The sequence below is a fragment of the Adiantum capillus-veneris genome, chromosome 22 (assembly GCF_014529385.1).
Source record: "Adiantum capillus-veneris isolate H3 chromosome 22, ASM1452938v2, whole genome shotgun sequence".
NCBI classification, from domain to species: domain Eukaryota; kingdom Viridiplantae; phylum Streptophyta; class Polypodiopsida; order Polypodiales; family Pteridaceae; genus Adiantum; species Adiantum capillus-veneris.
The window spans coordinates 74,898,951-74,971,039 of record NC_140952.1 but is presented as its reverse complement, the minus strand read 5'-3'; the positions used below and the strand labels follow the sequence as shown (position 1 = coordinate 74,971,039).

Here is a 72,089-nt window from a genome sequence, read left to right as displayed (position 1 = left end):
TGCTTCATTTTCCTCATTCTGGACAGTCTTCATATCAGGTGTAGTCACTCACCATGGCTGAAAACAACACATATGTTTTCAAGGTATTCACTATTGAGGATAAACTAGTTGGGGATAACTACCCAATGTGGGCTTACATGATGGCACGTGTTCTTGTGTCAAAGGGAATTTGGAATGTTGCAAGCCTGTTGATGTTAGAGTTGTTTTGCCTATGGCTGAGCAGTCTCATTGGGATGTTAGAGATGAGCAAGCTCATGCATTGATTGCATTATATGTAAAGCGCACTATTACTCCTTACATTCACTAAGCAAAATAAAAGAAACGGGCTTGGGATACCCTGGTTGATCTTTATGCAAGTTGCAATGAGGCTAAAATCACATTGTTACATAAAGAGCTGGAGTCAAAGCTTATGCAAGAAAGAGATGACATGGACACTTTTCTTACTTGGTATCAAGGATATTAATGAGAAACTCATTTTTGGAGGCGAAGTCATTTTTTATAGTTCACTTGTGTAGACTCTTCTCCATGCATTGTCTGTCAAGTTTGATGCATTATGCACATTGCTATTGCAAGAGTCACTTTCAAGAAAGGATAGGGCTAAACAGCATGCAGTTGAACACCCTTTTGTTGTTTCTCAAACAAAAGGTGGTAATATCAATGTAGCCACTTCTCATGGATCTTTAGTGAGTGGAAAACCACTTGTTCCTAGTGCTTTTGTTGACTCTTCATCACGGAATTCTAGTGAAAAGGGAAAGAATAAGATGGGTTGCCATTATTGCAAGGCTAATTATCACTTGATAAAGCAATGTCCTAAGTTGAAGGCAAAAGAGACTGGATCCATAACAAGTGTAGCTGTTGTAGAATCCTATGGGAAAGAATATTGTGATGTTGATGTAGATGCAAATGTAATGTGTACTTATGATCCATCTATCCATGATGCATGTATGTCAAATGTTGCAGATTCACATGTGTGGTACTTTCATAATGGTGCTACAAGGCACATTACTTCACTTTGTGATTTGTTTACCTCTCTCAAGTATTTCCCTCATGGGAATACAGTCAGTTGTGCCAACAATGCCTCTTATCTATTGGGTTAGATGTGGAAAAGTGCTCCCAAATCACCAATGGCTTAGCATAGACTATGGTGGGGATAAATCCTTAGCTTAACCATGGTGTTAGGGTTAGCATAAATGAGATGGAGATTAGGATTAGTTTATGCCAAGAGCAAGAGCATAGAGATAGACTATAAACACAAGGATAATGCTCAAAGTGAAATTGATTGATTAAAGAATAGCCTCCAATATAGGCTTAGTGCTTTACAATCCTTGGCTAGAGAGGTTGTAGCCTCTTGCTATTGGACCTTCTCATAGTTTATACCTTCGTAGGTGGCTAGAGGGAATTCCCATATGGTGCCACAAGTTGGGCTTACCCTAACAATCGCCCCCTTAAGCCGAACTTGGGGTTTTACAAAGATTTCATGTGTTCATGTCATGGTGCACTCCTAGGCTAACATGATTCATCTAATTGATACATTATGACGGTTCAATTTGATTCATCAGCATGGTTCACAAGTGAGACTTAGTAGGTTAGCTAGTAGTCCTAAGTACAAAATTAATTATTCATTCATTCGTGTGAAGAGGTTGTCATGTGTGTCCTCTTCAAACTTGTCTTCATTTTGTTGTCATTGTCAATTGTTGTCTTCTTCTTCATCTTCATGTCATTGGCTTCATTTGATGTTGTCGTCTTCATCTTCATGTCGCTTCATTGGTCCATTTTATTTAGGATGTAGCCTCCATCCCCAATAGTGCACATACATATCATTGTGTGTGCTCATCTTTGTTGTGCAAGATGCATAACTTAAAATATTTTATGAAAATTCAATTGGGGATCTTACCAATTTAATGGTAGTGTCTACCCAAAGGTTTACAAGAATGCAAGCGCAAAAGAAAAATTAAGCTTCGTAGTGGTAGCTTCCTCCTTAGAACTTAAATTTTTGTATGCAAATGCAATTGGGGGTCTTACCAATTGAATTTAGTGTCTACCCAAAGGTTTACATGGATGCAAGTGCAAAAGAAAAATTAAACTTTGTGGTGGTAGCTTCCCCCTTGAACCGATCTTTGATCAAATCTTTGATCAAGCCTTAAAGAGGATAGCTTGATTAAGGTTTTAATTGAACCTTAATAGCATATGCTTCTAAAATTGTAGGACATGATCGTCTTTTGAGAGAGGGATTTGACCAATGCTTCTTTAATCTCTTGATTTCACCCTCTCATTGCTCGTGGGAGAAGCCTTGGATTTTGTCAATCTCCTGCTGCTTGATGGCTATGGAAAGAGCCCCTAAACAAGGCCATGAGTAGGAAGCTACACCATGGGAATGTCTCCCTGCCAAAATAAGGTCCTTGGAGGTTGGATGCTTGGGAGCTTGCGACTAGCCCTTGGAGGCAAAAGGCAATTGGTCTTGTGCTTTGTGCTGGGTCGTGGGAAGGGGGGCCACTCTATGGCGGACCCGAAAGATGAGTAGAAAACAATTTATAGCCAAGTAAATGTCCATTTTTTGTTAGATTGGATGAATCTACAATGCTATTTGTGTTTGATGCCCTTGATGCAAAGGGAGATAGTCACTGGATGACCAAGAAGTTCTTGTTGTCGGTCGGTCAGAGTCACCCGATCGGACTTAAAAAAATCACTAGAATTTTTTTGATAGTTCTGCTTGAGATCCGTTAGGCTCTCTTATTGTGTGTGGGCATCCTTTAAATTTGCTTGCCCTTATTTTGAGGAGGTTCCTACCCCCAAGAATGGTGTGTGAATCCAAAAACGAGGTCAAATAGGCATTGAATGCCCCAATGCTTCACACACACACACACACACACACACACACACAATTGAGCTGCTATAGGTTTGCAAAAAAAACCAAAGAATAGAGCTTGACAAGCTTGAGTTTATTCAAGGTATCAATTAATGAATCTTGGCTCAAAATGTGTGTGGATGGGGTCGATTGAAAGCTCTCAACAATGGCTTGGCACATACATAAACCGCAAAAGCAAATGCAAAATCTGATGAGAGTGATGCTAATGAAAACTGGGCTAATAATAAACACAATAAAGCGAATGTACATACACAATGCAATCATGTGATTTTAAATATAATGCAAAAAAAACAATGCTAATTGTGAGTTCCTCCTGACCTAATCACCAAAGGTAATGGAGCATGCTCGTGCCCAAATGGTGATTAGGGAGTGGAATTATTGAGAATACCAATGCAATAGAGATTAGCAGAGTGATAGTCCTAGGTAGGAAACCGTATGCTCTGATACCACTTGTTGGGTTAGATGCGGGAGCGTGCTCCCTAATCACCAATAGCTTAGCATCAAGCTACAGTGGATGTACCCTTAGCTTAACCATGGTGTTAGGGTTAGGGTTGGACAGATGGAGATTGATAATGCTCAAAGTGTAATTGATTGATTAGCGAATAGCTTCTAATATAAGCTTTGTGCTTTACAATCATTGGCTAGAGAGGCCGCACCCTCTTGCTATTGGAATATCTCATCATTTATCTCTTCCTAGGTGCCTAGAGGGCATTTCCATATGGTGCCACAAGTTGGGCTTACCCTAACATTATACGGTCAAGGGAGTTGGAAACATTGTGCTAATTGCTATAAATGGCAGTTCTTTCATACTTGCTAATGCATTTTATGTACCACGGATCAAAAAGAACCTTTTGTATGTATCTTCACTTGCAAGAGTCGATCTTGTTGTCAAATTTGTGGATGAAATATGTGTAATTCATGATCTCAATTTTGGTGATGAAATAGTTGTATCTAGCATTTTGTGATGTAGGCTATATAAGCTCACTTTGTATGACAAGTGAGGGTAGAATTTTGCAAATGCAATTGTGGATTCAAAGGTTCTTTTAGATGCAAAACTTTGGCATGCATGTTTTGGGCATCTGAATTTTTCAATTTTGTGCATTTGCAAAAATATGATATAGTTGCTTCTTTTCTGCCTCTTGAAGCACCTTCTAAGCATGTTTGTAAATGCTGTATTTTGGGTAAGATACATCATTCAAAGTTTCCAAAGGATGGATCAGTAAGGACTACATGCAGGTTGCAACTTGTGCCTAGTGATGCTTGTGGGCCTATGCAAACTCCATCCTTAGGAAATTACCTATACTTCATGAATTTCATTGATGATTACTCCAAGCATGCATGGGTGTATCCTCTTCAAGAAATTTTTGGCTGTGGTTGAAAATGTATCTAAATGTATTATGGACACCCTCTGTTCAGATCGAGGGGGGGAGTATATGTCTCATGAGTTCAATGCATTTTTGGATAATCGTGGGATAAAACACCAATATACAATGTCGTATACACCTCAACAAAATGGTGTTGCTAAAGGAAAAAACAGGTCGCTTATGGAGATGGCACGATGTAAAGTCAAGAGTCAAGCTTTGCCACATTCATTTTAGCTTGAGGCTATCATGTGTGCTACTTATGTACTTAATAGGTGTCCTATCAAATCTTGCTTTCTATGACTCCTTATGAAGCATGGCACGATAAAAAGCCATCTATTGATCACATGCACATTTTTTGTTTTTTAGCTTATGCTTTGGTGCCACAAACGCAATGCAAAAAAATTGGATGATAAGGTTGTTAAATGCATTTTTGTTGGTTACACCGTACTAAAAGCAAAGGTTATCGGTTATACCATTTGCAAATGAAATGTATCTTGATTGCATGAGATGTTGTGTTTGTGGGAAATTTTGTTCAGCCCTTGTTGTCATGTACTAGAGATAGTAATGTAAGCTCATAGGACATTTATGACACTTTTTTGTCTCTATTCAGTGGTGGAAGTTCGAATGTAAATTCCAATGAGGCACATGTACAAACTATGGGGGTTTTTCAAAATATTACGAACCATCCTATTACTGTTGCAAATGTACGATGTGGAAAGGGTTGAGAATGAGGAGGCTAGAGGTATGCCAAAATGGCTAGTGCATACTTGCATACTTTGCATGCCAGTAAATTGGATGCACCTATGTCTAGTCCTACTCATTCAGATTCTTGCCATGCATCTTATGCATCAGATTGCTATGCTTTGGTTGTTTCTAGTTTATGTGATGAGGAGGAACCACTTTCTTTTGATGAAGCACATAACTCAAAAAAAAAGGATGGTTTCCATGCAATCAGAATGAGATACACTTATAGAAAATGACGCATGGTCTTTGTGTGATTTGCCTCTTAGAAAGAAGACCATTGGTACAAAAAGGGTTTACAAGTTGAAACGTAATCCAAATGGTGAGATTGATCTCTACAAGGCTAGACTTGTTGCAAAAGGTTATACACAAAAAAAAGGCATTGATTATGAAGAGACCTTTGCTCCTACTTGTTGTATGACTACTATTAATTTTCTATGTGCATTGGCAACTCATTTTGGATGGAATGTACATCAGTCACACATTGTTACTACTTTCTTGAATGGTGATATATATGAGGAAGTTTATGTAACGTAGCCTCCTACTTTTATCAAGAAGGGACAAGAAAATAAAGTGTGTAAATGTAGGAAAGCTTTGTATGGGTTGAAATAGTCTCCTCGTACTTGGTATGAGAAATTTGACACTCATTTGGTTAAATAAGGTTTTTGTAACAGTCCAACAGAAAGAACTTTGTACGTAAAGTGTGAGGGTGATGTATGTCTCATCATCATTCTATATGTAGATGAATTGCTGATTATTGTGAATGAGACACACATTGCTGAATTCAAGGCTGATTTGAATGTTATTTTCAAGATGAAAGACTTGGGGCTTTTGCATCATGACTTGGGCATAGAATTTAAGTAGTATGATGGAGGTATTTCCTTGTGCCAAACAACATACAAAGAGACATTACTATGTAATTTTGGCCTTGAGGACTACAAACCTATTGCTACTCCAAGTATGCAATATGAGGCTAGGTATTCATTTTGCAGTCTAGCAGTTATATGCATAGCCTAAGGTCTAAGCATTGGCAGGCTATTAAGAAAATCTTTCGCTACTTGAATGGAACTTTACAACTTGGGTTTTTTCATCCCAAAGGAGATCATTGCCGCCAGATTTTCATGCTTTTTTGGCTTCCAATTGGGTTGGTTTTTATGACACACGAGTGTCCACAATTGGTTTTTGCTTCATACTCAATCGTTCATGCATATCATAGTTGAGCAAGAAGCAACCTACTATGGCTACTTTGAGTTTTGAAGCTCTATACATGGCAGTCTTCACAACTACAATTGAGCGTGTATGGCTCAGACGCCTTATGACTTATTTGGGTGCTGGATAGAACACTGCCAACATCATCTACACCAAAAATCAGAGCGCATTGGTAGTTGCGAGGAACCTAGTTTTTCATGCTCGCACAAAGCACATTGAGGTGCATTATCACTATGTCAAAGATGGACTCTCAATAGGAGAGATCCACTTGGCTTATGTGCCGACACAAGAAAACCTTGCAGATTTGTTCACAAAGGCATTGCCTTGTGAGAACTTTGAATCTTTCTGCAAAGCTTTGGGCTTGCTTTGTGGATTGGTCATGTTGTCATGGCATGGCACTACCCTATACACTATGTGCCAGCTCTCGTGCATCGCATCACTCCTAGTGGGGATTTGTTACCCTATATGTGGTGGTAGTGATGTGTGTGAACACACTTAGGACTGCCGCGGCATTTTCTCCCTCACTAGGAGATTTTTCCCCCCGTGAATTTATATACGCCCATCATTCTGGCTAACTTATCTTTCCATTTGTGCACTAAGAAATACACTCTATGTTGTGTGCCTTGAGGTCCATCATCTTCTCCAAGTTGTGTGTGCATCCCTGCAACCCTAATTCTAACACTCTATTGGTCCTTATTTTCAATTTTGAATTATCCAAAATTTGCGATGTAGTATGTACACAACATGTATCAGCCATGTGCAAAGTCAAAGTCAAGTTTCATCATAAAAGTTCGGTATCTCCATATTGAACAACTAACAATGTAAATTTTTGGATTTCTAGTTTATGATGGTTTCAAATTTTAAAGGAAACTTTCACAACACACCTTAAACAAAGCCACAACTTAGAATACTAAACCAATTACTACTTATATGCTAAACGTAAAGTAATTACTCGTGTAAATTAAATGTAATTACTCTAGTGTAATCTAGAGGAAGTTTTGAATAATGAATTGAAGTACATGGTCTTCTCTATTTTAGGCTGCCTCGTCCCCAACAATGGCACCAATTGTTATGGGGTTCTCCAACTTTGTTAATCTTATTACGATAATAGTATGAACTTCATGTAAAGTTGTCTATTCAAAGGACGTGGCTGATCCGACTAGTGCATGGAGGCTACGTGAGGGTGTTAGGCTCTCAAAAAACCCAATCACAGCATGCTACAATCAAGTGTTTTTCTCAAGCGATACCCAAATCACTTAAAGCTAATCTACATTCACTAGTTCAACTCATACATTTCACCTAGAAAATGGTGTCCAAGACATCCCTAGGGCCTCAAATTCATCAAGAAAATTCTATATACAAAAAAATATTGGATAAAAGGTCTAAATTTAGCAAGTTAATTTTGGCAATAGATACACACTATAACTTGGTAAAGATGAAGTATATCCACAACTACTCTCAAAATAAAAAATGGATATTTAAATAGAAAGTTAAGACTAAAAATAGCATGCAGAGAGCCACATCCTAAACACAAAAATACGGTGAATGACTTACGTTAATTACATAGAGCTTTCTCTTTCAACTGAAAGCACCTGCAAAAATAGGCTTCATGTAAGGGAGATACAAGCAAAGAACGCACGTTGGTAAATTGAAATACACAGCATGATGAGCACTCAATTCATTATCTCATAAAACTTAGGTTCAATTTATGAAATTTGACCTTTATACTTTGCCAATGGTCAAAATATGATCCTCTAGCCAATGAGTTGCAAAACAACAAGGTGATGTGGCAATTTCTATGTAGTGTAAAAGCATATGTGGGGCACTAGTAACTTTTAGCAGTTTGCTTTTAGATAGCACCAAATTTTTGCATCAATTGCTTTTAGGCATGGGACCTTTATCATTGAGGCCTCGGAAGCACTTTGTGTATCGCCTTGGTAGTAGTTTGTAGAGTGACTCCCCAACAATTGTATTATGTGATGCATCAATATAAAAAGAAGTATCAAAAGGGGCACCAGACTTTGAGGCCAGTGCATCATGCATTGCTACTCCATGTCGCGACTACCGTTTCTTTTTTAGTGTCTAAGTTTTTAGTTTTTCTTGTGTGTTGCTATGAGATTACCATCTTGTTGATGCCAGCTATAGTGGTATCAAAGCTTCAGTAGATTCTTCTTCTATAGAGGATCCACTCTGACTTTTTGTAGCACAACCCATATATTCTAACAGAGAATTTGATTAGGAACAAGAATTTTTCTTGCCTATAGTTTTGCAAGGACCCAACAACAATGGAGATTTGAATAACAACAGGTTGTCGATGAGTTGGACATCCAACTCAAATAATCTTCAATCAAGGATCCGTGCGTCATAGATCTCTAACAAAAACTGCAAGTTAGCGCGCTTAAGCGTTTGATAAAAGTATTCAAAAGACAGTGAAATGTGAAAAGTTATTGAAGGAACGGCCAATCTCAATATTTTATAAGAGATGGAAAAAGGTCCCCAACCCTCCTCTCACATTGGCAATGAAAGTGAAAGCAAAGCCAAAAATTGATATGGAGACTTCTCATTAGAAGAAGGTGATAGAGCCATTGAGTGAAAGATCAACAAAATTATGAAATTTGGGAAACGGTCTTGCAAAGGATGGAAGTTCAAGTATTTCCCTAGCTACCTCGATTGACAGTCAACTTTTGACGATTTTGTAGAGAATGGGGTCTAAAAGGAAACACCACTAGTGTGTTCACTTTGAGGACAACTCTAGTTTGCCTTCTTCTTCTTCTTCTTCTAAAAAACAAAAAAGCAATAAAATTACTAAAAAAGAAAATCAACAAAGGGCTACAAGAGATCACATCTTTCACACGTAGAAACTCCTTCTTCAGACGACTCTAGTGATGACTCTTACACTTTCGGAACTACTTTTGGCAAAAGGAGGAATCGTCTAATTCAAGAAATTCAAAAAAAGGGGAAGAAATAATTTAAGGATGATGGTCAGAGCATGGAGTTTGACACTTTCAGACTACAAGGGAACCCATAAGGCCTTGTCTTTTGTTCAACAATTGGATACTACTTTCTCCGAAGGCAATTTTATTGAAGCCTCCAAATTTGAAAGGTGGCATGCCACCTCAAAGGGAATGCATCGACATGGTGGTCCATGCTTTACACACGGAAAAGCACCTCTCAACTTGCGTAAGTTCAAAAGTTTTTTTTCATCTATTTGATTACCTTCCCAATTCGAAGTCGGTGTTTTCAAGGCATGGAACCACTTTTAATAAAAGAGGAAGGCAACCTTTCAACCTACAAACCAACGATATTGGAATACTTTCCTTTCGCTTGCTTCTTTCCAAAAAGTGACTTTGAAAGAAACGATGGAAAGATACTATTGTTGTCAGCCAAAGAAAATTTAACACTACCGTGTGAAACAAAATTTGCAAGTACCCAACAACTTATGAACCATGCCCTAGATAGTTTCTCCATGATGTTGCAATCACTGACTTATGCCACAAATGAGCAAGTGTCTTAGAATACTGAGAAAGAAGCTTCAAAAGGAAAGAAGAAAGCCAAGAAGTTGGTGCAAAAGAAGAAATCCACAACCCCTCAGTTATTTATCGAGCAGAAGGTAAAATATTATAAGCAAGGAAAGTGCTTCAGTTGTGGTGGATTGGGGTACGTCTTAGCAAAGTGCTCTATGAAAGAGGAGAAGCCAAAAGACAAATACCTCCAAAGTGGCAAAGAAAAGAGCTAAGAAGGGAAAACGAATGTTGAATTTGTACCAGACTTTATGGAGATGTGTTTGGATCATGAGGATGCGAGTATAGGACTATGCAAGGTGTGGGGCAAAGTATAGAATCAGGAAGCCCTAATTTTCTTCAACATTGAAGTCAACGCCAACTTTATTTTGACAAAGATGGCAGCTTGCTTGGGAATCAAACCTGAAGACATGGGGCCACATATGGATGCAAAGTTAACATCACCAAGGCATAAAGCCGTTGTAACATGTATCATATGGATGCAATGTTAACATCACCAAGGCATAAAGCCGTTGTAATGTATCATATGCAAGCTTCGGCCGCATTTCCTAAGTTACTTAGGGCATGAGGACTTCAACATCATGCCTTTGGAAGGGTATGATGTACTTTTAGGGATGCACTGGCACCATCAGAACATCATCGTGGTAGACTACGGGGCAAAGAAGATTTGGTTGAATAATAGTAGGGACCGAGACGTGCTCATTGATGTAAAACTCAAAGGCGAGTTAGTCCCCTTTGTATATTCTTTGGCCATTTAAAAATTAATAAAATCAAATCTTCTTGTTTACTTGATCTTTCTCAATTGCGTGAACAAGACAAGGATTTCAATTTGTTAGAGTTGGATTGAGAGCGACAAAGTTTCCTTCAAGCTCATGCTAGATGTTTCTCAGAGGATCTGCCTAGCAAGTTATCTCTGAAAAGACGAAAGGCTCATACCATGGACTTGATCTCTGGCAATACTCCTCCAAACTGAGCCCCTTACAAAGTGACCCGAGCTCAATAGGAAGAAATCATGAGCAAAGTACATGACCTTTTATAAAAGGATTTGATCCAACATAGTACCTCACCTTTTTTGTTCTGCAATATTGCTTGCTCCGAAGAAAGACAGAACTTGGAGGATGTGTATCAACTACAAGAATATCAAAAAGATTACCATCAAGAATATGTTTTTAATACTCAGGATCAATGATATACTCGATAGAATGCAAGGTTCTACTTGCTTTAGTAGAATTGATCTTAAAAGTGGTTGTCATCAGATCAGGATCACTCTCGAAGATGTTTACAAGACTGCATTCAGGATATCCTTCGAATTGTATGAGTATTTGGTGATGCCTTTTGGTCTCATGATTGCTCTCGCAACGTTCAACGGGATTATAGATCGGATATTTAGAGAGTTTCGACAACTTGTGGGAACATTTTTTGATGAGATCATTATTTTCTCCACCTCCAATGAAGAACATCGATACCATTTGTTACAAGTATTCAAGGCATCACGAGAACAAACATTGGTTATCAACAAGTGTGATCTTAATCCAAAGGAGCCATGTTATACCCTATGAGATTTGGATGTTTTCAAAGCAAGCGCGGCTTGCACAGATTTATGAAAAAGAGTACTTTGTAGTAATTCTTTGACTCATTGATGGCATGAATTGCTCAGGGAAGATTTTACAATGCACATGGATCATTAGAGCTTACAACACTTCTTGCCCCAAAACAAGCTTTCAAAGAAGCATGTGAGATGGGTAAACATTTTGTTGCAATTTCATTTCTAGAAGGAAAGGAAGAATACAGTTGCTGATGCATTGTCTCACAAGCCACATATATGTGATCACTACACTCCATCATGAGATTTAGATGTGATGTGAGAGTAGATGATTTGGTGAGATCCCCATGGGAAGACAGTTGTGGTGTACTCTCTCAAGAAAGGGTTTTTGATGCGAGAGACCATGTTGTGTGCAAATTGTGGTCTAAGAAAAAAGGTGGTGATGGAGTCACAATCCTCCTTTTGTTGGGCATAGAGGCAACACTTAAGGTTGTTAAGAGGTACTTCTATTGTCCATAAATTAGAAAGGATGCACATGAGTTTTTGTGTACTTGTTTGATATGTCATGTATGACATGCACAAAGTGACAAGACTTCTATAACCTTCACCGATTCCATATTGACCATGTGAGAGTATAGCAATGTACTTCATTTTTTATCTTTCCAAGACACCTCAGACCTAGTGCATTAACTAAGGGTTGCCATATGGTATCGCATGTGTAAAATTGGTGTTGGGGGGGGGGGGAGGGGGGGGGGGGGGGGGGAGGAAGAGATTTTAGGTTCCATATATAGGGGTCAAAAGGGCAATGTTGGTGCAAGCAAGTAATGTCTCCCTATGATTATTTTGCAAAGTTGTTTGGGTTGCATGTGATGCTAAGTCTATTGTTTCAGATGGACTTTCGGTTCACCAATTTGTGTTGGCGAGTAGTGTATGAGAATGTGGACACTATGCTCAAATTCTCTTCATTTCATCCACAAACTAACGGACAATAAAAAATTACCGACCACAATGGTATTAGACTTGTTGATGTGCTATCTCTAAAAATAATTCTCAATGGGATAAGTATTTACCATTGATGGATTTTGTGTATAATAACATTGTTCACACTTCAATGGAGAAGGCGCCATTTGAGCTGGTAGAGGGTGGCAAAGAGGATTCCACTTATTATGTGCAAAGACAAGATTTTTCATGGATAACATTGTGTATAAGATCTAGAGATTGCTTGTGCTAAGGTTAAGAAGGCTTGCAATAGTCTCAATGCTCAAGGGCGGCAAAAGAAAGCAACTTATAAGCATCAGCACAACTTGTAACTGAAGGAAGATGATTGGTTGCTTCTAAGATTTAAGAAGGCATGGAAAATGGAAGGGGAAGGAGAGGCTTTTTCCAAATCTAACTATGAGATACTATGGGGCCTTCCAGCTTTCTGAAAAGATCAGCAACATGTCATTTTGATTGAAGTTGCGGGCTGTTGTGTTAAGCAAGAAAATCTATTTTGTTGCTTTGAAAATGCAATGTGCAAATTTGTGAATATTATGCTAAGGAAACTTTAAAATTCTCTAGCAAAATATTGTGATCCATCACCATGCTGAAAATTGTGCTTTATGAGATAGAACTCCCCAACAATGGAATTGTTTGTTCAAGTATATGACAAGGCTTAAACCAATGCCACATGACCTACTTACCTCTTTGTGCTTCTGTTCTGTTTGCTGAAAGGACAACTTTGGACCATTCGACACAATGGACGGGTACAAGCAAAATTTCCTCATTGTGGCAAGGATGATCTAAACTGGTAAAAAGAGCACCATTAGGCTGAAACATTTCCTTCCTGCTTCCCCTGTCGCCATTAAAACTTTTCTATAGTTGATATAGCAATAAACCTGCAATTAACCTTTGGACTTTCTTATTCATTTTGAATACAAAAGGTCTGCTAGGGACCAAACGTTGATTGATTGGCCGAATGGCCTTGAAATTAAAACTCAAAAGACTACTTTCAATAATACTAATGAGCAAAAAATGCTCCACAAAATTGGAGTTCACTCAGTCTTATTGATGCCAAATATGGCAGACAGGGAGAGAAAACTTCGTAAAATAACGCAGGTCCGCAAAGGTGACCACCTTACTTATCCCATTGTAGAATAACCGATTTATCAAAGGAAGAAACACCCTTTACTCTTAGTGACCATCTTACCTCCGACAACCTTACTCCATGTAGATGTCAAGTACCATAGACAATGCGGAGACTATTTTACAGATTTTCGCAAACTGCCTTTGTGTAGTCAGAAGTTGAAGCCTTTCCGCCCAAGTCACCTGTAAGGAATTTCCCCTCTTCAATTGTCTTCATAATGGCTTTATGAATTCGGTCTGCTTTCTCCCCCATGCCGAGATGGCGCAACATCATCACAGAGCTAAGTAAAAGGGCCGTTGGATTCGCTTTGTTCTGGAAAACATTTGTAAGTATGTGACTCAGTAAAAGTTGCAACATCTTATAAGAAAAGTCCAGAAGGTTATGATAGGTTCCTTGCCTTGCCCGCAATGTCTGGTGCTGTCCCATGCACAGCTTCTGCCAATGCAAGCCCATTGTCCCCGATGTTGCAACTGAGAACAAACACGTACACTAGGTCAGGAAATTCTAATAGGAATGTAAGAAGCAAGAATATAAAAATAGAGACAATACATCCCCGGGCAGTCACTCACAAAAACTCCCTATATTACGTACGTTCAACAAATTATTAATAATACCCAACTACACATGTTATATTCACACTATGGGCATATTAAAACCTCCCTATATTACGTACGTTCAACAGCTTATTGACAATACCCCACTATACATGTTATATTTACACTATGGGCATATTAAAACAACCCCAACCCCCTCTAAAGTATACATTTTAAACAATCAATAATTCTCCCCTGCTAACTCACGTGATATGATACACATTTTGAAAAGAAACTGCCCCAGGCAATATACATCAAAGAAGGAAAACTGCAAAAAATTGCTTGGAGCATAACCAATTTATCATTTCTTGGCCCAAATTATTATCGATATGGCTGTTACCTTGGCGTCAACCCCAGGCCACCAATCAGACCAGCACAAAGATCACTGATAATGTCTCCGTACAAATTTGGCATCACCAAAACATCAAACAATGAAGGATTCTTCACCAGCTGCAAAACCAATCGCATCATCAAAATAAAATGGTTCGGTGCCTCACCATTGAGCATTAAGGCAGGTCACAAAATCTTACCATCATGCAACAGTTGTCAATAATTACTTCCTCATACACAATATCTGGATACTTTTCTGCAACTTCTCTGCAGCACTGTATAGCATAAAAATAGATGCTAAGTGATTGTCTTGGTGACAAGCCAACAGATAGACACAAAAAATAGAACATTGTTATGATAATACCCAAGATAGCTAAAAACACCACACAAGTAAGCCCCAATTAATTGTCGTTAGCCTTCATAAGGACGCGTGAGGAGAGACGGTTTTTGGCCTAGTGAGGTGAGGGCCCCGCCTCAAGACGCCTACAGGTCCACGCTGAGCGAGAGGCCTCACGGGAAACTCATAAGACTCAACTTGTGGGTCTTGAGGGCCACTCCATGAGTCACCCCTTAATGGCCTTTCATGCCAAAGGCCCTCTAGGGCTCATAGGGCAGGGCCCTCGTCTCGCTAGGCCAGAAACCACCTTCTCACAACACTAAACGAAGTGAACGGAAGACAGAAGTGAATCTTACAAAAATCAGATGAAAAATGGTTCATAGTCACCTGCAAAAACAATCCATCTGTTTTTTTCATTATGTTGGCTTTGTGAATAGCAGAGACCCGCTGCCTGCCATTAGTTTTTGCATAGTGAAAGGCATAATCTGCCACCCGTAAACTTGCTTGCCGAGTAATGATTTTCAGACTCTCCACAACACCCTTTACGACCTGGAAGATGTTCACAAATCTCCATAAATATGTAAGGTGTGCCAAAGTGCAGTTTCAAGTGCATACTCAGAAAAGCTCACAAGATCTCCATAAATATGTACAAGATGTGCCAAAGTGCAGTTCAGTGCATACTCAGAAAAATAAAAATAAAAAAATCAGAATCACAGCTTGAAAAACTTCATCCCAACCTGGTGCTCCAAGCCACTGTATTCCCCCTCTGTATTTTCACGTATAGTCACAAGATTTACGTTATCGTAGCGAGTTTTGTAGCCGGGGATGCTGAGGCAAGGCCTGACATTGGCATACAGACCAAGTTCCTTGCGAAGAGTCAAATTGAGAGACTTATGCCCTTTGCCAATCGGTGTTGTCATGGGACCTTTAAGTCCAATTCCATTCTTTCGAACAGATTCCATGCTATCATAGGTAACAAAACTGCTCGTTCGAGGATCCACAGAAGTTCCAACATGATGTTCCTCCCACTCTATGGGCACTCCCACAGCTTTGAAGACCTGCAAAAATTATTTTCTCAAGGTTGTAATGATTTCTGATAACAGCACATTAGTCTTAAAGTTCCAGCATAATGAACTTGAAATTTTAGATTGCTGGTAAGAGAGATCGATAAACCATATGATCAGATTCAGCTTCAGTACATACCACCCAGCAAGGTACAAAGTAGTAGTGCTGGTCACAAGGAGCCAAGAAGAAGTAGACACCTAAGACTAACAAAAAGACAAACTTGGCATCTCATAGAAAACCAAGTCAGGCTGCTGATTCTTTCTATCTCTTATGGTGCATATGCCCTATCAACTACCTCATTTTTGTACTAATTTTCCCAATTTAATGCTTCTTTTAGTGCTAGGCTTCATTATGGCTGAGTCTGCCCTTGATCTCCGAAGTCATGACAGAAACTCAGTACGTTGAACTTTGTGTTGATGTATGCTCGTGTGTGCACGTGTGCTCACAAGTTGGGCAGGGTTAGAGTTTTTAAACTCTAACCCCCTAGGCCCCACGGCCACAACTTAAGTTCTTTTGGGTTCAATTTCTTGTCCTCTCTGCCAATTCCTCAATTGGGCACGCCACATCATCACTTTAAGACACCGAGCATGAAACATCAGGTTCCTCGCAATAGCTATATGGTTGTCAGAATAAATAGTAGTTGTTTGCTGCACAAAATTGATCTCCAAAAGAAACCTCCGTAACCAAACAGGCTTACATGTAGCACTGCAAGGAGCACAATACTCCGCCTCTGCGAAAGATAAGGTACTTGTAGGATGCTTCTTACTGTTCCATGAAATTGTTTCTGAACCAAATGAAAGGGTGTAACCTATCGTTGATCCTCATCCATAGGGGTGTGTTCCCACCCTATGAGTTAGTGGTGTGAGTTAGTGTATAAAAAAAGAGATAAGAGGGCCTTTACGTACCCAACAGGCAGAGGCTATTCTAGCGGCACCCGGACAGGATGTTGCCATTACACCTGTCATTGGCAAACTTCGTTTGCATTGTCAGGGATATCTAGGACACGAGGACTTTTATAGCATGCCTCTAGAAGGGTGTGATGTCACATGACACATCCAACCCTATGTGTCCGTGGACAAGCTACAGCACGACAAGGGTTCAGTCAGTCCAGTCAGTCTCGATTTAGAAGTGATCCGGCACTTTTGTGAGTCTGTTCACAGACCGTGCATGTCCAGACACTTAGTGTAGATGCATATCCTCCGGTTGCACACAGCATGATCATAAGCATTCCCATTAGAATCCTTCAGGGGAATTTTCCAATGCATTTAGCCTATTTTCCCTATTTTTGACATTTTTCACTTATTATTTTTAAGTGACTTTTGTTGGAAAGTAGGTAGGGCAAATTGAGTAAGTTTGTATATAAGCAAACCTATGCTATCACTAATTGGCAGAAGAGGTAGCAGGAGCACCAGTGCTCACCAGGTAACTTCTCAGCAAGAACCTCCCTTGGTGGCGTTTTCCCTCCAAGCAAAGACTCCCCTTCCCTAGCGTTTTCCATCAGCATCGCATAGCCTTGGCTGGCGTTTTTCAGCATCACATGATCGCCCACATCCCTAACGTTTTCAGCAATGCGTAGCCGCAGATTCTCAACGTTTGGACAGCCCTCAACCAGAGATTTCAGCGGGCAGAATTCACCCCACAGCAGCGTTTTTGTTCCCAGCAGAATCCAGCCCATTAGCGTTTTTGGACAGCAAATAAAGAGCCTCAGATTTCAGCCATAGCGTCGATCTCGTCATCCCCGTCGTCGACATCGACCTAGCCAAGATTTGCATCAGTCACATCCATCCACTTTGTACCAGTTTGTGCAATCAATAGTAGACCACTCTCGCCGACGAGAGTGGGGCCTTCGGAGGAGGGTTTTACAACATCTCTGGAGTCGTATTCTCTTCTCTCTCTATCTCTGAGTCTCATACACTTGCACGCACAGTGTCCATTCACTTTGTTTATGATCATTGCACTCTCTCATTAAGAACGGAAGACTCTCCCTTCCATAAGAACAAAAAGGAACCTTGAGCATATTATGGAGCACTCATCTTGAGAAAGAACAACATTCATTCCGCTGCACCTTACATTGGTATCAGAGCTTTGGCAGTGTTCTGTATCACTCAAGGAAAGAACCACAAGAATCACAAGATTTTTTTTTTGCTTGTTGCGGTCGCACGAACCCAAGTTCACTTGAGCGTGTCGATTCCTAATCGTATTTTTGAAGAGTGACAAGAATCCCAGGAAAGAAGGGCTTGTCCAACCTCCCCTTGTGCCTCTTTTCACTCGTTGAGAGCGGACCGTGCACTTAGCGGCCGGCCAATCGACGTGAGGTGGGAAAAAGCAACGTTGGTGTAAGCGCAAGGCCGCCAAGGGGTGCGCCCGCGGAAAAGAGCAGAACTCGGGTGAAGAGAAGATCCTTCTCAAACACAGATTGCAAGCAAAGAAGACCCTCAAGAATCTCAAGAACCTCAAGACCTCAAGACCCTCAAGAACCCAAGAACCGCAAGAACTCAAGTTCCTCGTGAACTTAAGAACCAAAGATCATAGTGCATGGTCATCACCCGAAGCGGAATGGATACTTCGCATACAGATGATGAGCATGGGAGTGGCGAAGAAGAGTTTTCCCCACAAGGAGGCTTTCCCGACCCTCCCCCTTCCCCATCTACGCCACGAGTTGTACCAAATTCTATGGAGGCGATGGTCAAGTCGATGATGGAGATGATGGCACAACAACAAGAAACGAATCGAGTTGCGATCGCACAACTACAAAGAAAAGTAGAACGACAGGAAGCCATGGAATGCGAGCGCGAAGAACGAAACGAAAGAAATGCAATACAACAAGAAGCGACTCGCATTGCTTTGGAACGCGAGCGCGATGAATGAAACGAAAGAAAAGCACAAAGAAAGGAGGAAGTTGAAGCAAGACGAGCGGCCTTGGAGGCCGATCGGGAGGCTCAAAGAGACCTCCGCACTCAAGAATTGGTTCGACAAGTTCTTGCCGCGAAATCTGAACCAGCCAAAGATGTTGGTAGTTCCTCAAGTGGGCGGACTCCAACAACCTAGTCACAGAGAAGTTGACTTTCAGTAAGTATGATGGTAAGATGGATGCTACGGTTATTCATTCTTGGTTGCATCAATTTAATGCTTCTTTTGCGACAACTAAGAAGACAGTGAATAGCAAGGTTTTGACGGCAGCTATGTACCTTGCCGGTGATGCCATCAACTGGTACCACGAATGGCAAGAGGCACAGTTAGCCACGCACCTAGAGAAAGCCGACGAATTCACGCCCCTTTCCTTCAATTGGGCTGATTTCCAAGACAAGCTCAAGGCGCGGTTTATGCCACCTCAGTACCTCGCACGATTGAAGGACGATTGGCGCGCTCTCAAGCAAAATGGTAAGCCGGTTATGTCTTTTTTTAATCGTGTTTTGCAGCTAGGTACTCAATTACGCAAGTCGGATGATGAACGCAAAGAGACATTCCTTTTTCGGTTAGACGACTACATCAAGTTTGATGTAGAAGTCTTCGATCCAATCGATCTCAACAAGGTGGTAGCGATTGCTCTCGCACAGGAGATGAAGCACAACAAGGGAAAGCCTAAGGAGAACAAGACTTCCACAAGTACCTTGGAGACTTCTCCAAACCCTTAGAACGGTAAGAATGGTAAGAATGGTAAGAACGGTAACTCTTCTAACCAATCTTCCAATAGTCTCTCAGAAAAGAATTCTTCCAATGAACCTAAGGGTAAGGCTAACACAATTGCTAAACCTAAGCTCACTCCAGATGAAAAGGTAGCACAAGGAATTTTAGGAGGATACATTACGTCGGAAGAGCAAAGCACTTATTCTAAGGAAGGTCGTCGTTTTCATTGTCACATTAAGGGTCACATAAAAAGAACATGTCCTAAGCTTGAATCAAATGAATCTAAAGAATCCACAGAACCCACTTTGAAACCGGCCTGTTCAATCCAAAAAGGGCGGTAGACTTTACTTTAAACCTTGATTTAGCTTTCACCCATTATTAGTCGTCTATTTTACCTGCGCTATAGTGACACAAGAGAGGGGAATGGGATACAGATGCTAGAATGCACCTGTATGAGAAGACCGGCACCAAATTGGCCCCTAACTTAGGCGCCCCTTTCGGTATTTCTTTATTGTTTAAAAGAGGGAATAAACGTTGTGGTTCTTTCCAAGCTGCCCCGCACAACCTTGGCTGAATTTTGACTGTTCTGGCCTGATTTCGGCAACATAACAGTACTAGAACCCTTCACGGTCAGTACTCCCACGCATTAAATGACTTTCCCGACGCATACGGGCACTTTGCAAAACTGGCGAGAATCTGCAGCACGCTGAATTCTCTGTTTTCAGCCCTGAAAATGCGCCAGATCGCCTGTACAACAGTCCCCTCGCGTCCCCGAACCTCCTGAGGGTATTAGGGACCGTTTAGGGCCAAAACCCTAAACCTGCAAAAATACACAGCAGGCTGTAATTTACTGTTTCGGGCTCTGTTTCGCGTGCCGGTCGCATCCTTAGCAAGTCCTCGAGCTCCCGCACCTGTAGGGCTACTTGCCCTTTGAATCGGACGAGATTTCTGGCGTGAAACCTCTCCGAATTCACCTGTACCTGCGGGGGGGATTAGCCGCTAGCTAATCTAGTACCTGTGCAAGAGGCTCTTGCCTCGGCAATCGTGCATGAACCCACACAACTGTACATTGGTCAAATGAAGAGCCCACTAGTGGGGCATAACATACTGCCAAAGGGGAGAGAGAGGGCACTGCGTAGCGTGCAGGGCATCACTCCTGGCACCGCACTGTACATAGGAGGGAAAGCAAGCACTCCATAGCTCTTAACCTGTGACAAATTCTGAAAATCAGCCTCTCCCAGCTTAAAAATCAGCGCCCAATTTTCTGCATGAGGAAAGTGCACAGAATTGTGCCACTTGGCACATTTATAAGCATTTTCCCGTTTCGGGGTTGCCGCCTAAAAATCTCCCAACCGGTTGCCCAGTTGACTTCACGGCAGAGTAAGAAAATGTTCCCCTTGTCATTCCGGAGGTAATGACGCAAACACATTTTCAGGTCCCAAAATAGTAGTTCCCTAAATTTTAGGAGATGCTGCCATTGTATCTTTCTAGGTCATCCGACCCTCTTTGTACACTGCAGCCACACCCAGAACTGAAATGTAGCCTCTGTAACAAAGGATTCCAGTATGGCTAGTCAATGACCCCACTTAGCTAACCATAGTCCTTGTCCAACCTTAGTGCTCTCTTGCCCTCAGGCCTGGACTCCCTCTGGACAGTTCCACACTAGCTATGCAATGCAGGGCAGTTAGATTTCCCGAGGGGTGTTTCCAAAAAGTGAAAGTAAATAGATAATAAGAAAGAAATCAACAAAAAGGATAGATAGTAGTCACACGCTGGTGACATACCCCCCTCTTGAAATCTCAAACGTCCTCGTTTGCATCTATGTCGTACATGCTCACGGTCAACACTGATGTATTCAACACCTGTCGACACATGTACAACACATACATGCTCATTGTCAACCCCGGTGTATTCAACACCTCGTAGACTCATGTATTGCCTGCGTGTGAACCCTGTCCCAATGACATAGTGGTAGCTTCGCACTGTGCCATTGCTTTGAGTCACTAACTTTCCAATGACAAAATGGTAGCTGCACATTTTGCCACTGTCTTATACTACACGTTGGATCCCGTAACACTTTCGAGCATACCCAAACCGACAGTTTAAGAATGCAGTTACACATGTACTCTTTAATAGAAGCAATTACTGTATCCTTGACAAACTGACAAGAAATACTCACTTTTATAGCACTAACCAAACTTTTGGACATTCCATAAGAGCAATTGCCAAACTGACAATCTGTACAGCTCTAACATTCATGTAACAGGTATTTCATTTGAGCTCACTTTAAATACCATGTACATCATTTGTTTCAGAATCCATTGTCACACTCACAATCCATGTAGCTCTGAAACTCAAGGGGTCAAGGGAGGTTGCAAATTGAAGGCTTCAAGGTAAAGTGATAACACAGTTGGTGATTCTGCAAGTTCACCTTCTTCCATCCACTTAGCATCCATTGGTGGATAGTTTCTGAACTTTACCAAGTAACGCCTAGCAACCTTGCCTTTCACTTTCCTTTCTTTGTGTACCAAGATCTATTCCGGGACCAAGATCTCGTCAAGTTCCTCGACTTCCGGCTGATCTTCAGCTGGCATATCTTCTGGCACATCACCCACATAGGGTCTGAGAAGACTCACATGAAACGCATTGTGAATCTTCCAACTGTCAGGCAATTTTAGCCTATATGCAACATCACTGATTATGTCGCACACTTGAAAAGGCCCATAGTAACGCATGCTGAGCTTTGGAAACGTCTTTCCTTGCCCTTCATCTTCTTTAACCTTGCCTTTTCAAAGCGCAAAAGCACCCAATCACCAAGTGAATATACCACTTCATGACGGTGACGATCAGCTGCTTTCTTTTGCTTTGCCTAAGTCCTTTCTAAGGCCACTTTGACCTTCTTGTACATTTCATCCATGTCCTAAACATACTTATCTGCTTCAAATATCTTGTCCTTTGTATGCAGTATGGGAGGAACTTTCTTGCCACCTTCAACTATCTCAAAAGGTGCCTTGCCAATTGATGAATGCACTGTATTATTGTATGCATACTCCACCAATGGCAAATACTGCTCCCACTTTCCTTTATGCTCTGACACATAACACTTCAGCAGATCTAGGACAGTAGAATTTGCCTCTTTTGACTGCCCATCTGTTTGAGGATGAAATGACGAAGAGAATTTGAGCGTGGTGCCCATATTCTCAAACAAGCCTCTCCATAACAAACTTGTCATGCGTGGATCACGGTCGCTAACAATCGACTGTGGCATGCCATGATACTTGAAAATATTGCTCATAAACAAGCGTGCCATCTGATCTGGCTTTATCTTCTTCCTGACATGAATAAAATGAGCCTCCTTGCTGAATCTGCAAATAATAGTCCAAATACCATTGTTTCCTATCTACGTTCTCGGAAGATCAAAGATAAAATCCATAGCAATACTTTCCCATGGTTTATCTGGAATAGGTAGTGGTTGCAATAACCCTGGTGCCTTTTGCCTGTCAAACTTGACCTTCTGGCAAATTAGGCATTCTCGCACAAAGGCATCCACATCCCTTCTCAATGTAGGCCAATAGAAAAATGTCTCAACCGCTTTAACTGTAGCATCGATACCACGATGCCCTGCATACGGTGGGACGTGACTCTCTTCCATAACTTTGCGTCGCAATGGCTTTGTGACACACAATCTGCCATGCATCATCATGAACCCGTCTTTAAGAAGATAGTGTTCATGACGTTGTCCATCCATTAGTTGCTCGAAGACCCTTGCAAAATCTTCATCATTTTCATATTGTTCTCTCATATCATCAAGTGCATGATGATAAGGAATTGACACAGCTGAAATTTGTGGCTTCCTAGACAAGGCATCAGCCACAACGTTCTTCTTGCCTTCTATATGCACAATCTGAAAATGGAACATGGACAAGATATTTGCCCATCGCATATGCTTCTCAGATAACTTTGTCTGTGTCAAGAAGTATCGCAAGGTCTGATGGTCCGTTTGGACAACGAAATCTGCACCTAGCAGGTAGTGTTTCCAACTTAAGAGCGCATGAATCACAGCCAGTAACTCTTTCTCATAGACCTGCATGGTCATCTCTGGCCCTTGCAAAATTTTGCTCTCATAGGCTACTACCCTGCCATCTTGCATTAGCACTGCACCAATGCTACTACCACAGGCGTCACACTGGACCACAAATGACTTCCTAAGATCTGGCAACACAATGACTGGATCTGAAGTCATCTTTTCCTTTAAGAGATTAAAAGCTGAAATCTCTTTCTGTGTCCATCTAAAGGTGACTGCCTTCTTTTGAAGAGCATGTAAAGGTGAAGCAATCTCAGCGAAATTTCGGATAAACCTTCTGTAATAGGAGCATAGTCCCAAGAAACTTCAGACATCGTGCACCGTCTTCAAATTTGGCCATGACTTGATCGCTTCAACTTTTGCAGGATCCATTCTGACACCATCCTTTGAGACAATGTGTCCCGGAAAGTGAATCTCTTCCAGAAAAAATTCACTTTTCTTTGCATTGATGAGCAACCTATGACTGCGTAACTCTTTAAACACAATGGCCAAGTGATGCCTATGCTCCTCTTCATTCTTTGAGTAGACTATCATGTCATCAAAGAATGTACCAACAAACTGCTGGTGTGGACGGAAAATTCTATCCATCATCCTATTGAACGTAGCAGGAGCATTTGTGAGACCAAAGGACATCACTAAAAATTCGTAAAGGCCAAACGTTGTTCTAAAAGCAGTCTTGTGCACATCCTCTGATCTAATGCGCATCTGATGGTACCCACTCTTTAGATCTATCCTGCTAAACATAGCTGCTCCTTCTAATTTGTCCATAATATCATCAATTCTAGGTATAGGGAACCTATTCTTGATGGTATTCTTGTTCAGTGCACGGTAGTCGATGCACATACGCCATGAGCCATCCTTTTTCTGCACCAACAACACTGGAGAACAGAATGGAGATGAACTAGGCTGAATCAGCCCCTTTTCTAGCAGCTCCTGTACTTGGCCCATTATCTCTTTCTGCAGAGCCGCACTAACCCTGTACGGAGGCTTATTTGGTGGGCTACTGCCTGGCACCAAATCTATCGCATGGTCCTCGGGTCTCTCTGGCGGTAATTGAGACGGTAATGAATCGGAAAAGCAGTCACTATACTGTTGTAAAAACATTGACCTTTCTTTATCTAGCACAGATAAATTTGATTCATCACAATCTGACATTTCACGTGCAAAAACCAAGTACGCAAAAAGATGCATTTTCATTACAGAAGTAATAGCAGAAGCTGATACAGTGGGAATAGACTCCCCTTTAAGCTTTACATCCAGAATGTGAGTCTTTCCCCTGCTCTGTACAGTGATCTTTTTGTTGTAGGCATCCATGATTCCCTGTACACGAAACAACCAAGGAATACCTAACAACACATCACATCCGTCCAGTGGCATGATGTAAAATTCTTCAGCATCTACATAGGACTGGATATGTAGGCGCAACTTTCCAATGATGGGTGTCACAGCCTCTGTGTGGCCAGGACATGCCAAACCTGCCTCTGCTGTATACCCCATCTCTTCAGGTCTGATTCCCAACTTTGAAGCCAATTCTGGGGAAATGAAGTTGGCTTTGGCACCTGGATCAAAGAAGATAAGCACTGTTTGATCCCTGACCTTTCCCCATGCTCTGCAAAGCTCACTTGCATCTGAATTTGGCTTGTCGCCCACCATATCTGGCACTAGACCAGCCATGGGCTTCTTTCCTTTCCTGTCCTCCTTGTCTTCAGAATCAGCTGGCCTTTTCTTTGTAGGACAATTGTAAGCAATGTGGCCAGGCTGCTCACAAATAAAGCATTTGTTCTCTGTCCTCAGGACCTTCTTTTGCTCTTCAGACTTGCGAGGAAAACATCTTTTCCATTTCTTCGCTGGTCCCTTTTCTGATTCAACCGAAGCTTTGCCTTTCCCTGTGTTGGCCGGCTCCTGAGTCACTTTAGGAACCTCCTTGGAAACATACTTCTTCGCTGAATTTTTCTTAACTGATCCTTCCTTGACGCCAGTATTGAATTCACAATCTTCTCCCTTGAGCAAACCATTGCCAGTGTTTGCTACCTCGATGAGCTACGTCAAAGTAGTGACTTTGGTCTTCGTACAGTACTTTCTCAATCCTTTGGGTAGGCCACAACAGTATTTTTCAATCTGTTCTGTCAATGGCACAAACCTATAGGAAGTTACTGGAAGTAGAGCTTTCCAAAACTTCCGATTGTAATCATCCAAATTCTTGCAAGTAGCAGCATTAAGCCGATGCCATTCTGTCATGACATCTGCTTCAAAGTCATCAGATAACCATGCTGCTGCAAAAATCTGCTTGAAGTAAATCCATGTGGACGGAGCTTGCCCTTGAAGCAATAAAGTTGTCCACCATTGTCCCGCATTCCCTGTCAAGAAAGTGGCTGCCTTGCGGACCTTTGAAGCCTCTGTAAAGTTTCCCCCTGCATAGGCCTTGTCAAACTGCTGGAGGAATGAGAGAGCCTTCTTCCTGTCATCAAACTCTGTAAAGGTCGTGAATGACACACCTTTGCCACCTTCTTTGTACGGAGTTGGCCTCTCCAACGGCGCTAGGTTGTCATATGGAAGTGACTGAAACATGGGAACACTGTTAGGGTTCATTTGTGTTCCTTGACCACAATTAACTTGACCTGGAAATGCCATATTTGGTTGCTGATTTGTAATTCCAGCTATACCAAAATTTGCCTATGGCATCCCAAATTGGCCCTGAGTGCTTTGAAACCCTGGTAGCATGCCCATGATACCATACATGGGGTTAGGCATCATCGTTTGAGCACTCCCGAACACTGTTCCTGGCGTGTAATACTGATTTCCAGGTGCATGACCAGCCATGCTCTGGAATACCGATCCACCTCCAAAATAGCCAGGGTGTACTGAAGGTGGTGAGAAGACCTGTTGCATAGCCTGTAGGTTGCTTCCCTACCCATTAGAACCAGCTATAGGCTGCTGAAACGTGGCTGGCTGAACTGGTACAACTTGAAAGACTGGCATCTCAGCCACCTGTTCTTGCACCTTAGGCACAGGTTGTGGAGACTGCATGTTCTCCGTCAAGTGTACAGGTGTTTCCATTGACTGTGCAGTATGAATCACCTGTGCTTGAGCCTTAACAGGCTTTTGAATATGATCGAGTGACCCAACTTGCTGAGACGGAACAGGAGGTTGTAGAAAGGCTAAAAACCTCGGATTCTGCATTACTTGTGTGAACATAGCCACAGCAGTAGCCAACTGGGTCCTAAATATATCAACATCTGTCTGTGGTGGTCTTGAGGACTCACCCACTTCATGTGTCTGTTGACCCTGTGAAGAGGAAACCTCTTCAGTCACATCATCTGGTCTGTCAGTCATAATTGCAATTCCCTGTGTCTGGTCTATGATCCCTTGTGTCTTCAAGCCCAATCTGACCAAGGCTCACTTCTATGGGAAAAAGTGATTTAATCCCTTCGATGGAACCATGCAACCGGCCTGTTCAATCCAAAAAGGGCGGTAGACTTTACTTTAAACCTTGATTTAGCTTTCACCCATTATTAGTCGTCTATTTTACCTGCGCTATAGTGACACAAGAGAGGGGAATGGGATACAGATGCTAGAATGCACCTGTATGAGAAGATCGACACCAGATTGGCCCCTAACTTAGGCGCCCCTTTCGGTATTTCTTTATTGTTTAAAAGAGGGAATAAACGCTGTGGTTCTTTCCAAGCTGCCCCGCACAACCTTGGCTGAATTTTGACTGTTCTGGTCTGATTTCGGCAACATAACTGTACTAGAACCCTTCACGGTCAGTATTCCCACGCATTAAATGACTTTCCCGACGCATACGGGCACTTTGCAAAACCTGGCGAGAATCTGCAGCACGCTGAATTCTCTGTTTTCAGCCCTGAAAATGCGCCAAATCGCCTGTAAAGCAGTCCCCTCGCGTCCCCGAACCTCCTGAGGGTATTGGGGACCGTTTAGGGCCAAAACCCTAAACCTGCAAAAATACACAGCAGGCTGTAATTTACTGTTTCGGGCTCCGTTTCGCGTGCCGGTCGCATCCTTAGCAAGTCCTGGAGCTCCCGCACCTGTAGGGCTACTTGCCCTTTGAATCGGACGAGATTTCTGGCGTGAAACCTCTCCGAATTCACCTGTACCTGCGGGGGGATTAGCCGCTAGCTAATCCAGTACCTGTGCAAGAGGCTCTTGCCTCGGCAATCGCGCATGAACCCACACAACTGTACATTGGTCAAATGCTAGTGGGGCATAACATACCGCCAAAGGGGAGAGAGAGGGCAATGCGTAGCGTGCAGGGCATCACTCCTGGCACCGCACTCTACATAGGAGGGAAAGCAAGCACTCCATAGCTCTTAACTTGTGACAAATTCTGAAAATCAGCCTCTCCCAGCTTAAAAATCAGCGCCCAATTTTCTGCATGAGGAAAGTGCACAGAATTGTGCCACTTGGCACATTTATAAGCATTTTCCCGTTTCGGGGTTGCCGCCTAAAAATCTCCCAACCGGTTGCCCAGTTGACTTCACGGCAGAGTAAGAAAATGTTCCCCTTGTCATTCCGGAGGTAATGACGCAAACACATTTTCAGGTCCCAAAATAGCAGTTCCCTAAATTTTAGGAGATGCTACCATTGTATCTTTCTAGGTCATCCGACCCTCTTTGTACACTGCAGCCACACCCAAAACTGAAATGTAGCCTCTGTAACAAAGGATTCCAGTATGGCTAGTCAATGACCCCACTTAGCTAACCATAGTCCTTGTCCAACCTTAGTGCTCTCTTGCCCTCAGGCCTGGACTCCCTCTGGACAGTTCCACACTAGCTATGCAATGCAGGGCAGTTAGATTTCCCGAGGGTGTTTCCAAAAAGTGAAAGTAAATAGATAATAAGAAAGAAATCAACAAAAAGGATAGATAGTAGTCACACGCTGGTGACACACTTCCTCTGTCAATGCAATTAATGATAACACGAGTGTTCCCCAAGTTTCTTCTGACCCTTCCATTGATGAGTCTCTCATTAAATGTTATGTTCGTATGATGGGGCAACGTTTTGTCATATTGTTTGACCCAGGTAGTATGCATGATGTGATCAGTCCCTCTCTTGTTGAGAGAGCCCGCCTAGAGGTTAGTCAGAAATCTCCTCTCGAGGTCTCTGGCTTTGCTCCCAGTATGGACTCTCTCATCACGAAAGAGTGCCTTGATGTGTTGTTTACAGTTCAACAAGCTGCTTTCCGAAGAAAATTTTTTGTCTCTCCTCTCTCAAGATGTGATATGATTTTGGGCATTCGATGGTTTCGTGAGCATAACCCTCTCATTGATTGGGCGGAAAATACGTTCACTTTCAATGCCAAAAGTGACTCTCCCATTGTCATTCGTGGAGAGCAAGTTGTTCATTCTCCATCTCTCATTGCTAATGTGCAGGCGAAGATTGAACAGATTCGGGAAAAGGAGACTCTCTCAGTCTCTTCTTCTCCAAAGCAAGACACACATGATTTGCATGATGATGATTTGAATGACAATGATAAGCATGATGATTTGAATGATAATGATGAGCATGATGATTTGGATGACACTGACAAGCATGATGATTTGCATGATCCAGATGTGATTTCTCACAAGCATGATGATTTGCATGAAGATGATGTGATTGTTCACAAAGATGATGTGTTAGTTGATACTTTCTCTAGTGCAGCTAACCTCATTGCAGAGAATCAATCACGAAGCGCCGATCTTCGCTCTTGAGCCTAGGTCCAAAGAACTCTCACAAGAAGTATTATGTGTTCGCATGATTCATACGCACGCATTGTTCGAGTGTTTCATTCGTGATCGGTTCCTTATTTTCGTCAGCGTCTTTATGTGATCCCTTTTACTAGGCATGACATATTGTACGTTAAGCACGTTTCACTCATGAATGAGCACGAATGTATGCGGATTGTTCATGAAAAGCTGAAAAGTATGTAAGGAAGTCACATTCCACGTCTCTTCCTTGGCATGACACAATTTCCGAAAGAGCACATGAAAGTATGAGCACCAAGCGTTGGCATTTCCGTTGTGAATTGCCACAATTGATTGCTTTAGATCAGAAGACAAAGATTCGATCTCATTGTTTGCGTGTGTGTGGTGAACGGTTTGGCACTCTGTCTCTTTGTTCATCTACATTGCATGCACAATCTTTTAGCACTATACATGGAATAGGTATGTTCATGGTTTTGTGTTGGAAATGGTTTCAGGAATTTTTAGCCTTGGAGATTCTTGAAGAAGAAAGAAGCATGACTCTCGACGAAGTTGAAGCATTGAAGGAGCCACAGAAGACTTTGTGTAGCTTTCGGCGCGGCCTAAAGAAGCAAGCGTTGCAGACCTTTATGAAGTTCAAGTACCACACAACCCACACATCAGAGTGGGCTGGCGAAGAGTCCCTTCGAGGATTCCGGATGCTATTGGCGATCTCCCTTGACGCCATACAGTTCGGTACCAGTACCTCACTTTGAAAAGGAGGTGATGTCACGTGACACATCCAACCCTATGTGTCCGTGGACAAGCTACAGCACGACAAGGGTTCAGTCAGTCCAGTCAGTCTCGATTTAGAAGTGATCTGGCACTTTTGTGAGTCTGTTCGCAGACCGTGCATGTCCAGACACTTAGTGAAGATGCATATCCTCCGGTTGCACACAGCATGATCATAAGCATTCCCATTAGAATCCATCAGAATCCTTCAGGGGAATTTTCCAGTGCATTTAGCCTATTTTCCCTATTTTTGACATTTTTCACTTATTATTTTTAAGTGACTTTTGTTGGAAAGTAGATAGGGCAAATTGAGTAAGCTTGTATATAAGCAAACCTAGGCTAGCACTGATTGGCAGAAGAGGCACCAATGCTCAACAGGCAACTTCTCAGCAAGAACCTCCCTTGGTGGCGTTTTCCCTCCAAGCAAAGACTCCCCTTCCCTAGCGTTTTTCACCAGCATCACATAGCCTTGGCTGGCGTTTTTCAGCATCACATGATCACCCACATCCCTAACGTTTTCAGCAATGCGTAGCCGCAGATTCTCAACATTTGGACAGCCCTAAACCAGAGATTTCAGCGGGCAGAGTTCAGCCCACAGCAGCGTTTTTGTTCCCAACAGAATTCAGCCCATTAGCATTTTTGGACAGCAGATAAAGAGCCTCAGATTTCAGCCATAGCGTCGGTCTCGTCATCCCCGTCGTCGACATCGACCTAGCCTAGATTTGCATCAGTCACATCCATCCACTTTGTACCAGTTTGTGCAATCAATAGTAGACCACTCTCGCCAACGAGAGTGGGGCCTTTGGAGGAAGCTTTTACAACGTCTTTGGTGTCGTATTCTCTTCTCTCTCTCTCTCTCTCTCTCTCTCTCTCTCTCTCTCTCTCTCTCTCTCTCTCTCTCTCTCTCTCTCTCTCAGTCTCATACACTTGCACGCACAGTGTCCATTCACTTTGTTTATGATCATTGCACTCTCTCATTAAGAACGGAAGGCTCTCCCTTCCATAAGAACAAAAAGGAACCTTGAGCATATTATGGAGCACTCATCTTGAGAAAGAACAACATTCATTCCGCTAGCACCTTACATGTGATGTCCCTTGATTCCACAAGAACAGCGTCGTGGTCGACTATAGCGCAAGGAAAGTGAAATCCAGTCTTTTTGTTTACTCGATCTTGTTGAAAGAACTGAATGATGAACAAAGGTCAAATATATCTGATCTAAAAAAGGAACGACAAGATTTTTTGCATGCGCAGGCCGACTGTTTCTCTGAATGTCTACCGGGGGAGCTACCTCCTTGTCTTGAAGATCACCGATTGATTTGATTCCCGGTAGTACACCACCGAACCGGCCACCTTACCTAGTTAGCTAAGCCCAAAAATAATGAACCTGGTAAAAGAACTTCTGGAAAAGGGTATCCAACCTATCACTTCATGTAACAAACTGCTGACGTGTCAACCTACTGAAGAACGGAGCTACCGACCGAGGGGCCTAAACCGTAAGTAGAACAAGTAACAGAAGAAGTGTCACCAAGTGATGACGTGGTTGCCTGGGAGCAGAAAACCCTAACCCTATTTCTACCTAAAACCCTAATTTTGGAAACCCTAACCCTAAAACTTGCAAACCCTAAAATTGCAAAAACCCTAACCCTAACCCTATGGATAACGTGGCAGGTTTTTGAAAATTACGCTGGCATGATGACGTGGCAGGCTGTACGGATTTCCGCGTTTTGCGCTCGCTAATGACGTGGCAGGCTGTGCGGATTTCCGTGATTTACGCTGACAGCTTCTTTTTGGCTTTGCTTTTGGACCAGAAGCTTTTGAGTTTTAAAGGCTTTTTATTGTAATTGCTTTTTAAGCCAAGGGCCTTTAAATATGAGGCTAGGGCTCATTCTCTGGCATGCTCCCCAGAGAAGGTGCAGAGTCTGGAGTACCGGCTTGTACTTTGATGATGCAATATAAAGAAAGACCGAAAGGGGCGCCAAGGTTTGGGGCCAATACTCTCTGGGGTGGAATTCCGCCACTCCGTGTCGCGTGTCGTCTCTCTCTCTCAATTCAGTTGTTATTGAAGTGCTAAAACTTTGTTTCAGTCTGTTCTTTTCTATTGGCACATGGTGCCCATCTTGTGACACTTCACCTTTTTGTTCACCGGTGTTGCTAGTCCTAAAAGAAGATGCATCTTGGAGAATGTGCATTGACTATAGAGCTCTCAATAAAATTACCATCAAGTTCCTATCCCAAGGATCGATGATATACTCGACAGACTTCAAGGATCCTCTTGTTTCAGCAGAATTGATCTGAAGAATGAATATCATCATATCCGAATTGCTCCTGAAGACGTCTACAAAACAGCTTTCAGGACAACTTTTGGTTTGTATGAATATTTGGTGATGCCATTTGGCCTTGTGAATGCTCCAACGTCATTCAACCATATGATGAATAGGATTTGCATAGAGTATCGAGGGCGATTACAATTATTTCAAGAAGGGGGTATGTCACAAAATGATGATGTGGCATGAGCAGCTGCACACCCCCTTACAGATGAAAAATGATTTTATAACTTGTTCCAACTTATGAGTCCCTTTCCAACAGGGCCCAAGGGACATGAGTTTAAAAATAACTCAAATCACGTGGTTGGCTGACGTGGTTGATTTAATAACTTGTTCCAACTTATGAGTCCCTTTCCAATAGGGCCCAAGGGACACGAGTTTAAAAATAACAAAATAACTCAAATCACGTAGCTGGCTGACGTGGCTGGCTATACAAACGCCACAAAAGTTCAAAATGCATTGACTGCCTGACATGGTAGGTGTAACAGACTTGGACACTCAAAGTCAAGAATCAATCACAACAGCACCAAATAACCACTTCAAAACAGTTCACAGTTCACAATAGATTTGCACTGGCACGGCGGAGTTCCGTGCCTAGAGATATTGGCTCCAAAGACTGGCGCCCCTTTCGGTATTTCTTTATGTATTAATCAGTTCAAAGTACAAGAGAGTGGTTAGGGTTTCACTCTCAAACTCTGCGTCCAAATGCTCTGCAGAGTGTAAGCCCTTACCACTTATTTAAATGTTTACAAGGGATGGCAAAAGCAAAGCCCCAAAAGCTTGAAAATAAAGCAGAACTCTTTTCTCTCACAAGCTCTCTCAGTAGGGCTTTTTAATAAAACAAAGTCTTTTTCTCTCTCTCTCACACACAAATTGCGTAGAGAAAAGCAAGAAAGCTGCCATCGCCCAAAAGCTTGGCAAATCTGCAGCAAAAGCAACGGTACGGTGCCATGTCAACATGCCAACGCTTTTCGCGAGTTTTCAGCCTGCTGCTAGGGTTAGGGCTTATGACAGTTTTTAGGGTTAGGGTTAGGGTTAGGGTTTTTGGCAGATTTTAGGGTTTGCAAGTTTTAGGGTTAGGGTATGCATGATTAGGGTTTTCAGCAGCAGTCATGGTTTTAGCTCCCAAGCAACCACGTCATCACTTTGTGACATACCCCCCTATTGAAAGCATTGTAATCGCCCTCGATTACGTCTGCAAAACAGACAAAGGCCATAAACTGTCTTCGCATCACCTTCAACAATCTCAAATGGCGCCTTCCCCCTCGAAGAGTGTATCGTGTTATTGTAGGCAAATTCCACCAAAGGTAGGTGCTTTTCCCATTAAGTCTTCAGATCCAAGATATAAGACTTCAATAAATCTAGAACCATTGAATTGGCAATCTCAGACTGCCCACCAGTCTGCGGGTGGAACGATGACGAGAACTGCAACCGCGTGCCAATGTTCTCGCAAATTGCTTTCCAAAACAAACTCGTAAATCTAGGGTCTCTGTCGGAGACAATCGTCTCAATCATGCTATGTAATCTGAAAATCTGGGCCACAAACAGTCTCGCTAAGTGATCCGGCTTGACTGTTTTCTTCACTGGAATGAAATGAGCATGTTGGCTAAATCTGTCAATAACAGTCCCGATACCATCGTGACCACTCTGTGTTCTCGGGAGATCAAAAATAAAATCCATTGCAATATTTTCCTAGGGGCGGGTGGGTATGGGTAAAGGATGTAACAATCCTGTGCTTTATGTCTGCCAAACTTGACCTTCTGGCATACTAAGCAACTGCGCACAAACTCTTCCACATCCTTCTTGAGTCTCGGCCAAAAGAAGTATCTCTCTACCCCTTTCACGGTGGTAGCAATGCCGCAGTGACCCGTAAAAGGTGGACAGTGGCATTCAGTCATAACCTTTCCCCTCAACGGTTGTGTAACGCACAACATGGTTTTTCTCATCAAGTAGCCATCCCGAATGGAATATCCCGCTACTGTCTCCCCATCCCGTATCCGTGTGAAAACGTCTGCAAAATCTGTATCTGTGGCATATTGGTCGACCATATCCTCGAAGCTCCTATGATGTATCGCGGAAATAGCTAGAACCAACGGCTTCCGAGACAAAGCATCTACCACCACATTCTTTTGTCCCTGAACATGGACAATCTGGAAGTGAAATTGTGACAAGATGTTCGCCCACCGCATCTGCTTTTCCGAAAGCTATTTCTGTGACAAGAAGTAGCGTAAACTCTGCTGGTCTGTAAAGACAATAAAATCCGCTTCGAGTAGGTAATGCCGCCACTGATTAAGAGCATGGATAACCGCCAAAAGCTCTTCCTCATAAATCTGTGCTGTCATTTCCGGCCTTGAGAACAATCGGCTCATGGCCTTCTTGCATTAAGACCGCACCTAGACTACGACCACAAGCATCACAATATACTTCAAATGACTTCTGCAAGTCCGGCAAAGTCAAAACTGGTTCTGTAGTCAATTTCTCTTTTAATGTCTGAAAGGCAGTCACCTTTGTGGATCCCCACGAGAAAGGGACTCCTTTCTGTGTCAAGATATGCAAAGGGGAAGCAACCCTCTGCAAACTTTCGAATGAACCGCCTGTAGTACGAACACAGTCCCAAGAAGCTTCTAACTTCATGGACATTCTTCAAATCGGGCCAATCACGGATAGTCTCTATCTTGGCCGGATCCATTTGCACTCCTGCTGCTGAGACAATGTGTCCTAAAAAGTGTATCTCTGGTAGGAAAAATTCACTTTTCTTTGCATTAATCACTAACTTGTGATTTCGTAATGCCTGAAAGACCAGAAGCAGATAATCTCTGTGTTCTGCCTCATTCTTGGAGAAAACCATGATATCGTCAAAGAAAGTGCCAACAAATAGCCTGTACTCTCGAAAAATCCTGTCCATCATTCGGATAAATGTCGCAGGAGCATTGGTTAAGCCAAAAGGCATCACCAAAAACTCAAATAACCCAAAAGTCGTCCAAAAAGCTGTCTTGTAGACGTCTCCCGGCGCAATTCTAATCTGATGATATCCACTCTTCAGATCAATCTTGCTAAAGCACGAGGATCCCTCTAATCTGTCGAGTATATCATCGATCCTAGGAATCGGAAATCTGCTCTTGATAGTTATTTTTTTGAGAGCTCTATAATCGATGCACATTCTCCAAGATCCGTCTTTCTTCAAAACCAACAACACTGGAGAGCTATACGGTGAAGTATTAAGCTGGACAAGACCCTTTTCCAAGAGGTCTTTCACTTGGTTCATAATCTCTTCATTCTGTGCTCGGCTCACACGGTAAGGTGGCCGGTTCGGTGGTGTGCTTCCAGGTATCAGATCAATGGTATGATCTTCAGGAGAGCAGGTGGTAACTCGCCTGGTAGGCCCTCTGAGAAGCAATTGGCGTGAGAGTGGAGAAAATATTGGCGTTCTTTATCAACTTTAGACATATTTGTCCTATCCTTATCGCTCAATTCTTTCATAAAGATCGAGTAAACAAACAGACTGGATTTCATTAATTTAGAAATGGCCGAAGCCGATACAATAGAGACAGACTCGCCCTTCAGTTTAATATCAAGTACAATGGTTCTGCCCTTCTCTGTAGTCAACGTCGCTTTCCTCGCCAAATAATCGACCACGGCGTTGTTCTTGTGGTACCAAGGAATCCCTAAGAGAACATCAGAACCTTCCAAAGGCATTATGAAAAAGTCCTCATGCTCCAAATATCCCTGACAATGCAAACGAAGTTTGCCAATGACAGGTGTAATGGCTACGTCCCTGCCGGGTGCCGCTAGAACAGCCTCCGCACGTGGTCCCATCCGATCGAGAGTGATCTCGAGCCACGCCGCCAATTCCGATGAAATGAAGTTGGCCTTGGCTACTCCATCAAAGAAGATCAGGGCCTCTTGATCTTTCACTTTGCCCCAAGCTCGGCAAAGTTTTGTACTCTCGTCCATGGTGTTGAGATCGGTACCCACACAATCTAGAACTACTCCTGTTTTCATCCTACCTTTTCTTCCACGTTCCTTAGCTGCTCTCGAACTCTCATGCCTGTCGTCGTCCTTATCATTGTGTTCTTTCTGTGCCTTTTTAGGGCACTTCGCGAAGATATGTCCATGTTCCCCGCATCCAAAGCACTTCCCCTGCTTGATGAAGCGAGCTCTCTCTTAAGGAGTAAGCTTGGGTCGTGCATCCTTCTCTGGGTTGCTCTTTCTCTTTCTACTTTCATTCCCTGAAGTCTGTTCGGCTCGTTGTGTCATGACCTCATCGGTGGGGTAGGTCAGACTACCAGAGTGAATGGCAAAGCCCCTGTCACAAAGTGATGACGTGGCTACCGACAGCAAAAACCCTAATTTCTGCCAGAAACCCTAAAATTCCTGCAAACCCTAATTTCTAAAAATCGTGGAGGTGGGAAAAAAAATTACTTTTTTTGTATTTTTTGAGCGACGCAAATCCCTGCTTTTTGGCTTTGCAAGGAAATTGGAAGAGAGATAAAGAGAGAATATGCTTTATTTTTACTCTCATTGAGAGAGAGAGAGAGAATCTGCTTTTGCTTTCAAGCTTTTGGGGCTCTGCTTTTGGGTATCCCTTGTCACATTTAAATATGCGGTGAGGGCCTCACTTCTCAGAGCATCTGGACGCAGAGTCTAAGAGTGAAACCCTAACCGCTCTTTGTACTCTGACATTGATTTTAATACATAAAGAAATACCGAAAGGAGCGTCTTTGGGGCCAATATCTCTAGGCACGGAACTCCGTCGGGCCAATGTAACTCTATTGTAATCTGTGAATTGTTTTGAAGTGGTTATTTGGTGCTGTCGCGATTGATTCTTGACTTGGAGTGTCCAAGTCTGTTACAGTGGTATCAGAGCACGGCCGATTTCTCTTCTACGAAAAAACCGATCCCCAATTTTTTTTTCCGCGGCACCTATGGCTTCACGCAAGGATCAGTTGACTCCCTCTGCATCTGGAGATGCGGGCACGGATCAAAACGAAGATTCCAACAGAGAGTATGGCCCGCCTCGGCCTACTCAAGCGGAGCAAAGAGAGGCGTCGTCAATTGATTGGCGATGCAACAAAGATGATGCTCAGTTTTGCGAAGGATCCGAAATTGGCAAAATATATGAGCGAGACTTCTTTTCAGGAAGTGCATGCACAGTGGCAGAAAACCACTACACCACCCCTGAAACCCGCTCTCAAGAAACCTTATGATCACAAACAATATTCAGAGAAGGAACTACAAGAGGTGGTTGATGCACGAATTGCTCAGCTTTTTGACGCACAAAGAAAGCCAAAAAGCACAAGAAAAGCACTGACTTCCCGGGTTATTTGGGTTGTCAGTCGACATTCGACAAGGCAAAGAAACAGAAGAAGCGTGTTCAATTTGAAGGAGTACCCAGTTCTTCTTCTTCTTCTTCTTCTTCTTCTTCTTCTTCTGACAATTCTTCTAACTCTTCTGATTCGAGCAAAGAAGACAGAAAAGGTAAAAAGCGAAGCAAGAAACAAAGCTTCGGAAAGGGCAAGACAAAGGCAAAGAAGGCTAAATCTCGCCCAAAGACTGACAGTTCTACTGAGGACTCGTCTACAGACAACTCAGATTCAGATGACGAAAACTTTGAATTTTTACAAAGCCAACCAGTATGACTTTCTCGAAGATAAAAGCAAGAAAGTCCGAGAGTTTAAGGAAGGTGGCCACTCGATCAAGTTTAATACTTTTTCAGGATACTCAGATGCTTCAAAGGCTTTGTCTTTTATACAGCAATTTGACATTGCTTTCGCGGGAGGACGCTATTCAGAGCACTCCAAGATTCGGAGAGCTGCCTCTTACTTTAAAGGAAATGCTCGTACTTGGTGGTCCACACTTCTTTTAAACAAGACCGCCAATTAAATGGCTGAAATTTAAGCAGCTTTTTATTTCTTCTTGGTTGACATAAGAATATGAACGAGATGTACAAGCTGCTTGGAACCATCTTCGGATGACCAAGAAAGATACAATCAATGCTTATTGTGAAAGATTCTGGAGCTCTTTTCTACCCGCCTCTTCATTCAAGAAGATCTCATTCAGAGAACAGATTGAGCGGTTTACCTTGGGTCTACCTACAGAGATCCGAGATCACTGCTTGGAACAGCAGTCAGCTTCTATTCAGGAGTTGATGAGTCATGCAAAGCGGGGCTTTGCCATTCACTTTGGCAGTCTAACCTACCCCACAGATGAGGCCATGACACAACGAGCCGAACACACTTCTGGGAATGAAAGTAGAAAGAAAAAGAGCAACCCAGAGAAAAAGGATGCACGACCCAAGCTTACTCCTGAGGAGAGAGCTCGCTTCATCAGAGAGGGGAAGTGCTTTGGATGCGAGGAACATGGACATATCTCCGCGAAGTGCCCTAAAAAGGCACAGAAAGAACAGAATGATAAAGACGACGATAGGCCTGAGAGTTCGAGAGCAGCTGAGGAACGTGGCTAAAAAGGCAGATAGAAAAGCAGAATTGGTACCACATGGTGTGGGACCTGCACCGAATCTAATGAATGAAAGTACAAACTTTGCCGCTTTTGGGACAAAGTGAAGGATCAGGAAGCTCTTTTGAAGGAGCCAAGGCCAACTTCTTTTCACTGGGAATTGGCGGCTCGATTTGGAATTACACCCAACAGACTGACGCCACAGGCGGAGGTAGTTCGACTAGCACCCGGATGGGATGTTGCCATTACACCGAGCATTGGCAAACTTCGTTTGCAGTGACAGGGGTGTTCAAGGCACGCGAGTGACGTTCTACTCGAAATCCCTTGGTACCACAAGAACTACGCCGTGGTTGACTACCGGGCCGAGAAAGCGACTTCGATAAATGAAGGGCTCAAAGAATTGTACTTGATGAACTTCAGTTTCTTTATTCATTCTTTTGGGAGAGAATTGAACAATGGATAAAGATTGAATATGTTTTGACATGATCAAAAGAACGCCAAGATTTTTCTCCACACTCATGCCGATTGCTTTTTAGAGAGCCTGAAGATCAGACCATTGACCTGATACCTAGAAGCACGTCACTGAACCGGCCACCTTACCATGTGAGCCGAGTACAGACTAAAAAGATTATCAACCAAGTGAAAGACCTCTTGGAAAAGGGTCTTGTCCAGCCTAGTACTTCACCGTACTGCTCTCCACTGTTGCTGGATTTGAAGAAAGACGGATCTTGGAGAATGTGCATCGATTATAGAGCTCTCAACAAAATCACCATCAAGAACAGATTACCGATTCCTAGGATCGATGATTTTTCGAGAGTACAGGCTATTTGTTGGCACTTTCTTTGATGATACCATTGTTTTCTCCAAGAATGAAGCAGAACACAGAGATCATATGCTTCAGAGATACATTTTTTTTGGGACACTGTCTCAGCAACACGAGTGCAAATGGATCCGGCCAAGATAGACACTATCCATGATTGGCCCGATTTGAAGAATGTCCATGAAGTTGAAAGCTTCTTGGGACTATGTTCGTACTACAGACGATTCATTCGAAAGTTTGCAAAGGTTGCTTCCCCTTTGCATATTCTTGATACAGAAAGGAGTCCCTTTCTCGTGGGGATCCACAGAGGTGACTGCCTTTCAGACATTGAAAGAGAAATTGACTACAGGACCAGATTTGACTTTGCCGGACTTGTAGAAGTCATTTGAAGTATTTTGTGATGCTTGTGGTCGTAGTCTGGGTGCGGTCTTAATGCAAGAAGGCCATGTCATTGCTTACGAGAGCCAATTGTTCTCTAGGCCGGAAATGGCAGCACAGATTTATGAGAAAGATACAGATTTTGCAGACGTTTTCACACGAATACGGGATGGGGAGACAATAGCCGGATACTCCCTTCGGGAAGGCTACTTGATGAGAAAAACTATGTTGTGCGTTACACAGCCGTTGAGGGAAAAGGTTATGACTGAATGCCACTGTCCACCTTTTACGGGTCACCGCGGCATTGCTACCACCATGAAGGGAATAGAGAGAGACTTCTTTTGGCCGAGACTCAAAAAGGATGAGAAAGAGTTTGTGCGCAGTTGCTTAGTATGCCAGAAGGTCAAGTTTGACAGGCATAAGGCACAGGGATTGTTACAGCCTCTACCCATACCCACCCGCCCCTAGGAAAGTATTGCAATGGATTTCATTTTTGATTCCCCAAGAACACAGAATAATCACAATGATTTTCCGATTGCATGGCACGTTTGAGACAATTGTCTCCGACAGAGACCCCAGATTTACGAGTTTGTTTTGAAAGGCAATTTGGGAGAACATGGGCACGCGGTTGCAGTTCTCGCCATTGTTCCACTTGCAGACTAACGGGCAATCTTAGATTGCCAATTCAGTGGTTTTAGATTTATTGAAGTCTTGTATCTCGGATCAGAAGACTCAATGGGAAAAGAACTTACCTTTGATGGAATTTGCCTACAATATCAAGATACACTCTTCAACGCGGAAGACGCCATTTGAGATTGTTGAAAGTGCTGCGAAGGTTCCATCCTTCCTGAGCACGAAAGATTAGATATTTGAAGCGGACGAATATTCGCGAAATTTGGATACGGCGTTTGCCAAGGTTCGCGAGACTTTGCAGAAGTCTCAAGAACGACAGAAAAAGACAGCGGATCGCCATCGTCACGACTTGAAATTGAAGGAGGTGCTCTTACGTTTTGAGAAGGCACGCCTAAGAAAGAAAAAGGGAAAGGAGAGGCTTTTTCCAAAGCTTAGTATGCGATACTAAGGACCTTTCCAAATCACTGAAAAGATAAATGATGTCTCCTTCCGATTGAAACTGCCAGATACTTGGAGGATCACAATGCATTGCATGTGAGTCTCTTGAAACCTGTTAAGGGTGATGTGCCTGATGAGCAACCCGAAGTGGAAGAAAACGAGGAGACCCTTGTTCCTGAACAAATTTTGGCACATAGGGATACGAAGAAAGGTAAAGTCCGAAGGCGGTTCTTGGTTAAGTTCAAGAACTTTCCTGCATTTGATGCGAAGTGGATGGAGGAGGAGGACCTAGTAGATACTCCTCAGATTGTGAAACTTTACCTAGATGCTTTGGTTTAGCATAGTCTACTCCAAACGGAACCCAGAATTCAGCTTGACCGAAGATCTGGTGCAATGGGATGCACAAGAGGAGAGTTACTCCGCTCCTTTGTCAACAGATGCCTTGATTTTGATACTAAAATCACTGCTGTCTCTTTGAGCTTCAGGGATACTGAGAGCTGACAGTATTCTGCTGGATGACTTTATGAAATGGAATTCCTGATAATGATACTGATTTGTTCTTGACTTCTTTTCAGTGCAGGAACTGATAGACAAAATGACTGCAGCATTTTGGTCTGATTGATCTCAAATAGACATGGTTGCAATAAGGGTTAGTCAATCGGACATCGATGAGGTCCCGATTGGACCTAGATGTGATTGCTAGCTACATTGCCGATAAATCATGGTCTAAGATCCGAATGAATGTTGAATGTCATGTGGTGTCCTGTGATGTCTAGTGATGTCGTGTAATGTGACTGTCGATTTGGTACATGTGCTAGATGTGTGTCCCTAGTATGTAGGTACTAACAGTCAGTGTCTGCTAAGACGGTTTATGGCTTTTATCGGTTTTGCAGGCGTAATCACAATCGATTACAATGCTTTCAAGAGGGGGGTATGTCACAAAGTGATGACGTGGCTATCAACAGCAGAAACCCTAATTTCTGCCAAAAACCCTAATTTTTGAAAATCGCAGAGGTGGAAAAAAAAATTTATTTATTTTTTGAGCAACACAAATCCCTGCTTTTTGGATTTGCAAGGAAATTGGAAGAGAGATAAAGAGAGAATATGCTTTATTTTTACTCTCATTGAGAGAGAGAGAGAGAGAGAGAGAGAGAGAGAGAATCTGCTTTTGCTTTCAAGCTTTTGGGGCTCTGCTTTTGGGCATCCCTTGTAACATTTAAATATGCGGTGAGGCCCTCACTTCTCAGAGCATCTGGACGCAGAGTCTGAGAGTGAAACCCTAACCGCTCTTTGTACTCTGACATTGATTTTAATACATAAAGAATTACCGAAAGGGGCGCCAGTCTCTGGGGCCAATATCTCTAGGCACCGAACTCCGCCGGGCCAGTGTAAATCTATTGTGATCTGTGAATTGTTTTGAAGTGGTTATTTGGTGCTGTCGCGATTGATTCTTGACTTGGAGTGTCCAAGTCTGTTACAGCCTCGCTTCGCATGACTCATCAACTCCTGAATAGAAGCTGACTTCTGTTCCAAGCAGTGATCTCGGATCTCTATAGATAGACCCAAGGTGAACCGCTCAATCTGTCCTCTGAACGAGGTGTTCTGGAATGAAGAGGCGGGTAGAAAAGAGCTCCAGAATCTCTCACAGTAAGCATCCACTGTGTATCTCTCTTGGTCATCCGAAGATGGTTCCAAGCAGCTCGTATATCGTATTCATACTCTTGCGTCAACAAAGAAGAAATAAAAAGCTTCTTAAATTTCAGCCATTTACCTGGCGCAGTCTTGTTTAAAAGAAGCGTGGACCACCAAGCTCGAGCATTCCCCTTAAAATAAGAGGCAGTTCTCCGAATCTTGGAGTGCTCGAAGTAGCGTCCTCCCGCGAAAGCAATGTCAAACTGCTGTATAAAAGACAAAGCCTTTGAAGCATCTTTGTATCCTGAAAAAGTGTCAAATTTGATCGACTGTCCACCTTCCTTAAACTCTTGGACTTTCTTGCTTTTATCTTTCAGAAAGTCATATTGGTTGGCTTTATAAAAATTCTTCTTGTTCACATAAAATTTGCCATCATCAGAGTCTGATGAAACCGGCCCGTAGGGCGGTAGGCGTTGGCTTTCACCCGAAATTCTTTACTTTAGACACACACAGAGCACTTTGCAAAAGTAACCTGTAACGGGAATTAACACTTAATCACAAGCACGGCTCAAAAGCTAGAATGCTCCGAGCAGACCCCGACAACCTGTAGGCCCCAAAATTGGCGCCCCTTTCGGTATTTCTTTATTCCTTAGGAGGGTAAAGTACAAAGAAGAGTCCTGGGAATCCTTTGACTGTATCCCACTAGATACCACCTATTTTGGCCAAATTTCGGTAGCATAACAGCCCCAAAACTTGCGCGAAACCAATTCCCCTACTGGAACTCGCTTCTATTGGCGTATACCCTCTGATTCCTGCCCAAAAACACTAAATTCAGCACACTGTATTTACTGGTTTTTGCCCTGTTTTCAGCCCCAAACAGTCCCCTAACTGTCCTCTACCAGTGGGGCACGATTCCCAAAGGTTCTGGCATCCGTATGGCTGAAAAACAGTAAAATTACAGCGCATAAACAGCGCTGATTTTGCACCTGTATGGTGAGGTTATGATCCTCACCAGTGCCTGCTTTGGAGTAGCAGCTAGCTACCCCTGTTCCTGCTCAAGGAGGCTCTTGCCTCAGCACAAAAGCATGAACCCACACAGCTATACATCAGTCAAATGAGGAGCTCTCTTGCGGGGCATCACATAACTGCACGTAGGGGAGAGAGAGAGTAGTGTGTAGTGTGCAAGGCATCACTCCTAGCACCACACTGTACATGAGAGAGAAAGGAAGCACTCCATAGCTCTTAACCTATGACAAATTGCAAATGAAGCCTCTCCCTTCTCTAAATTCAGCGCCAATTCTTCTGCAAGAGGAAAGTCCATGAAAATGTGACACTTGGCGTATTTACAAGCATTTTCCCGTTTCGGGTTCGCCGCTTAAAAATATCCTGACCGGTTGCCCAGTTGACTTCGCGGCAGAGTTGTAAAATGTTCCCCTAGTCATACCGGAGGTAATGACGCGAACACATTTCACGGCCCAAAATAGCAGTTCCCTAAATTTTAGGAGATGCTTCTGTTGGGCTCCCACTGGTCTTCTGACCATCTATCTTCATTGGGACCGCATCCAAAAGTGCAATGTGGCCCAACTATCGGATACTTTTTGTTGGTAGTCCCACCTTGACTTTACGCCTTAATTGAGTTCACTTCCTAGTATCCACCAACTTGCTAAGTGCGACGGGGGGACCTATATGATCTTGCTCTGAGCCTAGACATCCTCTTACCATACGAATTCCAGTGCCGACCACTTCCCGTCTGCAGGTGAGTCTACTGTTCACATTGGCCATACAATGTCCGACCGTTTGCTACTTCAAAAAGAGGGTCTCAAAACAAATAAAATAAACCCCATTGGAAAGAAACCAACAACCAAGGTTAGAAGTTGCCACATCTTTGTGACATGGTTAATAACTGCCACGTCCTCGTGACATACCCCCCTCTTGAAATCGCAAATGTCCTCGATTGCATACCATAAATACACGCCACTGATGATCTTGTGCTATTAACACGCTTTTATCATCGCATGTATCCGCAAGAAAGGTCGTAACATACATAGATACAAATGACTTAATGAGACCTTCATACTTTTGCCATTTCCATCTATGGCACTGAATTCATATGTACATTTGATGTACTAGCTCTATCATTACCCCTCCTTTGCACACGTTGGGTTGGGGCATAAGTAGGCTGTAACCCAAAGGCTTCAAGGTAAAGCTGCAATACATTTGGTGACTCTAACAGTTCATGCTCTTCCATCCACTTTGCATCCATAGGCGGATAGTTCTTGAACTTCACCAAATAGCGTCTTGCAACTTGTCCTTTAACTTTTCTGTCCTTATGTGCCAAAACTTGCTCAGGTACCAGGATCTCATCAAGTTCCTCAACTTCTGGCTGATCCTCATCTAGCATATCTTCTGGCACATCACCCACGAAGGGTCTTAGAAGACTCACGTGAAACGCATTATGAATCTTCCATGCATCAGGCAATTTCAGCCTGTAAGCCACATCGCTGATCTTGTCAAGCACTTGAAAAGGTCCATAGTAACACATGCTGAGCTTAGGAAACAGCCGTTCCTTGCCCTTCATCTTCTTTAACCTTGCCTTTTCGAACCTTAACAGAACCCAATCACCAAGTGATAGTAGAAATTCACGACGGTGACGATCAACAACCTTTTTCTGCTTTGCCTGAGTCTTCTCCAAGGCAACTTTAATCTTCTTATACACTCATCCATGTTCTCAACATATCGATCTGCCTCAAAGATCTTGTCCTTTGTATGCAAAATGGGAGGAACCTTTTTGCCGCCTTCAACAATCTCAAAAGGTGCTTTGCCAGTAGACGAATGCACCGTATTATTGTACGCATACTCAAGCATAGGCAAATACTGTTCCCACTTGCCCTTATTATCTGACACATAACATTTCAGCAGATCTAAGACAGTAGAATTAGCCTCTTCTGACTGTCCATCAATTTGTGGATGAAACGAAGACGAAAACTTGAGCGTAGTGTCTATGTTCTCAAACAATCCTCTCCAGAACAAACTGGTCATGCGAGGATCACGATCACTGATAATTGATTGTGGCATACCATGGTACTTAAACACATTGTACATGAACAAGCGTGCCATCTGATCAGATTTTATCTTCTTCCTAACAGGGATAAAATGGGCCTGCTTGCTAAACCTGCTGATAATGGTCTAGACTCCATATACCATCATTCCCTGTTGGCGTCCTTGGAAGATCAACGATAAAGTCCATAGCAATGCTTTCCCATGGCTTATCCGGAATCGACAGTGGTTGTAAAAACCCTGGTGCCTTTTGCCTGTCAAACTTGACCTTTTGGCAAACTATGCATGCTCGCACAAAGGCATCCACATCTCTCCTCAAGGTAGGCCAATAGAAGAATGTCTCTACCGCTTTAACTGTTGCATCAATGCCACGATGCCCTGCATACGGTGGGACATGACTCTCTTCCATGACCTTATGTCGCAGTGGCCTAGTGACACAAAGTCTACCATGCATCATCATAAAACCATCTCTGAGGAGGTAGTACTCGTGATGTTGCCCCTCTTGTAACTGTTCAAAAAATCCTTGCGAAATCTTCATCAGCATTATAATGTTCCTTCATGTCATCTAACTCATGATGATAAGGAATTGACACAGCTGAAATTTGTGGCTTTCTTGATAACGCATCAGCCACAACATTCTTCTTGCCTTCCACATGCATAATCTGGAAGTGGAACATGGAAAGAATGTTTGCCCATCGCATATGCTTTTCGGATAACTTTGATTGTGTCAAGAAGTATCGCAAGGTCTGATGATCTGTTTGGACAACAAAATCAGCACCTAAGAGGTAGTGCTTCCAGCTAGAAAGCGCATGAATCACGGCCAAGAGCTCTTTCTCATAGACTTGCATAGTCCTCTCTGGCCCTTGCAAAATTCGGCTTTCATAAGCTACTACCCGTCCGTCTTGCATTAGCACTGCTCCGATGCTACTGCCACACGCGTCACGCTGGACCACAAATGACTTCCTGAGATCTGGCAAAACAATAACTGGATCTGAAGTCAACTTTTCCTTTAAGAGACTAAAAGCTGAAATCTCTTTTTGGGTCCATCTGAAAGTGACCTCTTTCTTTTGCAATGCGTGAAGAGGCGATGCTATCTCTGCAAAATTTCTAATAAACCTTCTATAGTAGGAACACAATCCCAAGAAGCTTCTGACATCGTGCACAGTCTTCAAGTCTGGCCATGTCTTGATAGCTTCGACCTTTGCGGGATCCATTCTAACACCATCCTGTGAGACTATGTGGCCCAGAAAGTGGATCTCTTCAAGGAAGAATTCACTTTTCTTAGGATTGACAAGTAACCTGTGACTGCGCAGCTCTTCAAACACAATGGTCAAGTGACGCCTATGCTCCTCTTCATTCTTCGAATACACTATCATGTCATCGAAGAACGTTCCAACAAACTGTTGATGCGAGCGGAAAATCCGGTCCATCATTCTGTTGAACGTGGCAGGAGCATTTGTTAGCCCGAACGACATCACTAGAAACTCATAAAGACCAAATGTCGTTCTAAACGCAGTCTTGTGCACATCCTCTGGCCTTATACGAATCTGATGGTACCCACTCTTAAGGTCTATCCTGCTGAAAATTGCAGCACCCTCTAAACGATCGAGAATATCATCAATTCTAGGAATAGGGAACCTATTCTTGATGGTATTCTTATTCAACGCACGGTAATCAATACACATGTGCCATGAGCCATCCTTCTTCCATCCTTCTTCAGCACTAGGAGCACTGGGGAGCAAAAGGGTGAAGAACTAGGCTGAATCAGCCCCTTCTCTAATAACTCCTCAACCTGGCCCATAATCTCTTTCTGCTGCGCCGCACTAACCCTGTAGGGAGGTCTATTTGGTGGGCTACACCCTGGCACCAAATCTATCCGATGGTCCTCAGGTCTCTCTGGCGGCAATTGCGACGATAATGAATCAGAAAAACAGTCACTAAACTTTTGCAAAAATGCTGACCTTTCTTTATCTAACACAGATAAATTTGATTGATCACTATCTGAGACATCACGTGCAAAAATCAAGTACACAAAAAGATGATTCTTTATTACAGAAGCAGATACAATAGGGACTGACTCTCCTTTAAGCTTTACATCCAAGATGTGAGTTTTGCCCCTATGCTATACAGTGATCTTTTTGTTGTAGACATCCAAGACTCCATGCACTCGGAACATCCACGGGATCCCCAACAAGGCGTCACAACCTTCCAGCGGCATGATGTAAAACTCTTCAGTGTCCACATACGACTGAATATGCAGACGCAGTTTTCCAATGATGGGAGTAACACACTCTGAGTGGCCAGGACATGCCAACCCTGCCTCTGCTGTGTACCCCATCTCTTCAGCTCTGATGCCCAGCTTCATAGCTAACTCTGGTGAGATAAAGTTGGCTTTGGCACCTGGATCAAAGAAGATGAGTGCCGTCTGATCCCTAACTTTACCCCATGCCCTGCATAACTCACTGGCATCTGTGCTGGGCCTGTCACCCACCATGTCTGGCACTAAACCTGCCGTGGGTTTTGGCTTCGTGCCTTTCTGGTCTTCTTTATCCTCTGAGTCAGCTGGCCTTTTCCTTTGTGGACAATTGATAGAAAAGTGACCAGGCTGCTCGCATATAAAGCATTTGTTCTCAGCCATTAGGACCTTCTTTTCCTCGAGCGACTTGCGCACAAAAGGCTTCCTTTTCTATTTCTTTGCCTGCGCTCCAGAAGTCCCGGCTGAATCCTTGTCTTTGGTGGCCTTTTCTGACCCCTGTGACGCATCAGGAGCCGTTTTCACAAAGGGCTTCTTCGCTAAATTTTTCTTTTGTTGCCCTCCTTTGTCACTGCTCGGAAATCCACTGTCCTCTCCTTTCAACAAGGCAAGACCAGTGTTCGCAACTTCCATAAGCTAAGTAAGGGTAGCCACTCTGTTCTTTGTACAGTAATCGCGAAGCCCTTTAGGCAGCCCACAACAGTACTTTTCTATCTGCTCTGTCAGTGGCACAAATCTGTAGGAGGTCACTGAGAGTAACGCTTTACAAAACCTCCTATTGTACTCCAGCAAGCTCTTGCACGAAGCTGAAGTAAGCTGGTGCCAATCTGTCAAGACGTCGGCTTCAAATTCATTTGATAGCCAAGCAGATGCAAACATTTGCTTGAAGTAAACCCAAGTGGCGGGTGCCTGTCCTTGCATTAACAATGTCGTCCACCATGTAAGCGCATTGTCCTTTAAGAAAGTAGCAGCTTTCCTAACCTTCGAGGCCTCTGTAAAATTCCCTCCCGCATAAGCTGTGTCAAACTGCTGGAGGAAAGTGAGGGCCTTTGTCGTATCCTCGAAACCACTGAAGGTACTGAACTTTACTGCTGCACCACCTTCTTTGTAAGCCTTCAGCTTCTCTAGTGCCCCCAAGTTGTCATACGGAATGGTCTGCAACATGGGCACTGTAGTAGGCATGATTGGCACGTGTTGGCCATTCACATTTTGCGTCAGAGGTGCGATATCTGGCTGCTGTCCAGAAAAACCAGCCATGCCAAAATGACCCTGTGGCACCCCAAACTGGCCCTGGTTGCAGTGGAAACCTTGCTGCATGCCGATACTACCATACATGGGGTTTGGCATGATGCCATGCATACACCCGAACATTGTTCCTGGCATGACTTCCAGGCGCCATACTTTGGAACATTGATCCACCCCCGAAATACCCAGGATGTACCATGGGTGGTGGAAAAACTGAGTGCATAGCCTGGTATCCAGCTCCCTGTCCATTCAAGACAGCATGCTGGCTCTGAAGGGTGGCGGGCTGAACTGGCATAACCTGTGGAATAGGCGTTCTAGCCACCTGTTCAAGCACGGAAGGAACCTGCTTTGGAGCCCCCGACTCCGCAACATGCGAGTGTTTCCTTTCCTCCTGCGCCACATGAAGTACCTGGGCTTGAGCATCAACAAGCTCCGTACGCGGCGTAGGTTGCCTATTTTGCTGTTGCACCGGTGACGCTTGCAAGAATTCCATAAACCTCGGATTCTGCACCAGCTGCGAAAAGACATTCACCGCGGCAACTAACTGAGTCTTGAACGCATCATCCTCAAGTTGCCCTGTCATAAAGCCCTGTACTATACTGGAGGGACATTCACGTTGACAGGAGGTACAGACTGACGTAGCCGTGAGCTCTCGCCAATCTCAAAAACCATAGGAATCTCCTACCTGTCCTTTAAAGAGGAACCCTCTTCCATAATTCCCTTCCCCTTGTCGGCCATAGTGTATTCCCGCGTTCCTGCACTCTATGTCTTTACCCTAAACAATCCAGGCTCACTCTTTAAGGAAAAAGTGATTGATATCCCCGCGACGGAACCATGAAACCGGCCCGTAGGGTGGTAGGCGTTGGCTTTCACCCGAAATTCTTTACTTTGGACACACACAGAGCACTTTGCAAAAGTAACCTGTAACGGGAATTAACACTTAATCACACACACGACTCGGAAGCTAGAATGCTCCGAGCAGACGCCGACAACCTGTAGGCCCCAAAATTGGCGCCCCTTTCGGTATTTCTTTATTCCTTAGGAGGGTAAAGTACAAAGAAGAGTCCTGGGAATCCTTTGACTGTATCCCACTAGATACCGCCTGTTTTGGCCAAATTTCGATAGCATAACAGCCCCAAAACTTGCGCGAAAACAATTCCCCTGTTGGAACTCGCTTCTACTGGCGTATACCCTCTGATTCCTGCCCAAAAACAGTAAATTCAGCACACTGTATTTACTGGTTTTTGCCCTGTTTTCAGCCCCAAACAGTCCCCTAGCTACCCCTATTCCTACTCAAGGAGACTCTTGCCTCAGCACAAAAGCATGAACCCACACAGCTGTACATCAATCAAATGAGGAGCCCTCTTGTGGGGCATCACATAACTGCACGTAGGGGAGAGAGAGAGAGCAGTGTGTAGTGTGCAAGGCATCACTCCTAGCACCACACTGTACATGAGAGGGAAAGGAAGCACTCCATAGCTCTTAACCTGTGACAAATTGCAAATGAAGCCTCTCCCTTCTCTAAATTCAGCGCCAATTTTTCTGCAAGAGGAAAGTCCATGAAAATGTGACACTTGGCGCATTTACAAGCATTTTCCCGTTTCGGGTTCGCCGCTTAAAAATATCCTGACCGGTTGCCCAGTTGACTTCGCGGCAGAGCTGTAAAATGTTCCCCTAGTCATACCGGAGGTAATGACGCGAACACATTTCACGGCCCAAAATAGCAGTTACCTAAATTTTAGGAGATGCTTCCGTTGGATCTATCCTCATTGGGACCGCATCCAAAAGTGCAATGTGGCCCAACTGTCGGATACTTTTTGTTGGTAGTCCCACCTTGACTTTACGCCTTAATTGAGTTCACTTCCTAGTATCCACCAACTTGCTAAGTGCGACAGGGGGACCTATATGATCTTGCTCTTAGCCTAGACATCCTCTTACCATACGAATTCCAGTGCCGACCACTTCCCGTCTGCGGGTGAATCTACCATTCACATTGGCCATACAATGTCCGACCGTTTGCTACTTCAAAAAGAGGGTCTCAAAACAAATAAAATAAACCCCATTGGAAAGAAACCAACAACCAAGGTTAGAAGTTGCCACATCTTTGTGACATGGTTAATAACTGCCACGTCCTCGTGACATCTGAACTATCCGTAGACGAGTCCTCTATAGAACTGTCACTCACTGGGCGAGATTTAGACTTCTTTGCCTTTTTCTTGCCCTTACCAAAGCGTTGTTTCTTGCTTCGCTTTTTCCCTTTCCTATCTTCTTTGCTCGAATCTGAAGAGCTAGAAGAACTGTCAGAAGAAGAAGAAGAAGGATTGGGTACTTCTTCAAATCGAACACGCTTCTTCTGTTTCTTTGCTTTATTAAATGTCGACTGACGACCCAAATAACTCGGGAAGCCAGTGCCTTTCTTCTGCTTTTTGCCATGCTTTTTGGCTTTCTTCTGCGCGTCAAAAAGCTGAGCAATCCGTGCATCAACCACCTCTTCTAATTCCTTCTCTGAATATTGCTTGTGATCAGAAGGTTTCTTGAGAGCGGGTTTCGGGGGTGGTGGTGTGGTTTTCTGCCACTGCGCATGCACTTCTTGACAAGAAGTCTCGCTCATATATTTTGCCAATTTCGGGTCCTTCGCAAAACTGAGCATCATCTTTGTTGCATCGCCGATCAATTGACGACGCTTCATCTCTCGTTGCTCCGCTTGAGTAGGCCGAGAAGGGCCATACTCTCTGCCAGAATCTTCGTTGTGATCCCTGCCCGCATCTCCGAATGCAGAGGGAGTCGGTTGATCCTTGCGTGAAGCCATAGGTGCCTCGGAAAAAAAATTGGGGATCGGATTTCTCGTAGAAGAGAAATCGACCGTGCTCTGATACCACTGTAGCAGACTTGGACACTCCAAGTCAAGAATCAATCACAATAGCACCAAATAACCACTTCAAAACAGTTCACAGTTCACAATAGATTTGCACTGGCCTGGCAGAGTTACGTGCCTAGAGATATTGGCCCCAAAGACTGGCGCCCCTTTCGGTATTTCTTTATGTATTAATCAGTTCAAAGTACAAGAGAGTGGTTAGGGTTTCACTCAGAATCTGCGTCCAAATGCTTTGCAGAGTGTAAGCCCTCACCACTTATTTAAATGTTTACAAGAAATGCCAAAAGCAGAGCCCCAAAAGCAGAGCCCCAAAAGCTTGAAAATAAAGCAGAACTCTTTTCTCTCACAAGCTCTCTCTGTAGGGCTTTATAATAAAACAAAGTCTTTTTCTCTCTCACACACAAATTGCGTAGAGAAAAGCAGGAAAACTACCGTCGCCCAAAAGCTTGGCAAATCTGTCGCAAAACCAGTCGTACAGTGCCACGTCAGCATGCCAGCGCTTTTCAACCTGCTGCTAGGGTTAGGGTTAGGGTTAGGGTTAGGGTTTATGACAATTTTTTAGGGTTAGGGTTTTTGGCAGATTTTAGGGTTTGCAGGTTTTAGGGTTAGAGTTTGCAGGATTAGGGTTTTCAGCAGCAGTCATGGTTTCGGCTCCCGGGCAGACACGTCATCACTTTGTGACAGCAGGCTATACGAAAACCCGCAATTTGCGTTGGTTGCTTTTGGGGGCCAGTTTTTGGAGCGAATGCTTTTGTGAATGAAGCTTTTCATGTAACTGCTTTTGAGAAGGCCTAGGGCCTATAAATATGTATTCAAGGGCTCTCCTCCCTCAGTTTTTCCAAAGAGCATTGAGCAGAAAGGACCCTCGGACTTTGTACTTTGCTTAAGCTTTAATATAAAGATAAATATCGAAAGGGGCACCAGACTTTGGGGCCAATACCTCCGGGCATGGAACTACGCCGGACCGTGTCGACTCATTAAATTGTGATTAAGTTTATTAAGTGATTCTCTCATATGTTGTACCAGACTCCTGACTTGGTGTGTCCAAGTCTGTTATGGTAGAACTTTTTATAATAATTTGCCCCCACTCGACGAGGATCAGTAAGTTGGTGAGAACTCCTAATTCTTCTACTACAACTAGGGTTAGAACTTAGGCCCCTCGGCCAGGATCTGCAAGTTGGCTCCGTTCTTCAGTGGCTTGACACGTCAGCAGTTTGTGACAGAGGGAGTAACTCAGATAAGTGGCTATCCAGTTTGTCTTCCTGGATGTGAGCCTACCAAGGGACTAAAGTGGCCATGCAAAAACCATTTGACCAAATTCCATACTCAGAGTAGCCATCCACAGACTACCTCTAAGTTTGTTACCAATAAGCACTCCAGCTCTAACGCCTTGACTGAGGGACAATTTATGGACCTTGTCTTGCTTCCATTATCCAAATAGTTAGTTACAACTGACCTTGGTATTTATGTCTGCTAACATGTTTAAATGCTAACAAACTCTTTCAAGTGCCTTCTTTACTTAGTGGAAGAGTTGTGGTGGAGGTGATTTCCCCGCTCTTAAGAACTTATGGCAAGTCCTCTTGACCTTCACATCCTCCGTAGCATCGAGACCATGGAACACACATGGCACGTGTAGGTAGGGTGCTTAGTGCACACTGCTCGTGTAGACTTGGGAGTGGAGTCCACGCGAGATCTCAAGAGGCCTAGGATGGCCAGAGGAGTGTGTAACAGAGGAGTGTGTAACCTGGCACACCAAGGCTTGGGTTATGTCCAAGGCCCAATTTAATAAGAGAGACTCCTATGGTTGGGAGGGAAGTCTTTTGCAGTAATTCATATGCAAGAGAGCTCTTCCAGGAGGCTTACGCCTCATGTTTTTGCTTATGTATCGCTAAGAAAAGCAGTTGGCTACTAGTCTAGCCTCGTGCTTATCCAAAGACCCATCTAATTTGAATTTTGTACTTTGTCTTGTTAACGCACTTGACACCAATGACCTTCCACTCTGCTAGTCCAACCTCCTGAAGCTGATGTGGGCAACCAAAACAACACTAGCACATGAGCACCTCTCTAGATCAGGTTCCTAGCCACAAGAGAGGTTGCCTAGGTAGTGGGATAGAGGAAATGGCATATCCGGTATCGTGCAGTGATGGTGCACCAAACGGTATCCACAATGAACGACCTCCCATGATCAGACGAAGTGGTATGTGTTGCACTATCCAAAACAAAACCACCCCAAATGGGGTCGCCTGCAGTGTATAAGGGGTGGAGATCTTCATATCAACCTTCCTTTTGCCATGCTCTTGTTGCACCACATCCATTGTGAAGCAAGTAGAAGCTGTATACCCTTTTTTGCCACAATAATGACAAGTAAGTTTTGCATGTTGATGATTCTTAGAAATAGACCTCTCTTTGAAGCGCACGTCTTAGCACATGAAATCTCCTTTTTCTTTGCAAAGTTGCCTCTAGTGGCAGATACTCCTCCAATATATTCATTTCTGACAGTTATCCTTGTCAAGTGTGAGTCATTACTGACATTAAACAAAAATGCATCAGAATTTGCAAAGGTCTCAGTGACCGTCAAAGAAGCCAGAAACTGTTAATGTTGTGAAAAGAAACTGTCATCCGCATAAGCTGTCCCTAGAAAATTCCAACTAAAATTCAATCCAAAATATGAGCATCAGATAATATTCCAGCATTTTACTTTTTCAGATTGTTAGTGCTTGACCTCACTGTTGCTGGTATCCTGGCGGACAACATATACAGCAGGACTAGTAACATTAACCATGACTTGTTATCATCGTCAAAGCCTAATGGGCAGGAAGTTTGTCAGGAATATGCAACAAAGAATCTTGCATACAAAAGGAGAAAAGTTGGAAGATGAAAAGTTAGAATTTGAAGGCATCAGGCATTTGTCAAAAGGATTGGCAGGAAACCTAGAGCAGCTACCAACCTGCTATTACATCACATGAAACCACAGGAGACTCTAGGGCATATCAAAGCCTGACACATTTAGCATGGAAATCATATCATTGTACTGACACAAAACTGGAAGCGAGATGGATGACCTGCTTAACGGAATCAGCAATCTCAGGGCCGATCCCATCCCCTGGAAAGAGGGTTGCTCGGACAATGGAATCGTTGCTGGCTGACCCAAAATGTCGCGAGAGCAGATATGGCCGGATTGAGCTCTGGGAATCCCGTGCACGAATCGCAGTTGGTAACAGGGTCCTCGTCCTTCTGAAGAACGCCATTGCTTGCACTTCAACAACTCTCCCTTCCAGTTTCTTCTTCCCCTTGCTCCTTCAGAAAATCTAGATTGATTCCAGAGCTCATCGACGCAGCGCGCGGGAGCGTCTATATGTTTGCGGGCTGCGCAGTGAAGTGTGCGCGTCCGCGCGGGAGGGTGTTCGCGCTTACGTCCGTGTGTATGTGTGTCTGCGAGTGTGCGCGCGAGGGCGAAGAGAAAGTGCCTTTTCTCCAAAGCCGTTGAAAACTTTGCTTTCGAGACCTTGGCCCCTTCGAACGCAGGGGCATTGACACGACGAGGGAAGAGGAGGGGGGTAAGATATTCCATTTCTTGGCCCATGCTATATGCCATGAAAAACTGGTCACAAGCTTCATTGCTTTTGTTGATCGTCGACAGCTTGCATGTGCATCGAGGTGAGGCTCACTGTTTTCTATAAAAGGCTTCAAAGGATCCGCATGCCGATTCTACATATATGTAGGGGTTAAATGGAAGGAGTGCATGGGCCATCACCCATGGTCCTGATGTTAGTGTTAGGGCTTGTGGAAGGGGAAAGCCATTGCATAGTCGAAGTCTTACATGGTTGAGTTCTTGTCTTCCTCTTCAATCCTGGCTATTGGCAGCATGTAGACCCGCTTATACACACAAGACTTGGCGGCTTGACTTGCACCAAAATGCACCGAGTTAAGATCAACAAGAGCATGAGGCAGAGAAGAGGACACAATTCATCATCATGCTCAAAATCCTCTCGTGTAGAGTGGCGAAAGCCCTCTCTCTCTTCGATAGTAGGGTGCCATCATTGTTGTACCATCTTCTTCTTGTTTTCATATTCAATTTGAAGAGGGCACCCCTAAATTGTCCCATTTGACCTAAAGTGGTCATTTCAAGAGTTCATTCCCGTACCATGGCTTACAAGAAAATCTCTACTAGGTGCGGACAGGTGCTCAAGCAAGCACATTGAAGGCACAAAATCAAGGGAATTTTTTATTGAGACCATTGCAACAAATTTCTATCACATTGCCCTTTTGTTATAGATTCCAAAGCATAAAACAAGGTTCTTCGTTAAGCGAACATTACATGCAAGTGCAAGCATAGTGACTTACTAATTCTGCATTGCACGATGATTGCATGCAAGTGCATGCACATGGATTCAACAAAGTATGCTTCCACAAGTGATTAAATTGATCACAATTCTCAACATGGATTCAAAAGCAATTGTACTTCTTCAAGTGAAGATAATGAAGAGTTGCTTGTTTTGACACAACTTGTGGTTGTTTTGAATTGCTCCCAAAGGAAGTTATTGAGATATTGGACCATGGCTTTAGACATACTGAATACACATCACTTTGACTTTGAGCAAGGCTCACCTACTTCATAGCATGCTAATTCTCCTGTTGATGTTCGCCTAGTGGTCGTAGAGAAAGATCTTGCTTATGATGGAGAGTATGAATTGGTCAAAAGGAAGCCTTTTAAAGCATAGAGGTACGCACTAATGTATTTGGCCACCAAATTGTTGCATCGAATGAAAATGTTACATTTCTCATAGATCTCATAGTTAATTTATGAGTCAACATGTAGCAACATGGCTACCATCCGTCTCTAGATGATCGAATGTATCTAGATTGAATTGACACCCAATGTCTTAAAAATACCCTCCAAAAGTGACTATTAGACCTTTGATCATGATCACTTACTACATTACTAGGAAAACCAAAAAGTCTATAAACATGTTTCATGAATAGCCATACCAATTTAGGCATCTTAATAGTAGAGTTGGTAGGGATACACTCACACGTTTTGGTCAACCTGTCGACAATGACCCATACTGAGTCATGTCCTTGAACCGTAGTGGGAATGCCTACTATAAAGTTCATATAGATGATTTACAATGTACCATTGGTAATCTCAAGGGGGTGCAAGAGACCACATACTTTGAGGTGCTTTGCTTTGTTGACATGACCATGTTGATGTAAACCTATTCCTAAAACTTTTGTCATATGAGTGCATAAGTCTTTGTTATGTGTGAATGCACTACACTTAGACTCATGAGATTCTTAAAAAACTTTGTTACCATATACATGTGGTAGTGATGTGTGTGAACACACTAGGACCGCCGGGGCATTTTTTCCCTCTTTACGAGGTTTTTTCCCCCGAGCATTGTATATACGCCCATCACTCTAGGGCTATCTATATTTCCATTGCACACTAAGTAACATACAATCTATTGTGTGCCTTGAGCTTCCTTCATCTTCTCCAAGATGTGTGCATTTCTCTGCAACCCTAATTCCAACAATTGGTATCAGAGCAAGTTACGTCCCCCCGGGCTTAGTCGACAGCTGCTCCAGCACACGCTTGCTCACTTTCTCCAATTACAGTGAGGTTTGGTGAGCGTTTGTAGGTCGACAAAATTTTCAGGAGAGGTCGTAGAGCTCGGTCTACTCAAATTTATTATTCGGCCTCATTTCGACCTCCGTTTCCACTACATGCAGTACTGCACAGGCTATTTCGTCATTTTGTGCAGAATTTTTGTCAGTGCCGTTTTCTGCATAACAGGTGCCTTACAGTCTTCTACTGTTTGTGTTATATAGCACGTGTTGTTCCTGTTCCGTTTCTCCTATTTTCGGGTAGTTTTCACATCAAGTGCAGCATTTACCATGGCTGACAACAACACATATGTGTTCAAGATGTTTGCTGATGAGGACAGGTTGGATGGGGACAATTATACTATGTGGGCTTACATGATGCAACATGTTCTTGTGTCAAAGGGCATCTAAAATATTGTGTAGGGCATTGATGTACGTCCTGGTTCTGAGGATGCAGGCATTGTGAAGGATGTTGCAAGTCTTGCTGCAAGGATTGCTACTATTAGAGTTGTTTTGCCTACGGCAGAACAAGCTCGTTGGGATGTAAAGGATGCGCAAGCTCATGCATTCATTGCATTGTCTGTGAAGCGCACTATTGTTCCTCACATCCATTCAGCAAAATTTGCAAAACAGGCTTGGGATATTCTCGTTGGTCTTTATGCAAGTCGCAATGAGGCTAAAATTGCTTTGGTGCGTAAAGAGCTAGAGTCGAAGACTATGCATGAGGAAGATGATATGGACACTTTCCTTGCTAGTGTCAAGGATATCAATGAGCAACTTATTTCTGCAGGTGAAGTCATTTCAGACAGTTCTCTTGTGCAGACTGTTCTTGATGCCTTACCAGATTCTTACCAGACTTTTTCTAGTACTTGGAGACTTATGACCCAAGGAAATCCAGGAGTTGTCAAGTTTGATGCATTATGCACATTGCTATTGCAAGAGTCACTTTCCATGAAAAACAGGACTAGACAGCGTGCAGTTGAACAGGCTTTTATTGCTTCTCAAAGAAAGGGTGGTAATAGCAATGCAGCCACTTCTTATGGTTCTGCTGCGAGTGGCAAAACTTCAGTTCCCAATGCTTCTATTGGCAGCACTTTGTCTGGCAATTCTGGTGATAAGGGCAAAAAGAAGATGCGTTGCCATTATCGTAAAGTTAATGATCACTTAATCAAGTAGTGTCCTGGGTTGAAGGCAAAAGAGGCTAAGAAGAAAGAAGGTGGTTCCACTGCAAATACTGGTTCCACTACAAATGCAGCCATTGTTGAGTCTTTTGTAAAAGGAGACTGTAAATGCTGATGTTGATGTAGAATGGGCTTTTAGCGCAGAGTGCACTTATAACTTGTTGTCCATGATGCATGCTTGTCAGTTACTGCAGATTCGCATGTGTGGTATTTTGACAGTGGTGCTACAAAGCACATTACCTCACATCGTGAATTGTTCACCTCTCTCGAGTTTGTCCCTCATGGAAATTCAGTCACTTGTGCCAACAATGCCTCTTATCCGATTCAGGGAGTTGGAAAGATTGTGCTTACTGCTGCTAATGGCAGTTCTTTCACACTTGTTGATGCACTTTATGTACATGGGATCAAGAAGAATCTTTTGTCTGTATCCGCACTTGCTAGACTTGAACTTGTAGTCAAATTTGTGGATGACACATGTACAATTCATGATCTCAGTTTTGGTGATAAAATTGTTGCATCTGGCCTTTTGTGTCGTGGGCTGTATAAGCTCACTTTGTATGACAAGTGTGGACAAAATTTTGCAAATGCAGTTGCAGATTCAAGGGCTATTTCAGATGCAAAACTTTGGCATGCACGTTTTGGTCATCTGAATTTTGTCAGTTTGCTGCGTTTGCAGAAATCTGATATGGTTGCTTCTTTGCCGCCTCTTGAAGCACCTGTCAAACATGTTTGTGAAGGCTGTATTCTGGGTAAAATGCAGCGTTCTAAGTTTCCAAAGGATGGTTTAGTTAGGGCCACACGCAGGTTGCAGCTTGTGCATAGTGATGTTTGTGGGCCCATGCAAACTCCGTCCTTGGGCAACTACCTATACTTCGTGACTTTCATTGATGATTACTCCAGGAATCCATGGGTATTTCCGCTTAAAGCGAAGTCCGAAGTTTTTATGTGCTTCAAACAATTTATGGCTATGGCTAGTGAAAATGTCTCAAAATGTACTATGGGCACCCTTCGTTCCGATCGAGGGGGGGAGTATATGTCTCATGAAGTTAATGCATTTCTGACTAGTCGTGGGATAAAACTCCAATGTACAATGCCTTATACACGTCAGCAAAATGGTGCTACTGAGAGGAAAAATAGGTCACTTACGGAAATGGCACGATGTATGGTCAAATGTCAAGCTTTGCCGCATTCTTTTTGGCTTGAGGCCATCATGTGTGCCACTTATGTACTAAACAGGTGTCCTACGAAAGCTTTGCAGTCTATTACTCCATATGAAGCATGGCATGATAGAAAGCCTTCTATTGAGCACATGCGTGTTTTTGGCTGCTTGGCATATGCTTTGGTGCCACAAACACAGTGCAGAAAATTGGATGATAAGGCTGTCAAATGTATTTTTGTTGGTTATAGTGTTGAAAGCAAAGGTTACAGGTTGTATCATCCGCAAACAAAGCGTATTCTGGTTTCACGGGATGTAGTGTTTGTGGAAGATTTTGTTCAGCCCTTGCTATCATGTACTAGAGACAATAATGTAAGCTCACAAGACATTTATGAGACTTTGTTGCCTCTTTTCAGTGGTGGAAATACGAATGTAAGTTCCAATGAGGCAAATATACAGCCTATGGTGGTTTCTGAAAATGTTACAGATTAGCCTATTACTGATGCAGATGTACATGATGTACTTCACGAGGAAAGGTCTGAAAATGAGCAGGCTAGAGGTATGCCAAAATGGCTAGGCACACTTTGCGTGACAGCAAATTGGATGCACCTTTTTCTAGTCGTACTCGTTCAAGATCTCACCATGCATCTTATGCATCACATTGTTATGCTTTGGCTGTGTCTAGCTTACATGATGTTGAGTAGCCTCTGTATTTTGATGAAGCATAGAATTCAGAAAATTGGATGGTTGCCATGCAATCAGACTACGATGCACTTATAGAAAATGACACATGGACTTTATGTGATTTGCCTCCTGGAAAAAAGGCCATTGGTACGAAGTGGGGTTACAAGTTGAAATGCAAGTCGGATGGTGAGATCAATCGCCATAAGGCTCGACTTGTTGCAAAGGGTTATGCACAGCAAAAAGGCATAAATTATGAAGAGACTTTTGCTCCCACTTGTCGTATGACTACTGTGCATTTTGTATGTGCATTGGCAGCTCATTTAGGTTGGGATGTACATCAATCAGGCAATGTTACAGCTTTCTTGAATGGTGTCGTATGACTACTTTGCATTTTGTATGTGCATTGGCAGCTCATTTTGGTTGGCATGTACATCAATCAGGTAATGTTACAGCTTTCTTGAATGGTGACATATTTGAGGAAGTTTATGTAACGTAGTCTTGCGGTTTTGTCATAAAAGGACAAGAGGACAAAGTGTGCAAATAAAAGAAGGCTTTGTATGGGTTGAAGCAATCTCCTCATGCTTGGTATGAGAAAAGTGACACTCATTTGGTCAAATGAGGCTTTCGTAATAGTCCAACAGAAAGCACATTGTATGTAAAGCGTGAGGGTGATGTACTTCTCATTGTGGTTCTTTATGTCGATGATTTGCTGATCACTGGACCAAATGAGAGACATATTGCTGAATTTAAGGCTGATTTGAATGCTACTTTAAAGATGAAAGATTTGGAGCTGTTGCATCATTACTTGGGTATACAGTTTAAGCAGTGTGATGGTGGTATTGCCTTGTGTCAGAAAAGTTACATAGAGACATTGCTATGTAAGTTTGGACTTGAGGATTGCAAACCTATTGCCACTCCCATGGAAACAGGTTTGAAGTTGAGTCCACATGATGCTTGCGATCCTGCTGATGTCACTCTTTATCAAAATGTTGTTGGCTGCCTCATTTATGTATGCAACACGAGGCCGGATATTCAATTTGCAGTCTCACAGGTTAGCAGATTTATGCATAGCCTAGGGTCTAAGCATTAGCAGGCTGTAAGAGGATTTTCCGCTACCGTAGTGGCACTTTACATTTTGGCTCGTTTTATCCCAAGGGGGGATCATTGTTACCAGACTTACATGCTTTTTCGGACTCATATTGGGCTGGTTGTTTTGACACGCGAGTGCCCAGAAGTGGTTTTTGTTTCATGCTTGGCAATTCATGTATATCATGGTTGAGCAAGAAGCAACCTACTGTGGCCACTTCAAGTTGTGAGGTTGAGTACAGGGCAGTCTTCACAGCTACGGTTGAGTGTGTATGGCTGCTCAGACGCCTTATGGCTGATTTCGGTGTTGGACAGGACACAACCAACACTATCTACACTGACAGTCAGAGCGCATTGTCAGTTGCGAGGAACCCAGTTTTTCATGCTCGCACAAAGCACATTGAGGTGCATTACCACTATGTCAGGGAGAGGCTCTCAACAGGAGAGATTAGCTTGGCTTATGTGCCAACATAGGACAACCTTGCAGATCTTTTCACAAAGGCATTGTCTCCTGAGAAGCTTGAAGCTTTCCGCAAAGCTTTGGGCTTACTCCCCTTTGTGGATTGATCATGTCCTCAGGGCATGGCACTTCCCTTTTTCATTCACTGCATCACTCCAAGGGGGATTTGTCACCATATACATGTGGCAGTGATGTGTGTGAACACACTAGGACCACCAGGGCATTTTACCCCTCTTTAGGAGGTTTTTTCCCCTGAGCATTTTATATACGCCCATCACTCTAGGGCTATCTATATTTCCATTGCACACTAAGTAACATACTCGCTATTGTGTGCCTTGAGCTTCCTTCGTCTTCTCCAAGCTGTGTGCATTTCTCTGCAACCCTAATTCCAACAAAATTGGTACACATACTCTCTCCTAGTGGATTAGATACCCATCTTTTTTGGAAAAAAAAATTTGTTGACTCTATTCAACACTCGATAGAGGAGACCTGTGTGTGGAGGTACTAGAAGCACTACCAACAATGAATTGATACGGATCTCTCATTTTAACATGGCTCCACCAAGCCTTGGAATATGCCTCATCATGCTCACATCTTTCCTTGAGGGAGGCTAAAACTTTGTATCTCCATGAAATCTAGTGTATTCTACGGATAGCATCTGCTACAATGTTATATTGAAGTTTAGGATACCATAGCCAAGTATTATACTCTTGAAGAATCTCAGGCCACCTCACATTTTAACCCTTCAAATGAGTTTTTGTGAACCATTTAATGCTTTCATGGTCAACCACAATGTCAAACTAAGCGCCATACAAATAACGTGTACAATGTAGCATATAGTTTTCCTTCATAGGCGGAGTAATTTATTATGCATGATCAAGCTTCTTACTCTTGAAAGCAAGTGGTCTACCATTTTGGAGTAGAATTGCACGAATAGCTTTAGAGGCATCAATCTATAGAACAAATGGTTTACATGGGTCAACCATAGCTAATTTAGGTACCGATGCTAAAGATACCTTGAGCTTGTCAAGATTGTCTTGATCTTCTCCCTAAAAGAAATCCTTGCATTTGCCTTATGATCCGTTTGTCATAGGAGCAGCAAGTTTTGCACAATCCTTAACAAGCTTATGTTAAAAATCAAGTGGAGCTCTTCCAAATTAATACGATGAGGGCATTGAAGAATAACATCCACTTTGAAAGTATCCATCGTTACTCCATTTGCTAAAATGATATGCCCAAGATGGTGAACTTTCATTTCAAGAAAATCACATTTTTTGTCCTTCGCATAAGCTCGTGTTGACGTAATAAATGAAGCACATTTCTAAGATGTTTCAAGTGCTTCTTCTTTATAGTATTTTATATAAGTATGTCATCAAGAAAATTATAACAAACTTCCTTAAGTATGGTTTTAAAACCCCTTCAGGACACTATGCATGAGTGTCATAAAAGTAGCAGAGGCATTGGTCAAGTCAAAAGGCATAACCAAAAACTCAAAATGTCTAAACGTGTTCTAAAAGAAGTTTGAAGTATGCAATTTACTTGACGATACCTAAATATATTTTTGTAAAATAGCGTGTGTTATATAAATGATAGAACAATATCTACCCATGGTATTAAATACTTATTGTTGATAGTAACCAAGTTCAATTCACGATACTCTATGCATGTGCATAGTACCGTCTTTCTTATAAAATAGGAGAAGCCCACAATGAAGAACGGGATTGAATAAAACTCCTACTATGATAGTTAGCGAGCTAGCATTCAACCTCATATAAGCCAATACGAGGCTTGCTTATTGTTTTACTACATGGAACGACATCTATGCCATGTCGCACTTGTTTAGGTGGTAAGTCAAAAGGAAAATCACTAAGGAAAACATCTTTGCATACGTAATCATTGAGTTGTAGTGTAACTTTTGCCAAATCACTTCATAAACTAGTATTGTGATTATCTAGTTTGATTACTTAAATGTAAACTTTTGAATTCTATGAGTTATTAGCCATTGGAGAGGAAGATGGAGAGAAGCATACAACATTGAGGAAGATTCATGTACAAAAGAAACTTCATCACCACAAACTTAGAACATGACATAGAAGTAGACAAAGCATGACACAATCCATAAAGAAATGACTTATGCTCTATTTTATAATCAAAATCAAGTTGGGAAAGCTCAAGTGTATATATAACAACACTACGTATAGAAAATTGTGTGCAAACCAGTGGCTTCAAACATTAGATTATTGTGCTTGTAGGTACGGTGTAATGTAGGACCCAACCATGCAACCACTCTTGAGTGAGAACCACATCTACCCTATTCATGTTCATAACTTAGACATCTAAGTTCATAATGTTTCCTTTACCTCAAGTGAAAGAGCATAGGGAGATAGACATGCCAATAACCACCCAACCATACCTATATATAGGCCCTTGGCCCTCTGGCTCTTAGCTCTATATAGCCCCTGTACCGCATGTGTATCCATCGGCCCTTCGCCAGGGCCGTGCCCTCCTATAGTCCTACCCTTGGTATGACATTACTCCCCCCGTGTTTTCGTGCGCGAAAACAAAAGTGGTAGGATATTCATAAGAACACTAATGTCTTCCAGAGTGGTATCCTTCATGGATCCATCTGTTTGTTGACCAAAACACGGTGCAGTAGGAGGTTCAATGAAATCAAGAATAACATCTTGATTTTGCACATTGTTGTCCATTTGCAACCATCTAGTGTGTAGACTCCATTTAGAATGCACATGAGCATTCTAAACGAGTTATCACAACCAAGATGTATCTAAAAGAGTACCGCTTTTCACTTCCCATGAAAGTAACTTGCAGACCTAACTCTTCAGTCAAGTGTAAGTCCTTGACTTGTTCTCAAATTTCATCAGTAAACAACCCCACCATAACTAGTGTTCAAGGTTGAGAATTTGACTTATACATGAAGAGACTAAACCTAGTCGTAAACATGCTTTAGCTGATGGTAAGCAAACTCCAAGTAGAGAAATAAATGATTATTAATTGGATTGCTTGGTGCTAATAACGCGCTTTGCATATCCTTTAACACAAGATTACACTTTGTAATCTGTATATCCCCTTGGATAACTGACAGTACTAAGGTGTTTTCCCCACGATTTACAGACAGTCTTCCCAGATGGCCCGTAAACGGGGATCACAATATCATACAACATTGCTGAGCAACCCACAATGTCTTGATGAATAACCATCTTGGTTAACATGAAAAATCCACAAGCACCCAAACCGAGCCATGACCTCTATTAATGATTGGTAGATCCAAACGTAAGCACAAAGAGATACTGCACATAGAGTGCAAAATCCTTCATAAGCAACAACTTGATGAATATGCATGGCGTTCCAAATCAGCCTTTGCTAAACACTAGGACCCATAACACCTAGTGTGCATGCATTTAGCAAAAAATAGATTTGAACCTGTATATCCATGAGCATCCTTTCCAATACTTATGGCGAATGTGATGTGCATAGCACACAGTAAAGAGGAATGTAAATAGTTTGGAAAAGAAACTAAATACTTTATGCTGCAATCATTTGCAAGCCTTGCTAAAACATTTGAACCATAATAGAAGGTGAAACATTAATCACTTCTAGGGACAAACAATGAAAATTTTTCATTAACAACTTAAAGCCTTGCTATATGTATAAACAACCATCTGTAATGTTGTTTAGTAGTACTTGTATCTGAACAAGTCATTCTAAGTATTGACAATTTTTGGCCACCGAAATTGCTCCTAATACGTCGTGTTGAAAATGGTCTAGAAAACAGATGTGACCAGCACCTAGGGACTTTGTTGTGACGCATATTTGAAATAGTGGGTGCCAGTGTCACTCGTAGAGACTCATATTCTCCACATGTGGAATATGTCTCAACTAAGGATGTCTGAAAAAACAACATCCTACAAGTACAAGATGTACTTGTGTGTGGAGGTAACTGCAAAAACTCTACGACGGGAGTGAGAGGGACCCTCATTAGCCTTGCTCCACACTGGCTAAACCGAACTCCTTGAGTCCCTAGACCATGTTGTATCCCATGTGACAACATGTGCCAAATCGAATCCGACAAGTGGGTGCATAATAGCATAATGTACATTGGACACTACGGCCCAAAATACTTGTTCCAACCTGCCCTTGGCATGGCCCTGGGGATTGAACTGAAAGTTCAGTTACCCGTTTTCAAATGCACAGGAGCACGTCTCCCACCTGTGAAAAAACCAAGCAACATTGCACTGGAAACCCTAGGTGTTGCCTTCACAATCCAAGCCCGTTGGGTAGAATCTACATAGTCAAACCCCTTGGTAAGACCCTTTGTAGGAACTGCTCAACTAGCAGGTAATGGTAACCAACATAGTCAACTGTGTACAGAATGATGAGAATCAACTTTCAAAGTTGAAGTTGTCCACTACCCCCTGGTAGATTGCAGACTTCTTTCCTTGAAAGTACAACTGGGATAGATCAAACTGTGATCCTGAATGCCTATGGGGTGATTTAGTAAACAATCGCTGGGTCGTACCCCAAAACTGTGATGCCATAGACACTCGTAGTGCTATAAAGCGAGCAAGAAATCCACACAAGTGAGATGCCTAGCTCGTATGAACAGCCATATTGTCTCTAGATTCCATGGTATAGATTAGTTGATGTGAGTTTAAGATTATCAAAAACTCAACTTGAGCGTCGCACAAAAAACATGTAGCGCAACAATGACACCCTAAACATTCGTAATGACAAGACTCGTGCTTGTCCATTAACATCGATGTGTTCAAATGTGTTCTCCATCGGGCAGATCTGTTCGATCTTAAGAACAATCACCCGAGGAATGCGAACAATTGTGTGCGCGTATGTCGCACGTGTCAATGCAAGGAACTTGCCGATACACCGTGTGCGAGCCACAAATGGCTCCAAGCACACAACAAACCTAAACTAGTAAGCTCAAAGAAGGCGCTGGTGTGTCACTCACCGCTCTACGCTTGCTTCGTGGAGGATTCCTCGCCGCGAAGAAGAAGGAGCCGCCGCTTCATCGTGCTCAACCGCTTCGCCGCCGCCGTGCCATCATCGCAATGCTCGATCGCCCACACTCTCTCTCTCTCTCTCTCTCTCTCTCTCTCACATACATACACACACACACACACACACACAAGGAGGTGAAGAAGAAGAAGATGGAGATGGAGATGGAGCAAGAGCACTCTTCTATTGCACAAATGAGAGAATGAGTGAATTTTAGGTTTAGTTGACTTTTATATGAGCTCGCCCCATTCACACTTGGGCGCCCATGCTTAGCCAACTAATCCCTTGAATGTTCCAGTTAGAGTGTGCCTCTCATCGGCGATCACTCTTACCCTTTTCCTATTAGATCGACAAGCCCGGTACCTGACTCTACCAAATAAATAATACAATGTCCGCCATAGGTTACAACGTCCGTCGTAGGTAATAGGGTGTCCGTGAGCTGTGAGGATTAACATGCCTCCCTTCTTGATGTAGATTCCATCCTCGGAAGCTATTGAGTTGAAGCTTGTTATGTCCATGTTGTAGAGCATCTGGATATGAATCTGCAAGGCAAAGTCACTGTTTCAGCAAGCGGAATTATATGGCCATAAATCATGAGGGGAATGTAAGTACATGTGGAAATGAGTAAATGCAAGATTTATGAAATGTTAGACTACCATTAAGGATAAATAAATCGCACTTTGAGTAAATTAATTAATCAAGAGTTTTGGGCTTATGGGTGAGTCTATCAATTAGTTAGCTATGACTAAGGTTAAAACAACTACTCTAGTACTAGCTAAGCTAAGAAGATTATCTAAATGCAAGATTCCCTAATTGTGCTTTTCAGCTTTGCTTAGCCAACTAGCTCTCACAACTGCAAACAAAAGCTTGAAATGTAAACTGTAAGCTTGATGGAAGTCTTTTAAATGTCATTCATTTTTTTCTTTTTCTCTTTTTTACTTTGGTTCACAATCATTTGACGTGTGTGCTTATTTTGTATGTCCGGGGCTTTTTGCTTCTCAAAGAAAAGCGCCCACACTGGGAACCTCTAGGGCTCTAGTACCATAGACAATACACGTGAGTGAAGTACCAAATCAAGCTAGGATTTCTCTTCCAGCATTAGATTTTTCATTTGTGGCACTTTTGTTTTTTTCTTCCATTTCCTTTGTATTCTCACTAGTGTTTTTGTTGTTTAAGTGAGCAAGCTTCTCTATGCCTTAAACATTCCTAAGGTCTCAAATACTCAGATAATTTTATCAGCTAGGCCTAGTGGTCAAGTAAATGACTTAACCTAAAGTCACGGTCTCTTAATCTCAAGGCTCATCCATAAGATTAAACTCTAGTTCCATCAACTTAAGCAAAGACAAATTTATACATCTATAATACCAGATAACAAACATAACTATTGCACTCAAACAAACCATGAAAAATCATTATTAGCAATTATACATATCCACCAACATGAATCATGGAAAGTAGTACACTTGGAGGTATGGAGTTGCTCATTTCGTCGAAGCAGATGTCCTCAACCATGTGGATGGAGATCCATATAAGTCCTACCTAACACATCCAAAAAACAAGCACTATACCTCTAGGAGGCATGTCAGTGTGAAAAAATTAAAACTCCTAGAAAACAAACTCAAAACACAATCCAGACCCCTAATCTACCTATCTGTCGTCCCTTTTAGAATTAAGGAAAGAGAATATTATATAAACCGGGTGGCCACCCTAAGGCTAGGCCTCTATCCTCATCATCTAGATAAACGAAATCATTTTCCGTGAGGCCATAGTCTTCCTCGGTCTCTATTATTTCTTCTTCATCATCCTCTTGCGCAAGCGTGGTAATCAAGAACCTCGCGATGTGTAGATACTCATCCTGTGCAAAAGAATAAGCATGTGCCACCGGAGAAACATTTGCTACTGGGTAGGGATCACTAGTTATCCATAGACGTATCAACCATTATAACTCCTCAAAATTTCGCTCACGCGCAAGTCTCTCTACCAAATCCCATTCGCAAGAAAGTACAGGGTAGCAGATGTGAAACACTTGAGAAAAAGAAAAAGGGTACCTTTCATAAAAAATAGAAGCGCACGCCTCTGGTGAACTAGCCATCTCTGAGAATACAGATAGATTTGGTTAGGTCTTTAAAACATGAGTTGTTTTTGTGTGTTGCTTAATGTGACATGGTGAATTTAAACTTATGTGTAGGATCTGATAGGGTGCTCTCTCGTTGCTAATCGCTCTTGCTCTTTTACTTTTTAAAAAAAATAAAAAAAATCTTTTTTTTTGTTTGTTTGCTAGAACTAGTATAAGGCTTTATATATACATTCCCTAGGATTGGAGATTGAGAGGTCAGGGAGGAAGGTTGAGAGGGAAGCAAGTGAATGATGGATGTCAGCAAACACTCCCCCCTTCCTTGGGTAGATCATACCTTTGGAATGATGTCGTCACTTTTTGAAACCAATTGTTCCAAGTTGTTATGGGTGAAGGCTTTAACCAATAGTTTTCGATCGCCCTATGTGTTTCATCTAGTTGCAAGGGTGGTAAGGTACGCTCCCATGATTTTATTTGCAACATTGTTGTAGGTGGTGAACCTACAACGGGAGGTGCAAACTCTTTCTTGCTTGTATGGATATGTACAATGGTAGGTGGAGGTTGTGTCGAAGCTTCTATTTCCATATAGGAACTACATGAAGAGCAAGAAGCTTCATTTGCTTTCCCTGTTCTTGAGCTAGGTGAAACAAATCGTTCTTTCTTTGGTACCCAAACTAGCTTTGGAGCACGTGTGTAACATTCCGTGATTTTTTCCTTTCCACAATTTTTAATTTGTTTTGGAGCCACAGGATTGGGTTTACATGGGCCAGGTGACAGGTAAGAGTACAATTTACATTTGGGCACCCATATTTGATCATTTCCTTCATAGTATCCTTGGGCTTCCAATAGTCGTTTAGGAATCCAACGCAATGTTTCTTTACATTTCTTGGAGTGAGTGGGACATTTCTTACGAGGCTTCCGTTTTTTAGCATCAGCCATGGTTACTAAAGAAGCTTTAGGGACCCACTTGTATGTTTTCTTTGTTATATTAGGATGGTTCTTGTGTGTCTCAAGATTTCTTTCAACTACATCAGTTGAAGCTCTAGAGAGTTGGGCTATGGGGACGTATGGTTCAACCTCCTGGACATGCAATGTCTTGGGTTTTATTTCCTTAGGCAATATCTTAGGGACTATGGCTTGAGTGGTAGGGATAAGAGTTGGTTTTTGCGTTGTGACACCCCCAGTCCCCCAATCAATAGTGCATTTGGTGGCTATCATCCACGTGCGTCCTAGGTTTATATTACCCTCCATAGTTCCAGTAGGCATGACCAAAAAGTCTTGAGCTACAACCCCATTTTCATAACTGACAGAAGTGTGCCAGATTCCAAAAACCGTAGTTTTTTTCTTGTTGACACCCTTGAATTGGATAATACTCTCAGATAGAGGTGGCTTCCCTAACTGACACCACACCCCATATGATAGCAGATTATATTTAGCACCCGTGTCCAATAAGGCGTTATATAGCACTTTTCCATAGGCACTATTTAACTCAATAGGGTATCGTAGAGGTGTGTCAGAGTCCAACCAATCCTCGTCGATTTCAACGTGGAATGTATGTGTGACTCCAAGGTTAGCCTCTCGTTTTCGTCTTATACGTTGTTGTCGCTCCTTAGCCTCAGCCTGAGCTTGTATCTTCTTCAATTCTATTTGTGCCTTGGCTGCCTTTTTTGTATGGATGGCACGCAACTCCTCTTGGCTTAAAGGATCATAATATCTTTTAAATTTTATCCCATTGAGGAATACAATGGTTTCAACTCCATCAAGAGTCTCCACACGAATGGTTCCTTGTGGGGTGATCTCACATACTCTATATGGTCCTTTTCTCGCATATTTCAACTTTTTCTTTTCGTTACGCACTCCATACATAAGGACTTTATCACCAACATTGATATCTTTGTTCTTTAAATGACGGTCAAACCATTTCTTCCTCCTATCTTTCTCCACAAGTGCATTTTGCATAGCTAATTGCCTCTCTTCATCTAGCCTTTCAAGGATATATAATCGCTCAACTAAGGGGTTACCATCCCAACCTTCTTGAGAAGCTACTCGAAGACTAGGAACGACAAACGCCCATGGCATAACCGCTTCTTGGCCATACACCATCTTAAACGGTGTGCAATTAATGGCAACTTTGTACGCAGTACAATAAGCCCATAAAGCTGAAGTTAACTTTAAATCCCAATTTGTGCGATGAGCTTCCACCGTTTTGGTCAAGATAGAGATTAAGGTTTTATTGGTGCTCTCAGCTTGGCCATTTGCTTGCGGATAATAAGGTGTGGACTTATGGTGAGCTATCATGAAGTTAGTAGTGAGTTCTTTGATTACTCCATTTATAAAATGATTACCATTGTCACTCACAATCTCAAAGGGACAACCAAATCTTGTAATAATGTTCTCAAAGAGAAACTTGGCAGTTGACCTCGCATCAACCTTTCGTGTCGCCCTGGCTTCCGCCCACTTTGTTACATAGTCAGTGGCAACGATAATATATCGAGATTGAGTGCTACGAGCTGCCGTACTAATTGGGCCTACAAAGTCCAAACCCCATTTTTAAAATGGTTGAGTCACTTTAACAGGATGTAAGGGCATCCTATCCTTTTGTTGTGTGATCTTGTAACGTTGGCATTCATCACATCCCTTTGCAAAAAGTGATACATCCTTAAATAAAGTTGGCCACCAATAGCCTGATTGCAACACCTTTCTAGCTGTTAGTTCCCCTGAGAAATGTCCTCCGGCTATACCCATGTGGGCTTCTTACAGTATGTACAAATACTCATCCTCACGGGCACAACGTCTCAGAATATCGTCCTTCCCTAGCCTGTAGAG

General features: G+C 42.8%; 1 protein-coding gene across 1 annotated transcript; it reads right to left on the bottom strand.

Annotated features, from left to right (window-relative positions):
- Positions 1 to 13,116: 13,116 nt before the first annotated feature.
- On the bottom strand, positions 13,117 to 55,379 carry LOC147429600 (3-isopropylmalate dehydrogenase, chloroplastic-like). Its single transcript, XM_086495862.1, has 7 exons — positions 55,053 to 55,379; positions 15,367 to 15,687; positions 15,017 to 15,178; positions 14,493 to 14,567; positions 14,303 to 14,412; positions 13,767 to 13,839; positions 13,117 to 13,681 (listed from the first exon to the last, which is right to left on the bottom strand). The coding sequence occupies exons 1-7, from the start codon at positions 55,236 to 55,238 to the stop codon at positions 13,490 to 13,492; spliced, it is 1,119 nt and encodes a 372-aa protein (XP_086351988.1). The 5' UTR covers positions 55,239 to 55,379; the 3' UTR covers positions 13,117 to 13,489.
- Positions 55,380 to 72,089: the final 16,710 nt, after the last annotated feature.

Coding starts and splice junctions, on each gene's coding strand:
- LOC147429600 (XM_086495862.1), bottom strand. CDS start 55,238: ATGGCGTTCTTCAGAAGGACGAGGACCCTGTTACCAACTGCGATTCGT. Junction 15,688..55,052: donor TTGCTGATTCCGTTAAGCAG/GTCATCCATCTC, acceptor TAATTTTTGCAG/GTCTTCAAAGCTGTGGGAGT. Junction 15,179..15,366: donor ACAGTGGCTTGGAGCACCAG/GTTGGGATGAAG, acceptor AACATCTTCCAG/GTCGTAAAGGGTGTTGTGGA.